The sequence below is a fragment of the Triturus cristatus genome, chromosome 8 (assembly GCF_964204655.1).
Source record: "Triturus cristatus chromosome 8, aTriCri1.1, whole genome shotgun sequence".
Lineage (NCBI taxonomy): Eukaryota > Metazoa > Chordata > Amphibia > Caudata > Salamandridae > Triturus > Triturus cristatus.
The window spans coordinates 793772151-793844239 of record NC_140591.1 but is presented as its reverse complement, the minus strand read 5'-3'; positions in this window follow the sequence as shown (position 1 = coordinate 793844239).

Below are 72089 nucleotides of genomic sequence, written 5' to 3'. Positions count from 1 at the left end.
GTAAATCTTGACAGTTGGGGACACCACCTCTACATTCCTCGGCTTGGGAAGCCCAAGTATAGTGTTAATAGAATTTGTAAACTTCCTCCTACAGTAGGCCACATGGTCAGTCCACAGCCCATTAGATGCAAATACCAAACCAAGATATGGGAAAGTGCGAGTGCTCAATAAACAGTTGAAATTTAAAACTATTGGTGAATTAAAATACTTCTTAGAACCACACGCCATTATAAAAGATTTTTTTAAATTGGTGCATAGATCCAGGGCTGCCATAAACTCTATGAAGCCATGGACCAAAATGCGGGGAGCTTTTGGGGTGCGCCCCATCAGCACCGCGTCATCGGCATATAACAATGCAGGAATTTTATTGCCGTTGATAAGTGGGACATCCTGAGTTAATGTTGCCAAAGACTTATTTAAATCATTGATGTATAAAATAAAGAGGCGGGGGGCCAGGACACAACCCTGCCTGACCCCCCTACCGACATCAATGGCTTTGGAGACCTCACCATCCTTACTGATGCACACCCGGGCGTGTAGATCTTTGTGCAAATAAGCTAAAAAAGAAACGAGGGACTCCTCCAATCCATAGTTTAAAAGGGTTGTCCACAGCCGAGATCTGTTAGCAAAGTCAAAGGCCGACGCGAGGTCCATGTATGCCAGATATACAGGTGTTTTCTTATCTATGTTATATTTGCTGATGATCAAGTTGAGGTTAAGGCATTGTTCCACAGTACCGATGTTACTCCTGAACCCCAGCTGACATGGATGTAAAATCTGACATTCTTTGGCCCATGACCTAATCTTGTTATACAGTACCCTCCCTAAGATTTTCAAAGTATTATCGTTCAGGGAGATCGGCCTGTAGCAACTCGGGTTTGAGCGGTCCCCCTTCTTAAAAATCGGCACTATAATACTGGAGGACCAGGTGTGAGGTATAGGGGAATTGATTAAATTGTTACTTGGCTTTACATCCCAGGCTCTGTTCGATGGCTTCCTCTAGCTCCGATAAATCAACCGGGATCCTAGTAATTGGAGTGTTCTCCTTAATAACAGAGGGAGGATCCGGGGCAGCATAGATCTTACTAAAGTGGGCCTCCCAAGACTCACTGGAGATATTACAACTAATTGACGACATAGATTTTCCCAGAGACCTCATACCTAGAAGGCACTCCAAATTTTGATATGTTTGTGAAGCATGGCCTTGGCCCTATTATGTTTATGTACGTTACAGCACAAATATATGAGGGACAATGCTGAGTTGCAGGGGCCATTGACAGGCACTTTTGATGAACAAAAGATTGAATGTTTACAAGAACAGTTGTTCAAGAGACGCAGTAGGCAGTCTATGTTTGATTCCCTACGAACATGGCAGAAAGCAGCTAGACAGAGGCGATTGAAGGCAGAAAAAGTGGCCCGGAAAGGGAAAATGCAGACATTGACTCTGAAAGCTGTAGCATATGACAGGAAAAAACAGGAAAAGGTTGTTGAATGTGAAGATAGAAGGTTTCGATTACACATTGAGAATTCGTAGGTTCTGGAAGAAGATGACACTTTTGTGGAAGCATTGTTAGATACTCGACCCCGCCTCCATATGCCCCACAAAGAATATATCCGACTGTTCTGGTGCCATCACAGCCGCCTGTTACAGATGCGTCCACTGTCTCTGTCCCTGTATCGACTGCTGTTATTTCAACGGCTGTGGCTTTGGCTCCTCCTCCTCTTCTTCGTTCTGTTTCTTTGCCATCTGTGGCAACTGTGACTGTTAGTACCCCTGTCACACCTATTGTCTCAGCATCCCTTTCACCAGCTCTTTCACCTGCGACACAACAATCAGCGACAATAGTGCCTGTTACTTCTGTAGCTTCTCCCAATATGGTTTTTCATCCTCCGACATTAGTAATTAGCGGGACACCAGTATGTGGATTTGAGGATAGTGATTGGACTAAATTTAAGGAGCACATGGGATTGTTGGTGCGATCCGATATGAGAGCTAATGAGAAACAGGTAATAGCTAACCAGGCTGCACAGTGGGCCCGTAATCCTATATATAGTATAGAGGATGTCTAGGCGACTATGAGAGATTTTGAGCCCTTTATACAGCAGCATGCACTCACTCACACGTGTGCAACTTTAATTGCTCTTTGGCAACAGTGCTTTGAAGCGGAAGCACCTCAAATTTCATATGACATTAGAGATCGGGTGTATATTAGTAAATTGGGGCCAGAACACATTTTTGCTATTGTTACAACAATAATAGCTTATGGGCGAAGACTAAATGAGAAACGTCCCAGGTCAGTGTCTCAGTTTCCGATGCGGGAGGTTCATCCTATATATCATCCAGAATTGTCAGAATTAACAGATGGCCATGGTAATATTACTACGCTGAGGGAGGCGGCGCATTTTCAGGAGCAATGGGGTTATACTCTGTGGGAAAGAAGTGAAGTTTTATCTCTTAAGACTCATTTGCCTGACCCTAGGAAAAATCCTACTGCATATTAGAAGGAATTGACTGAAGCTGCCTCTTCCATTGTAATGACTCTTGCTGATACTGAAATGTTTTTTGGTTTCCTAATTCCGGTTGATATTTGAAGGCAGGTAGACACACAAGACCATGGTGTGGAGTTGGGAGGTACATGGGATCAAATTAAAGCATGGGACCAGGAAAGAAAGCCAGGTGATAAGCCCCAAGCAAAGTTTTAGCATTGCCAGTTTATATTATTACCTATATGCATTCCCTTATTCCGCCACGAAAAGTAGATTTGGATAAACTGTCGGCTTGTCGACAACAGAAAGATTAGAGTGTGTCTGATTTCTTTACTCGGTTTAAAGGTACGTTTTGGATTACAGTAGGCAGGATTTGTCTATTTAGGGAGGTGTTCAGTTGTTTGTTAATAGATTTGTTTTTAATTTGCTTCCTGAAATTGCGGCTCGATTGCAGGCCACTGAAAGTACTTGGTCCACCTCTTCCCCCTCTGTTATTTTGAATATGTCACAGTATTATGAGCATAGATATAATGAGGAGAAGGAGAGGACATAGAAAAGGCATAAGGATTTATAAACAAAGGTGTTGTTGCAGCAGGCTTTTAGAGGGAATGGCAAAGGATGTGGTGGTTCTGCCTGACAACTTCCACATACTAGCAGGCAGCCGAATACTACGCCTTTGGGGCCAAGTCAGTGTGCACACAATAAAGTGGAGGGACATTGGCCTTAGCGAGTGTTCCGTGCTTTTGCAGGAGGTAGGGTTCCCTAGAGGATGAGGTTCTCGTGGACGAGGTCATGGAGCTGATGGGGCTGATAGGGCACAGAATGCTGCAGCCTCACAGGGCCGTTCTGACAATAATTATTTTGATGACCCTCGGGATGGAAAGTACTATCATGATGATTATGATATGGAGTAAGGTACGTGGATGTCTTACAGCTAGGACAGACAGGGACAGAGTGGGGGACCAGTTCCGATACCTCTATGTGGAAATTTAGTTCGTAACTGAACATTATCTGCGCCATCTTGTCTCTCCCCAGCGCAACACACAGAAATACGCACGACAGACATTTTAGGCACCCTGGTCTCTCTCCCTGCTCATTGCCGATCGCCAGCGCGTCCCCCTGGCTCTGCGAGCATTCCCCCGCGCGCCGGCCACCCCCCCGCTCTCTCATACACGGGCCATAAACCCTCTCCTTCTGCGCGACCCTGCCATGGAACCACATCCCACGCCTGACCGACATCCCATACATGGTCATGCATCTCTTTGATAACCCCCTTCCTCTGCGCCCAATTGTCCGAACCTATCCCAGGCCATCACCTAGCCCTGCGGATGCAGTTTATTGCCCCTACTGTAAGGGAAACACCCCACATCAAAGGGATTACAGTAGATCAAGGCCCCCCACCCCCTGAGACCCGACCGATCGCACACACCCCCGGGAATTGGCGGAATGTCCAGCTGTGTGATAGCCATCTCCTACTGTGGGGTGGGGACTTCCACTGTAAATATGTGTGGGAACGAGCTTGAAGTGGGGATTCTGAGGATGTTCTCTTCATGTATCAAAGCGATCTCAAGAATGTGCCATGTATGATAAACCTGCAATAAAGTCATAAACCTGTGTATAAGAGGCCAGGCCTCAGAGATGCAGTTAGAGCACCTCGTGACGATACCTCGCTGTCTGATCTGATGTGTTCTCCTCCGGAGAGAATAAAACTTTGTTTCCTGCCTTCCAGTCTCCGGCGCCTGCCTCTTTGTTGGTTTAGCATCGAATGGTATAAGAGGCGATTACCGCCGGGCAAAACTTGAAAGGTTATCGACTACGACTGCCGCTACCATTTAACAATTGGCGTCCCAAACGTGGGGCCCATCAGCGACACGTGGATCCAGTGGGAGAGGTCCCGACGACAGAGTGAACAACTGCAACGATCGGGAGAGCTCCTGCCCGATAGACCCTCGTCTGGCAGCCGATCATCTGAACTTCACTGGTTCCGAGCAGACCTCTCTCTCGAGTGATCTACGGTCCTGACTGGGAACCATCAGGAGTGCCGCGGCAAATACGGAGACTAGAGGACGATCGGGCGCTGGAGGCGGAAGACGAGAAACTGTCCATGCGGTCCGGGTAAGGTCGTGAAACACGACAAATTGCGAAACGATTGATTGATTGATTGAAAATACTAGTATTGCTTATTGATTGTTCTCTTGGAGATATTCGCTGTCTACAAACGGGGAGGAGTAGAAATACTCTCTCTCCCTTTGCAGATAGTGAAGGGTAGGTAACGCAGACTTTTGTCCCCATTGTAACCCGTCGTGCCTATTTTTATCTCCCCACTGATTGATTGTCCGAATATTGATTGTTTTGAAGGATAGTGCTCTTTGAGATATTCTCTGTTTGCAAATAACGTAGAATAGAAAAATTCTGTCTAGTCTTTGCAAATAGTGAAGGGTAGGTAACGCAGACTTTTGTCCCCATTGTAACCCGTCGTGCCTATCTCTTTCTCAGCATTGATTGATTGATTGTCCGAACACTAGTTGTTCGATATTTGTTCTTTGGAGGTATTCTCTGCTTACAAATAATGAGGAATAGAGATATTCTATCTAGTCTTTGCAAGCAGTGAAAAGATAGGTAGTGCTGACTTTTGTCCCCGTTGTAACCCTTCATGCCTATCTTCTCCCCACTGATTGGTAATTGGTTCTGCCCGGACCGCTTATTAGAGGTGAACCATCCGGCTCCACTGGAAGGCACCCCTAATAAGGACATGTTCACTAAATATAGACTAGTCGCTATAGCTTATAGCAAACTATGGCATAAATATACAAAGAAGGACTCTGAAAACCAGTAGACCACTGATGGGACCCTTTTTCTTTTAAGAAACACTAGGAAATAGCCCTTTGCGAAAAATATGAAACTAGGGGAAGGAGCCAAGCTCACGGTCAAGATGGCCAGGAGGTAGCTCAGCTCCATCACTCTCGCTGCCTAAACATATCTGCCCTACCACCCACCCCGCCCAGTAAACACGACAAAATACTGCACAACCGGAAGCCTGCTGATACCCACCATCGACGTCACCGAACTGGGCTAGATCACGCACAATTGGGCTATGTCATTTTTCCGATTACGCAGTAACATCCTTGTGCTCGTTACCAGATTGCAAATATGTACAACACTCCAACAAGGTAGTATAGTTATAACATTTTAATAACTTATAGGTATAACAAACACGCCAACAGGGTAAACACATTAAAACACGTTTTTAAACAACTATTTACATGACAGTCCTCGCCCCTCCTTCTTCGAAATAGCAACATTGACCTGCTTTGGGCGGTCCTTTTTAGTCGGCTTTGGGCTATAAAAGCCACGCAAAATCCATCGACATCAGTGGCGGACGATTGTGCGAATAGGCTGGAGGCTACACGCAGCGCCGAGGCTCTGGCAGCGCCAAGGTGGAGTCCACCACGTTGTTCTGGCCTTCCCATTCTCCGCTTCGACCGGCAGCGAAGGGTGCCCTGGCAGGGGGGAAGCGACGCGGACGGGCCTCCCCCGCCTCCCCAGGTGGAGGCTCGCCAGCAAAGAAGGCACCCCTGCCGTTTCTTTCGCCGGCCAGCTGAGTTGCACCCTGCCGTTTCTTTCGCCGGCCAGCTGAGTTGCACCCAGCCGTTTCACTCGCCGTCCAGATGAGTAGGCACCCCTGCACTCACCGGCCAGCTGCAGCAGGACAGCCATTCACGTCTCACCCGCCGAGCAACCACTCAGGCGCGGGTCCACTAAGATTGCCATTAGCGTTTGACTCGAGAAGTGGGTCCCCGCAGCCGAGTGATCGGGGGACCCACCCCGGTGGCTGTAACGAAGAGCTGCTGCTGCTGCTGCCTCTGGACTCTGGCGGTCGGTTCTTCAGATCCAGGCCTGGCCCACCGAAAGACGGCCCTGGACTCGGAAGCTTGTCCGCTCGGGCGTGGGCCCCACCCTCGAAAAACACCCTCTCAACTTTGCAGATTCTGCGGGAGTCATTGACATTCGAATCCCGTGGACGTCCGGTGGGGACAACCTCCGCTATTGCTCGATCATTCCACATTAACTTGTCTTTGCCCCGGACGGCAGCCATCTTACGTCCCTTTGGTGCCCTGAGAGAGACTGATTCAAGGCGTCGGCAGCGAGACCCGCCTGCTGTCCCGCCCTGAGAATGGATCATGGCATTGCTGCGAGACCGTGGTGACGCCATGCTGACGCAAGCTTCTGTTTGAATTATCAAGAGACACTGTAGCCCAGCCGCTCGGATCAGTTTCGGTGGAACCTCAACATGACCCGGTAGGACCAAAAAACTGTGCTTCCCCACCCCCGAATCACGATTCATGCTGTCTGTTCTTTCCATTGGCTCTAACGAAAGTTCTCGAACTACCGAAAGGGATTCTGGTCTGGCAGCTAGTTAGCGGAAGGACTTAGACTGTACGCTAGACCCGCCCGACCTCGCCCCAAAATGGCACCGATGTAGGAAGGGCCTACAACTCCTTATGGCGTTTCAGTTATTTGACATTCATGTTAACAGGATATGAACACGATGTTTTCACACATGATGGGCGAAGGGACGGGGAGGGTACTGATCGAGCATACAGACAACCTTATTAATGCTGGCATTTCCATTTTTTTTGTCATTTTTAATTTTTTTCATGTTAAGGTAGAATTGCTCATGATACCCAACGCCTCGCACACCGTGGCCAGCCTGTAACGGTTGTAGGCCCGTATTTGTATGCTGACATTGTTTCAAATAAAAAGCTCTTCGAAGGAATTACGGAATTAGCGTCATAACTGATTGTCTAGACTTGTTAGAAAATGGTTTACTATAGCTTAAGGTATCTGCCGAATGCAAGGTACGGTACCTTACCTTATAATATGCAACCAACTGAGAAACAAATGCACGACAAGGGAACACGAATTTAGGAGGCGAATAAAATGGAGCGTCTTGTATAGTCGAAGGGAAGGATATAGTAGGTCTGAGGTATTACCTGCCCCTGCAATGCCTGGTAAGTGGTAAGTAGAACTTTTTCGTGTCTACGCGCGCTAACGTACTTTGAATACTGCACACCCCCCCCCCTCTTTTCCCTCTCTATAGGTCACAACGAAGTTCCGACTGAAGAATGAAGTGGACATGGACCGCACCGTGCTCAGTATAAAAAAAAAAAAAAAATAGACAAACGTTGTGGGATAGTGCGCGAAGTGCAGACCACCATTGGGAACGTGAAAAACTGTATGGTATGACTGTGCGTGTGTGCTACGATTATACGGTATAAATGTGTATGCATTTCATATGCCTGGGTCGCATGAAGAGAACGTCATCGTATGATTAAAGTGCTTGTCTATCGATCAAAGGGAGGGGAGTAAAAGGTCCGACACCCCCCCCCAAAAATAAATTACAAAAGTACTGAAAATACGCAGCGTGCATAGGAAAGAGGACAGGAAAGGAGAGGTCCCCATACTCAACGTAGCCCTGTGTCTCCGTCTTAAGTTTCTGCGTTTGATGTATGTACTGTCACGCCCTATCCGGTATTTGTGTGTACGTGATCACCGAATTTATGTCTTTCCCCCGCTTGTGTTTTCTTACATAGAACTGACCCATGCTACTCCATGTTGTGTGTGCACCAAGTAGCCTATTATCGTACACATGCCTCTCTCGTTTTGTGTCGTACGTATGCCAAATAGCCTACCTGATGCGCACGTCTCTCTCTCTCTCTCTCTCTCTCTCTCTCTCTCTCTCTCTCTCTCTCTCTCTCTCTTACTCTCTCTCTCCCTCCCTCGCTAAAGGCTCTCTTGCCCTCTTTCTTTTTGAATAAATTAACGGCATTATACCTCCTCAGTATGTGTATAATTGGCCTCAAACACGGCGGTGTTCGAACAAATTGACAGAAACAAAAACAACCGTACTTTACCACGTTACTACCTCTCCTTTCTGCAAAATGTTGAATTTAATTGGCTGAGAAAGAAAGGACAGGTAAGACGACTGATGTCTCCCAAATCTGGCCCTCATCACGGGGACTATATGTCAGTGGTTTTCGTTTTTAGAGCTTTTACGACACCATCTCCACCGCCCAGAATTGCCCCCGCCCAATTGTTCCGAACTAGAATGTCCAAGCACCCCGTCCTCCCAGAATCACCCCAGCTCTGTACTAGCCGTCCCAGAGTATTCCGAACAAAACAGCTGATGACTTTATTTTCTAAAGGTACATCGCCTAAACTAATGAGGGTTACCTATTGTCTCCAGCAAGAAAAATGTTTAGCTTGTGTCCTTCCCCGAAATAGATACCTGTGAACCCATGACAGTAGCACCTCTCACTTTTCTCCTTTTTTTTCATAAACTTAGCAGTCCTCGGAGGAAAATATGTATTAACCGAACTTGTGTTAAGAAGAACGAGTCTCTACCGGAGAAGCCGGTTCGAATTTTTTGATAGACCAGAAAGTTGACAGATATCAGGCTTCCTACAACGATTATAGGGCACAGGAATCGACACCTAGCAGGCCAGACGATGGACAGGAACACCCACAGAAACCTGCACCACAGCAATGATTAATAAATTAGTAACACACACCGACATAAGAGTTAATAGACATCAATCATACAGCGACCGATAAAAACGTTTCCCCAACTACTCGGTGGTTGGGAGAGAGGATGAAGTGTGTAAATGTCTTCCCTGCCAACTCTCTAAGATTTTGTTTCTTGTACTCATTCAAAGATAACCTGCGGCCATCGGAAGAGAGGGGTCAAACGTGACGCACAGCCTGGCTGCGGACCATGGAACATCTATGGCATCGACCAAGGGGGGGAGCAACGAAGCAAAAAGGGCGTGAGACGAGGCACCATTCTCAGCATGGAAAGCGATAGAACGAAGGGCTATCCCGAAGCCCCCTGCTCGCTGATCAGCTCGTGCCTGAAGTCCCAGCCCGTCGAGCCCGATTGATGGGCTCTGTGCTAAAAGATTCTGCTCTCCTTGGTCCGCTTTTTGGTCCGATCCCACTCCACCCCCTCTTCCCTCGACCTCCCAAAGCACGCCCCTATTCCCCCCCCTCTCTTTTATATGGGATTTTGAATTTGACTTGACAACAGAAGAACGAAATGCGGGTACCCCGTCTCAAGGTACCTATGATAAGATGAGTTAGGGAACAGGACTGTGATCCAAGAGCAACGAATGGTCACACCCTGCTACGTGAAAACTTGGATTTGAGCTGGACCTTAGCTCCACCGCCGGTGCTCAACAGTGCCAACGAAAGAAGAAGAACAATGAGAGCTTACCAGTGATGGCTCGCTATAATAAGACACTGGAAAGAAGAACTCCCTTCCCTGACTATAACTCATGTTGAGTTGAATTCCTCTCCCAACCACTTTCGTATTGACTATCTTCCAATCGAGTTTTCATGATATTACATCGGTCACCTCCAACTGTACACTGATAGTTAAGAAACATTAACTTTGTATAATGACAATTGTATAACATCAGCCGTGCACATGACTATGCTGTCCAGTTTGATCCACACGAAGTCTAGGCCTTAAGTAATATATGAAATATCCCTTGTTTTGCCAGAAACATTTTTACTTTACGGTATCATGTTTGTGCTCGAGCAAGCTTCCCTCCTCCTATCTCTGGGTCTGACATGTGGCGCAGCTGATGTAATTTTGTATGCACTGCCTCCTCGCCTATCCCATCAACTACATGTAATTATGTACAAATGTGTCAGGTTATTCCCGTCCGCCCTAGAACTCGGTACTTTGAAGCGGAACATATGAAAGCTGTATACAAGATAGAAGCTCGCGGCATTATGGGGATAGATCCGAACTATACAAGCTGGCGAGATATGTTAAAAGGGAGGACTGTGGAAATTTAGTTCGTAACTGAACATTATCTGCGCCATCTTGTCTCTCCCCAGCGCAACACACAGGAATACGCACGACAGCCATTTTAGGCACCCTGGTCTCTCTCCCTGCTCATTGCCGATCGCCAGTGCGTCCCCCTGGCGCTGCGAACATTCCCCCGCGCGCCGGCCACCTCCCCGCTCTCTCATACACGGGCCATAAACCCTCTCCTTCTGCGCGACCCTGCCATGGAACCACATCCCACGCCTGACCGACATCCCATACATGGTCATGCATCTCTTTGATAACCCCCTTCCTCTGCGCCCAATTGTCCGAACCTATCCCAGGCCATCACCTAGCCCTGCGGATGCAGTTTATTGCCCCTACTGTAAGGGAAACACCCCACATCAAAGGGATTACAGTAGATCAAGGCCCCCCACCCCCTGAGACCCGACCGGTCGCACACACCCCCGGGAATTGGCGGAATGTCCAGCTGTGTGATAGCCATCTCCTACTGTGGGGTGGGGACTTCCACTGTAAATATGTGTGGGAACGAGCTTGAAGTGGGGATTCTGAGGATGTTCTTTTCATGCATCAAAGCGATCTCAAGAATGTGCCATGTATGATAAACCTGCAATAAAGTCATAAACCTGTGTATAAGAGGCCAGGCCTCAGAGATGCAGTTAGAGCACCTCGTGACGATACCTCGCTGTCTGATCTGATGTGTTCTCCTCCGGAGAGAATAAAACTTTGTTTCCTGCCTTCCAGTCTCCGGCGCGTGCCTCTTTGTTGGTTTAGCATCGAATGGTATAAGAGGCGATTACCGCCGGGCAAAACTTGAAAGGTTATCGACTACGACTGCCGTTACCATTTAACATCTAGACCAGCGTGGTCCTTATGTACCAGCGAAACTGAAAGGTTTGACTAAGGAATTTTTGGTGGACACAGGTGCGACAAAAAGTTCGGTTTTCCGAAATATGGTCTCTGGGGTGGCTCTTTCTGGCCATAACAACGTTTCAGTAGGTTTTTCTGGTATACCGGTTGTAAGCTCCATTTCAAGACCCCTTGCGTTGACTATTGGTCCTTTCACTGTAGATTTGCCATTCTTGCTGACATCCAATTGTGGTGAAAATTTGATGGGTTTGGATTTGTTGGATAAACTGCATGCTACTATTTATTGTTCCCTAGCAGGTGTCTACATGACAATGGGACCAGATGTAGTATGTGCTAAACAGTGTTTATTCAAAGATGCGCCTCTTCCTGTTGAATTTAATGATGTGCCACCCACTTTGTGGGCAACAGGTGATACTGAAGTGGGACTACTGCAGATGCCACCAGTTTCGATACATGATAAGGATGGTGCTATTTTGCCCCGTATCTCTCAGTATAAAATACCACAGGCAGAAGAGATAGCGTTATTGCAAATTATTCAGGACTTGATTAAGAAGGGAGTGGCTGAGGAGATATGCTAATATTTTTAATTGCCCTATTCTTCCAAATCTTAAACGGACACCCTTAGGTTCTCCTGATAATCATGACGATGCTTACCATTTTGTGATTGATTTGCGTAAAGTTAATAAAATAGTGGTTCCCCAGATTCCAGTGGTCCCTGACATTACTACTCTTTTGACAATGATTCCTTGTACTTCTCAATTCTTCTCTGTTATTGACTCAAAAAATTCACTCGAAAAATTCATTTTTTATTATTCCTATTCATCCAGATAGCAGGTACTTGTTTGGGTTTACGCTAGCAGGCAGAAGCTTTAGGTTCTGTCGTGCTCCTCAGGGCTATACTGACAGTCCAAGTATTTACAGTCAGGTTTTAAAGTCTCAATTGGATTCCCTGTCGTTTACTACATATAATGCATTGGTGCAGCATGTTGACGACCTCCATACTGCTTCTGATAGTGAGCAGGGTTGTAGAGACAGTACAGTTAAATTGTTTTTGCATTTGGCCCAACATGAACATAAGGTGTCTCTTTCTAAATTTCAGTATTGTCGACAGGAGTACCCATTGTTTTTGTAGACTACCTTGCAGGGTTAACTGAAAGTTTCCATTCTATTCACCAACAGGTCCAAGAGGCCCTGCCAGCTACACCAGAGTGGCCCGGACACGATATTCAGCCTGGCGATTTTGTGCTGCTCAGCGGAAGAAGAGTTCCAAGCAGCAGTGGAAGGGGCCAGAGCAGGTTCTCCTAACAACATGCACAGCAGTCAAGGTCGCCGGCCATAAGAACTGGGTCCACGAGACTCATTGTCGCAGGATACCTCTACTCTTGCCCTACGATCAATAGGTGAGGGATGGAGTAGGGGGCTCTGAGTGTGAGACAGTGCCTCAGTTTGTCCCCTTCACTGACGCCAGGCTGACCTGGACCAAAACGGATGAGGAAAAGGATGAAATGCTGAATGCAGCAGTTCCTCTGGAAATACGAGCTATCCAGGAGCCCCTTTGCGCTGATCCTTCTGTTCCTGGAGTCACTAGGTACAATATGCGCCCTCTGCTGAGGAATGGTGCACCAAAGGAGAAGTCACATTTGTTAGGGATGGACTGTGTAAGTTAGGGTGTAGTTTGCTATAGTACCAAGGAGTTAGTTTAGGGTGTTGCGAGATTTGTGCACTGTTTTGAACATTGGACAGGATAGATTGGCAGTATCACTTTTTACCAAGAGAATATCCTTTCCGTGATTTAGTTGTTACTCCCTCTAGAACTTGGGGATAGCAACACAGAGGCGACCAATAGTGGAGGTGGGGTTCCTAGGTGTGTGATGGTAATGCGCTCAAGAACAAAATTCTTGAGAGGATTATAAGTACAACCAACCCGTTGTTATGGGTGGGAAGGGAAAAATACCCTTTTCTTTAAATAACCTTCACTCACTCTAATAGTGACATGCTTCATCATAGGGCTCACCCCAACTCCTAAAAGTCGGGGTGGGCTCAACCATGTTTCAGGGAGTACTTAAAAATATTGTGTATGGGGCGTACTGTTAAAGATAACATTCCTCACCCACTACTAAAGAAATCTTTAATAATGGAGTGGGAGGGAGGTTAAAATATATACAAACGCGTGTTAGGATGTGATAGTCCTATGACCCTAAATTCAGCACCAGCATGTTTCAGCCCTTCCTATCTGTTCTAAATAGGTCCTGGGCTTTCGTCAGGGTGGGACATAATGAAGTTATTTCCGCCAAAAACGTGAGTGCATGTGAACTATTTGTCTCGAGCACTTCTAAGTGTTAAAAACTGAAACAAGCCTCATACCTGCCACTGGTCTGGATGAGGAATTACCTATTCAGAAAAAAAGACAACATAAAATATACATTCATTATTAAATACAATGTGATTAACATTGGATCACCATCCTTACACAGACCCCCCTGGAGTCATTGTTGTGGAGGTGTAGACGTTTTCACCCAATATCCCAACTCTTATTTAACAAGCGTATTGGTGTTTTGATTGAATCATCTGTATTTCAAGTTTACCACGCCATATGCATTCTTGTGACTTTCACTTGTGCTATGGGATCTTGCAACCATGCATTATTTCATTCATGATATATTTCCAATCTTTCCATCAATATTACACATTCACTCTCATCCCTGATATAATGTGATGGTTTTTATGGTTTTTTGACACTCACCTCAACACCTTAGGGCACGAGATTCCCAAGGGAGCACAGTAGGGAGGCCTTGTAGTCACAATCTCTGGGTGACAAAGATTGTGATGGATTTATCATTATGGCAAAAACTTGTCGTTTCCGAAAGTTAGTAAGATCAGGAGGTTGCAAACAATGGAGGTTTGCAAAAAACAAGGTTTTGAAAAAACAAGAATTTGAAAAAACCCCAGCGAGGGATTTCCACCTTTGTTTGAGCAGTCGTCTAATGTGTGATCTACCCCTAGCACTTACTTTGTCAAAGGTCCTGTCCTGCTGGAACCTACTGATACTTGGGCTCCCCGGCTTGTACAACTGCCGTGGATCGGCTCAGCAGCTAAATTATGGGATTTCTGAGCTTCCAGCTTTGAGCGCCGCCCCGATGGATACGCCCACCAGGCGTGGTTCAAAATGCTTATTGGTTGTTGCTAAGGCCTCATGTGACGTGTTCATGCCAACACAGTGATGGACAGTTTTTTTCTGTCAATGTTAATAAAGTGCTAATATCGTATCAGAGATATTTACTTAGTCAGGCTTTCATCTTCTCTATACATTTGCGATAATCTAAGTATAGAGGATAGAGTGTGACGGGGCTTCCATGGTCTCGTTACACGTGCCCATCACGTCACATTGCAGTTGTTTAATTTATTGGTTTTAAGGCTAGTTTAACATGGGGTGAGTGTGTTCCAACATGGTGAATGCGCCCTTGCATCTTTCATCACATTATCGGTGCATATTAGTGTACTGTTTACGTATGACTGTTGGATATACTCAATTTATCACTTCTCTCTCGTTTTCATGTACCTGTGAAGGTGAAGGGGAGTAAAGGTGTGCAGCTGACTCTCCAATTCATTCACATACGCCCATTGATCCCTGTTCTCATTATTTATTGGTTTTCATTGGGGGCTTGTCTAGACGCAAGGTGACCAACATTTAATTTGACGAATGTGCCCCTTCTTATGGGACTTAAGCAGTGCTTTGACGTGTATTATCGTTATCCCCCAGGTGATATTATACCCCTCTCTGACCGCTGCTTAAATGTGTTATACCTTATGAGCACAAAGAAAGGTTAAGTGTTACGTTTTAACGTTTCATTTAGTATATTTAAAAGTCAGACTAAGCTTGAATTTTATGCACATTTATATATACGCATTACGTGGGAGGAGGGAGAGAGAGTGAGAAGGAGAGAGAAAGAGTGGTTTTGTGACTAACTCATGCTTTGTCATTTATTCAGAGCAATGAGTTGGTTCCACAGTATCTCATTGTTGAGACCAAGCAGATGAGTTTTGAGGTGGTGCACCCACCTCTGTTCTTTCAGTAGTAAAGTTTTCTGGGGGCACTCATAGATTTGACCTTCTCAATGATGTTCCATTGTAAATCAGTATCTGTGTTATTCTTTTGTTACAAGTCTGCATCTTATGATGCTTCTATGCTCGTTTATGCGGATTCTGATCTTACGGGTCGTTATCCCAATATATTTCAAGCTGCAGGGACACGCGATGACATATACCACATTCAAAAGTATCCCCTTGGGGGGTACATTATCCTGGTCGACGTGGGAACCTGAGCTTAGGAAAGTGCAAGCTCCACTGCCGGTGCTCAAGAAGCGCCAATGTTTTGATGGTCAAAAGGGGCCTGTACCAGTGAGGGTCTCAAGGACACTGGGAACTTGTATATTCTTCCTGCTGGCATTTTGCCCCCCTTGCTTCATCATTTGCTATGCATCCCTTTGGCAGAATGATTACCGACGAAGAGTAACCAGTGATTCCCCTTGTTCACACACGTATAGTTTGGTCTACCAAGAAAATATATTATGTGCTATTCTTGTGATTTTGCTGCTATTGATTTTGGGTTGGGTGTCTTGGGTTTTGGAACGTGATCAGGATGCACCATCATGTACTAAGAATAAGGTTGTTTCCTAAGTCTGCACAAAAAGGACAGCCCCGAGTAATGTATTTTTAGACACACAAAAAAGATTTTTGTGAAAAGGTACAGCTTGTTATCCCACCGAATCTGTTACAAGTTTATGGATTGCTTATCCATTGTCACTTGTCAATTATAGGAATACCCGTCCAGCCCAATTCATAGAAGTAAGGGGGAAATTTGGTATGTAGTATCCTGGCCCTTGTTTGTATTACAGGAAGCCACGAGAAAGGGGCTATCTGGGGTGTGACAATAATACGTATTGTGATAATTTGTATATGAAAGAACAGAATGTTACCTTAGTGGGCTGGCACTGCCAAGATTTAACAGTCACCCAGAAAGCTGGTTATTATCCTGCCTGTTGTCCGATAATAAATAGTACTGATGCATTTCTGCATATTAATTGTTCTGGGATAGTGTTGTTCAAAAATATGATGGGGATTTTCTCAAGAACGTGTGATAATCATCGCAAAATTAGCTTAACGCAACTTTGCATATCGCAGTCTATTGTGGGAAAACTACGGCATGTTAACGTAGTGTTCTCAACCCGGCGGCACAATGCGATAGTCCCACAATAACACGTCAAATGACCACGCTAAAATGAACGCGCCACCGCAAAAATGCGAAACACCAACACGAAAAAAGTTGCGATGAGGCCAATCGCGATACAAAAATCAGTGATAACCAGCGACAGGCCTGCAATTCCCAAGCATCATGCGGGAAAATGCGCTTTAAAAGTAGCACAAGAAAAACACCAAAAACAAAATAAACTGCGTAGCAACATGGATGCACCCGGACGGAGTGCCCAGGTCAACGCGAACCCCACAAGCCTCACAGACCACCAGCAAGGAACCTCGGGGACGGGGAAGGCCAAGGAGAAGAGGAAGAGAAAAACGCAGTTCAGTCCACATGACAACCGGATTGACGTCCTGGAGGTAACAGAACACCAACAACAACTGTCCGTCACCTCCACGTGGCACTGGCAACGCAGAAGGAAAATTGGCATTCCACCGTGAATGCAGTCGGAGTGTCAAGGAGGCCAAGATGCGCTGGCATGATGTGAAAAGCCAAACCAAGCAGAAACCTGCTGCCAGAACTGGGGTGGCAGAGTGGGCTAAAGAATGGTGATGGATCAAACCCAGATCTGTTGACTGGGTGTGAGTGTTTCATTGGTTCTGATGCTCCGTCCATCACCACCCCCTTTTGTACCGCTTTGTTTGCCATAAGTTGGCAGGGTATGCTCAGACGTGAGTCCCTTGCTCACTTTGCCACTGGATTCAAGCAAGCCTGGCTGAAGACGGCTGAAATGCCAGAAACCAGTCCTAGGAAGCTTGTTTCCGGTCCAGGGAAGGTATGGCTTGGCAGTTCGGGCTGGACTGTTCCCATGAGGCACAGGGTCGAACTGATTTGCATATGGCCATGTCTGAACTGGGGTGGCAGAGTGGGCTAAAGAATGGTGATGGATCAAACCCAGATCTGTTGACTGGGTGTGAGTGTTTGATTGGTTCTGATGCTCCGTCCATCACCACCCCCTTTTGTACCGCAAAAAGGCAGGCAGCAGCAGCAAATGGAGGTGGGAGTCCTGCGCCACAGGAGGAACTGGAGCAAATGGTGGCCACAGTCATCTGTGTTGAGACGGTGCAAGGAGTCCGGAGTCTGGACACGGCTTGACATGACCTGACACAACATCAACAGGGTGAGTAATGGACAGGGACTGGGGTGACGGACACAATGGCACACATGCACAACGACGTGTAGCACACCGCACACCCTGGGTCATGTCGTCCCTGATCCCCCGTCTACCATGTCCCCAAAGGGGTCCCACCCCACACATCACCAATTCCACAAAACACACATGCACCCGTGCCAAACACAGCAAAGATGCGCATTTCTGAGCCACACCTACAATGCAAGTGACACTACATGCCGAGCAGCATGGCTGGAGTACAATCACCATGACACAGTGCACTCCACGACACTGAGGTGACTGAGTGTGGACCACGTCCGTAAAGGAGCAGATCACACTCTGACACATCCACGTGCAACCACTGACGTCAACAATACATCTGCAGACAAACAATGCACATGAGTACAAAAACCGTCCAAGAGCACAAATGACCCAAGTCGCCAACATCACAGCACCTTAAAAGCACAAAAGTCAAAGGCACACCGCCTCCAAGAGATAAGGGGCAGCAAAATCACAGCTGCAGGGGTGACTCTCCCACAATGCAGCACACACACATAGCAATTACAGCACATCCACATGGATGACAATGTGGTACACAGTGCAACACTTACACTGCAGAACAGAGGACACAACTGGTTCCGCTTGTGCATTGAATATGGCCAATCACATCTGATATAGCAGGAAACTGTGAGATGAAAATGTACATGTACAAACTCACCTAGGTCATGCAGTCCAAATGTCCACAGTCCTGCATCAAATAGTCCGCTCCCCCCAAACAGTCACAATGTACATTGTCATGCAGTCTGTATGTAAACTTGAACAATGCGTCAACACACATGCCAACACAATGTCAACAAGAATCTCCCCTTTACATTGCAGATGGACGAACAACACCTCCAGCAGAGCAGACCAGACAACTCTACAGTGATGTTGAAGAGGACCGCCGTACTTTCGACACCGATGCCCTACAACAGTTCATGGACATCTTAGGCAATCGACCTCCAGGAGCAGGGCAGACCAGCAGCATTGAGGATACCCCACCCCCTGCACAGACCACACAGCTGGACGCACCCACCACCACGGCTGGCTTCCAGCAGCCCACCAAAGCACACATCGCATTCCAAGGCCAGGTGTCAGACTGCCAGAAGGGGGTGGCCAAACAGGTGTGGGTGGGGTTCTACCTCATGTAAGCCAAACTAGATCACATATGTGTGTGTCTAAGTCCCATCAGGGATCACCAAAACTCCCCAATGGAGACCCACACTGCGACAGAGACACATGCCTTTGCACATTTCCAGTACTGAACCACACCCAGAGCCACAGGACAATCATCCACACCCCTACGCTGGACTGGCGTACGCCGGCCCTGTTCACTCCTCTTATGTATTGAGTGGGGGACGACAAAGCTACTAGTGCAATGTCTCACCCGCTGCCTGCGGTGACATGGCTGCGTCTGCTGTACACGGCACACTGTAATGTTGTAGGGCCCGGGCCCTAATGCATACATCATTAGCACACGGACACACTCAGATAGTTTGTTGAACTGGCTACAGGCACATGCACTTGACACCTTTAATGCCAGGATCACATGTACAGTGACGCCTGTGCTGGATGTGTGTGGGGTGAGTGTAAGCCAGCCCTCATGGAGTCGTTGCTGCTGGCAACAACTTGAACAGTGATCACAATTAAAGCGGGAACAGAAAACACCAGCAAAACATAAACAACTGTGAAGCATCATGGTGGTAGCCGGAGACAGTACAGTATTCACCCAATATGCAACCAGAATGGTCCATGAGTTGTGGTGCACTGAGTTAGTGTCACCTAAAGAGCTGAGCAGGGTATCAAGCTGATGATGGCACCCACGACAGGTGTGCGCAACTCTGATAGTCTGGCAGTAAGACACCTCCAACTCTGGCACCTGTTGTTTGGAGTTGGTCCTGGCGGTGGTGGCGTGTGCACCCTGCTGTGATGCAACGTCCAGGCAGGTCAGGACTCGATTTGATGTGTGAGCCCAGGTGGACCACAGTTGAGGCCGGAGGCAGCGGACAGCGCTGAGCCACAGACACATGCCCTTGATGACCCCCAGTCTATTGACCCAGAGGCCATCCAATATGCTATCAGGCAGGGTCCATAACTATAGCTGCACAGAGTTAGTGGCCCCGGATGCACTGAGGCCGGCGCAGGCACACTGCCATGGGACGGTGACTTGCGGTGCAGTGAGATAGGGCCACGCGAGCTGAGCGGGTCCTCGTCGATGTTGAAGATGAACGTAGCGGAGGGTTGCCGGGGACAGTGGAAGGTGTCCTCCAGGGCATGGCCGGAAGCAGCCAATGGAGGAGTGGAATGCTACAGCCTCGTTTTTGCCACAAAGTCAGTATCACCGACATGATGATGAAGACAACCCCCAGTCCATAGACTCAGTCGCTACCAAAGTTCAACCAGAAAGAGTCCATGGATGTTGGGGAACAGACTTAGTGGCACCGGAGCTGAAAGGGGATGCAGTCTGTGATGAGGCCAGCACAAAGATATCAAATCTGCCATAAATAAATCAAAACTGAGTTCCCAATGTGTGACCTACTCGACCGCAGTGTAGGCCCGAGGCAGCGGTCAGCAGGGGCCAACAGCCATGAGTTAGTGACACCAGAGCAGTTGTTGGCTGTGTTCAATCAGCTCTGTAACGATGATCCTTTTTTCCTCCGGACTGAACCACGTCTCACTCTTACACCTCTCCTTGCGTGCAATGATATGAACTCTGCCATACACAAATCAAGATTCAGTTCCAAGTGTTCCAAGGCAGCAGTCAGCAAGGGACCACAGACAGGTGTTGGTCGGATACCAGGCACAGAGTTGGTGGCACCACATCGAAGGGAGTAGTGACATAAAATCTACCATATAGTGTGTACTCTGCCATTGCATAATCAAGACTCAGTTCCACATCTGTGACCTACATGACCGCTGTGTAGGCCGGAGGCAATGGTCAGTGCGGGCCAACCGCTGTTCAGCAAACTCCCCCTGGAACTCTAACACACAACGTTGGAATGGCATGTGGGGATGACTTGTGGTTAAAGGAGGTAGAAGCACCAGAGCTGAGCGGGTATTTGGCCATCAACGATGCCATGTTCTGCCTGGTATGGACTGGATTGGATTAGTGTGAGGCCTGCTGGACCACAGTGTAGGCCACAGGCATAGTCATCAAGGGCCCACAGACTTGTGTGGCTGTCATGCTATCCACAGACTTGGTGTCACCACATCGAAGGGAGTATAGTGATTTAAACTCTGCATTCATAAGTGTACTTGGCCATTGTATAATCAAGACTCAGTTCCAAATATGTGACCTACTTGACCGTAGTGTAGGCCGGAAGCAGTGGTAGAGTACGTCAACAAGAAAGGAGTACAGCGGGCCTGTGTTGCGGAGGCCGTGATGGTCTGAGGAGGCTGCCAAGGTCGTGGGCCTAGGGCTTGGAGCTTGCACCGGCACGTAGTGGGCCCTCTTGGAGACATGCCGGTGTTGGCAGGTGAGCAGTGAGACCTGGATGCGCAGGGGCGGACAAGACTGTTTCGGGGACCAGCGGCTGGGCTGCGGCAGGCACACGAAATCGCAGGCACCACCGCACACGGCATCAGCCTCGTGGCAGGGTGAGAGGCGCCGCCCTGGTAGTCACATTGGCCGTTCTGGAAGAGAACCACGTCCAGGGCTACGTGCTTTTTATTCACACTCCTACGCTAGCCTGGCGTACGCCGGGCCAGCCCACTCTGCAAATGCTTAAAGGGGGACGTAACAAGCTACATTTCCGAGATCTTCCCCACTGTCTGTGGTCTGCATGCTGTAGTCTGTCTAGCACTTCCACACCACACTTGGCATTGTGTGCATTCTCATTCATGGGTCACTTGCCTCCTTCGCACATGCCTGGTTCCCACCTCTCCCCACATTCTGCTATTGTGTGGCTGAGGTGCCATACCGTTGATGGCTCATGTACATGGCTAGCCCAGGTTACCGCAGTACATTGTGCTGTCATGTATGGTGGGTGGGCATGTTGTTTGGCAGGTTGTATGTAAGTTTGTAACGTGTGCATTCCCAGAGTTGTGAGTTGATTGATTGTGGAGTTGAGGTGTGTGGTGTGTTCATTTGGTACTTACCAACAAGCAGTGCTTTTCCATAGGTGCCATCCTGAAAGCGCCGGTTGATGATGGATTGTCGGAAGATGTATGAATCATGCATACTGCCTGGTATAGGTACTGGGGTACCAAGTTGATGATGGCATCCAGGACAGGTGTGAGGGACTTGGATAGGGATGGCTGTGAGACTCCTCCGACTCTTGCGGTTGTTGATTGGAATGTCCCAGAGGCCAACAGGTGCGTCGCCTCTGTGGTGATCCAGTGGGGATGGGGGTGGGGGGGCGGGACTGGGGGTGGTTGTGGTGGGTGTTGTGGCCCTGTTGGGGCTCTGGGCTGCATGATGAGTGGCTCCATGGCATCTCTTGTTCTTCAGGTGTGTCTGTGGGCTGGGATCCCTTTTCTGGTGCAGGTTGTTGACCGACTTTGCACCAGGTCAGAGCAGGTGTTAATTTCCTGCTGCTAACGTGCCTTATCGCCTGTTTTGTGGTCTTATCGCCGATCTGGCTGGTCGTTGAGAATGTTGTGATGTGGTGTTGTTGCGGATTTGTTCTCGGGAACGCCTACTCTGCATCTCATTAGTGATAGTTGCCGGCCTCATCTGTGGTGATGTTTTTTGCGGTAGCTATCACAGGTAAACTGGTGGTATCGGCTGTTAGCATCAGCTTGTGAATGGGGCAATACATTTATTGCGACTTTGGCTGCAATAAAGTGCCCATAACTCAGTGATAGATCCTTGAGAATATGCCCCAATGTCTTTTGTGAAAGATAAGGACCCAAGCACCTTTGGAATGAATACCAGATATGCTCCAGTAGATTATGAAGGACCACTTTATTTCTTGTCTAATGGTACTTACTCAAATGTTATAATTACATACCCGGTAGAAATGTAATAGAGCCCTGGCATCACAAAATGGATGCTGCTGCCACAGACACGGGTCTGGCCCCCTGCTGCTGAGCGAAACTCCGGCAGGGGAGGCCTGGACAATAGGTTTCCTGTCACAGGGAGGTGTAACCACCTAGAATATCACAAAAAAGAGAGACTAGGGAAAAAGAGCCTTCTCTGACTCCCCTATCATATATGAAAACTCACTATACAGAGAAGTGCTAAAATCAAGAAAACCACTAGTTCTAAAGATAGAGACTTAGAAGTGTGGGACTATGGACTGCCCTCAACACTCTATAACAATTAGAAGAGGGTGATATACAACAAGAAACAACAAATGTCTTAATACTGCCCTCACACACTTTGCAGTGTCATGCTTCATCATAGGGCCGCATCTGACGTCCAGGTGCAGACCAACAGACTGGACGGAGCGCAGTTTTGTTGTATATAGTAGTCACATTGGCCGTAGAGACATGACAGCACTGATATACCCAGTAGAAATGTAATAGAGCCCTGGCATCACAAACTGGACGCTGCTGCCACAGACACGGGTCTGGCCCCCTGCTGCTGACCGAAACTCCGGCAGGGGAGGCCTGGACAATAGGTTTCCTGTCACAGGGAGGTGTAACCACCTAGAATAGCACAAAAAAGAGAGACTAGGGAAAAAGAGCCTTCTCTGACTCCCCTATCATAAATGAAAACTCACTATACAGAGAAGTGCTAAAATCAAGAAAACCACTAGTTCTAAAGATAGAGACTTAGAAGTGTGGGACTATGGACTGCCCTCAACACTCTATAACAATTAGAAGAGGGTGATATACAACAAGAAAGACAACAAATGTCTTAATACTGCCCTCACACACTTTGCAGTGTCATGCTTCATCATAGGGCCGCATCTGACGTCCAGGTGCAGACCAACAGACTGGACGGAGCACAGTTTTTTTGTATATAAGAAGATGTGAAAGATTAAACAGGCATTCACAAAACATATAAAGAAAATATAACAATAGAGGGAGAAGAATGTCCTCCTCAAACTGGGCCAAAAAAGTGCAGACATATACAGATAAAACTACCTAAGGGGAATACCATTGTTCTCCTTTATTCCTGAGGCCCCTTGGTACGATTAAAAACTCAAAAGTTGGGATATTCAGGGGAGGTAAAGACCCCTATATCCCTGCTGCAGATACCAACATGTTTCTGCCAATTTTTCACGCCCAAGAGGGTCGTTCTGGCTTTCGTCAGGGTGTTGGTCCCTCGTTGTCTGGTCTTACACCCCTATTTGAGTATGTTACCTTATTTCATCAGGCCGAACAGTGCCTGAATATCATCTACTATGTTTTAATTTCCAAGAGGGAACAATTTTAAGGGTTTACTAGTACTTCTCTAAATCCCGGACCTTTGTGGGACTGTGGTCTTGTCGTCACACTTACTCCAAAGAACCATCGAGTCGGCGTGAGGAACCAGAGACTCGGTAGTTCTTTGGAGTAAGTGTGAGGAGGACATTCTTCTCCCTCTATTGTTATATTTTCTTTATATGTTTTGTGAATGTCTGTTTAATCTTTCACATTTTCTGTACCCTCACCACTAATCTTCTTATATACAAAAAAACTGCGCTCTGTCCAGTGTGTTGGTCTGCACCTGGATGTCAGATGCGGCCCTATGATGAAGCATGACACTGCAAAGTGTGTGAGAGCAGTATTAAGACATGTGTTGTCTTTCTTGTTGTATATCACCCTCTTCTAATTGTTATAGAGTGTCTAGGTGTAACCACCTCCCAGACAGGCTTATGTGTATTGGGGCTGGGTGGGAGCACTCTCTGAGTGCTTTGAAGTCCTGCACTGGGGGCACATTTGGTGTCCCTGTGCATAGTCTAGCTAAAACCGGTTCAGGGGCTTCCAGCCCCTGCTCTGGCACAAAACTGGACAAAGGAAATGGGTGTAGCCACCCCTCTTTCCAAACCCTCCCATAGGTGAGTCCCCAGAGTATGTCCAACCCCCTACCTTAGTATAAGTATGGGACCCCAGTCCTTAGGACTTTAGATTACCCTGGCTGAAACTCTGAAGCTGAATTCTGGACCTTCGACGCTCTGCTCAAGATCAGAGGACTGAATAAATCTCCCTTGGGGTCAAGGAGTGACTCCCCTGCTTGGCAGGCACCAACGAAGCAATTTGCCGGTCTGCATCATCGAAGCTCCTGCCGGACTCCAAAGTATTTGCAGCCCACAAAAAGGTCTTCCAGACATCACAGAGGCCAACCCGAGTCCCCAGCAAAGCTGAGACCCGCACCCCTCATGAGTAGTGTGGAACTGGAACTCCTTGTCACCGTGCACTTTTGCAAGTGCATTGACTTCTCAACATCTCCTGAAGTCGTGCTGAGGCTGACTTGTACCCCCCACCTCGAGCACTGAATCCACCGAAGATTGTTGGCTTGGTCATTCCAAGTGACCCGTGGGCTGCTATTTTGTGTTTTGTCTTGAGGTCCCTTCATGGTCCCTGGTCCGTTGACTGGTGGGTCCCTGAGGGGGTAACTTTGTATTTCCTTGGGCCTTCCTGTTTGCTTCAGACGTGCCCCGATTCCATACCAATTGGTGAGTCCCACAGACGTTGCTGGTCTGCACAGAAGCATCTTTCTTGTTTCTGCATGGTTTGCTGTTGCCAAGGCTTGTTGTGTCCAATCCGGGCACCAATGCTGCAGCACTCGACATCCTTTGTGGGACAGCTCGAATCCAGCTCCTGGTTGTCCTCGACGCCTCCTGGTCCTCTTGGCTGAAGAGTCAAGCTTCACCTCTTTCACGTGAAATCACCCGACATCGGTGGGCATCTGCTCATCGCCTTCCTGGTCACTGGCTAGTGACCCAGACTCTGTCCCCTCTGCTTTCAGGTTCTTCTCATCTTTGATCCAGGCTTGGATCTCTTCAGACACTTCGCATCTTCATGGCAGCAGCTCTTTTCTCCAGCTCCCATTGAAATCGACTACACGATCCGACACCAAAAGACACCTATGCACCTGGCTTCCCTAGGTGAGGTAACACTAGTACTCCGGTGCTCCCATGGGTGCTAGCCCTTGAACTTCCTAAGTCCAAAAGGGTTTGGTCCTGACTCATTTCTAAGTGTCCCTAATCTTTAAAAATCTAACCGTGACTTTCCCCATAGAAGCTAACGGGAGCTCGCTGCTGTGTTCACACACTGCACACGGCCCCCGTGAGTCCCCTGTGTCACTACCTTGGGTGGTTTCTTGGGGTCCAAGCAATTCTACAGGCTCTAGGCCTTGTGTCTAGTTAAGTTGTGGTTCTTATACCACTATTTTAGTATATGGTTTGGCTCACCCCTAGGGCCTGACGTGTATTTGTGTTATTTTACTGTGATTATTGAAGTGTAACTTATGTGTTTTGACCTTTAGTCTCATAAAGAGACTAGGAGGGTGTGTTTAGTAATACATACATATATTTTATATATATACCTGGTGTGGATATCTTTCATTTAGTGCCTCAAGAGATTATAGACTGGTAAAACAAGCTGCTTTACATTCCTTCAAGACTTAGCCTGAAGGCTACTCTCCATAGCTACCACTAGGAAAGCTTGCAATAAAGGTTGTCTTTAACCTATAACCAATAAGGGGTTGTTTGGACTGATACAAGGTGCCCACTAGAACTAGTGGACAGCATATACCAGGCCAACTTCTCACATCAACAATTATAGTAATGGTATTACCTTTGGATATATTCTCTCCTCTATTATTACCTTTGGTGGTACTGCAATGGCCAGGGGTGAAAGAGCTAGACAATATTTTGGATGTAAGCTGCAGATACTGTCTAATTCCACAGCAGCAGCTTTGTGTGACATCACCACCCAATTGGAAAGTATGCAGATATTTTCTGAACAGACTAGATATGCTGTTGATATCATACTAGCTAAGATCGGTGGTGTGTGCACAGCAGTAGGAGACCAGTGTGTAGTCTGGATCACCAATATGGAAAAGAACATTACCCAACACATTTTAGACATCTTAGAAAATGTTAAAGAAATGGAGAGTGGGAACTGGAGTTGGTCACTTTTTAGTAGTTGGGGTTGGATCCTTGAGAAGGTGATTTGTTTCAGGGTGATTTTCATATCTTGCTGTGTCTTGGTCCAGTGTCTCCCCTTTTGTTGCTCCAATTGCACCACATTTCTTGCTCCTAAGTGGATATTGATTCATGATCCTAATGCAACAATTATGATTCAAAAGGAAGTAGAAGACCTAATGCAAATAGATGAGGGTGTTTTTGAGGCTCTTCCCTCCTCACTGTTTCCCTTCCGGAGGCTGAAGACATGGAGTGCTCCTAAAACAGTTGATTATTGAATTATATGTATTTTGCTATTATACAAAATGTTTAGCTCATGCTAAAAGGAGGCTCCGTTAGAATAGAAAACTAGGCTTTCGCATTGTTTTATGCAATGTTAGCATTTACTGCACCATTTTGTGTATGGCCGCCATTTTGAATTATAATCAAAACTAATCCTTTGCCACTTCCGAGAAACAGCCTTCTCCAGGTTATGTTTCTTCGGAGCTGAGTTTTGCTACACTCGTGAATGCACTGTTCGTATTAGCACATACCTTTCTTTTTAGAAGTAGGCCTTCTCCCACTTGTCTAGTGGTGGGTACAGGCAGAGTACCATTGAATTGTAGATAATGTGTGCCCGGCCTCAGAATCGAAACTTACTCCTTTGTAATTTACTGTCCAGCTACATCTCTTTGGAAAATTCCATGGTGGGCGTGCTCTCATTGGTTTCGAAGTGTACATAATGTATGCTTGCTGATGTCAGTCCCTCTGCAGCACTCCTAGGGACTGGGCAGATTGGGATCCACTCTGAGTGTACCTAAATAAATAGATATTTGGTTTGTATTCTCTACTGTCTGACTGACTCTTCATTTGGTATGGAAAGCTGAGAGGTGGTCGTGAGTGACCCGAATGACCCTAATCGGGCTATTTATGCCAGCACGTCCTATGGTTGTGGGTCTCAAGGCATTAGTCAGGAGCAGACTGTTTGAGCTCTACAAAATTAAAGTGGGGGATTAAATGTAAGGGGCAAGAGAGGAGGGATCAGAGTGGCCAGCGAGTGAAACATCTCATTCTTCCCAGATTGCTCCCGGAGACCTATGATCCAGATATCATCCCTGCGGCTACGGTCCTCCAAGTCGATATGTTTCTGCTGGAGGTGCCCTATATCTCGTACCCAGTTGGGAATACTGTTCCCTCATGGTTCCACTTTCGAGATCTGCTCTTCCAATATGGTAGGTTGCATCTGAAATTCATCAATCTTGTCTCAGTAATTGCACTTCTAAGTTTGTCCTGGTAACCTCTGAGTTCACTAGTGCAATTAATCCTTAAATGTCTGCCAGTTGCTTCATCAACATCATAAGGGCCATCTCTGGAATGTCCAGGGCACGGGGCTCTTCGGGGACCACTGACTTCTCATGCATTCTGTTTGCCATGGCAACAGGAAACGAAAGTTGAAGCATGTGTTTAGGTTTTGGCCTATGATGCCATGTTGAGTACGAAGGGGCTAGAAGAAAATAGCTCAGCAGCTCAGCAGTCCCATATGAAAAGAAAGGCTGAGGTGGTATGGGCTGGGGATTTTAATTTGCAGCCTTGCCATCTATCTAACGGGAATATCTGTGGCTTTGATGTAGCACTAAATAGCCATTGGAGAGATCAGGGGGGGAAGGAGGATTCCCCCCATTTCCAACACTGCAGTTACGGTTCTACCCTAAATAATATGCTAGCTATGCTAGATATGACCCTGTTAAACTGCAATGTTAACAACCGGGCAATAACATGCCCTACATTCACGGGCAGAGATGCAGGTTCATTTATTGATCATATCTTGTTGTCTAGCAGTGGAGACTACACTGATTTATATGTGAATGAAGAAAGTCTCAGTGACCATAATAGCCTACGTGTTACCCTCTTGGGGCATGGCACCTCAACAGTTTCAGGTGGTAAATGTACAACCGATATAGTGCCTACTAGACCAAAGGGCCTTAGGGTTAAATGGACCGGTGTAAATTCCAAAGTTAAGCAGAAGGAGGTTGTCACCCAATGCAAGAATCAAATTAGTTATTGTCTGGATGATGACAGTGATTCTGGCTGTTTAATAGAATGTTTTGTATCTTTGAACATCATTATTGAGGGTATCTTCACTAAGACCCCGGCAGCCAATAGTGGTCAAAAACAGGGGTGGTTTGATAAGACATGTATCGTCGCCCTCCGCAACCTAAAGAATGCGCTAGGCACCAAACCTCGTGTTAAGAATGTGATACAACACCTCAGGGCTAGTTATAAATTAGCCATTAATAAAAGGAAAAGGGTATTACAGTCTGAGGCGTGGGACAAGCTGAGGGAGGCTGCTGAAACTAAAAACAGTAAACTCTATTGGGAAACGATTAATAGTCCGTTTCTCAGTAGAGAAAATGTTCCAGAACTGACCTCATACGTGGCTTGTAGCGACTGGGTTAATCATTTTTCCAAAATATTTAACCCTGGAGGACCAACTTCTGAGTTACCTCCACCAGATATAAACCCATGGTTGCCCCTTTCGTTGGCTATAACATTGGAAGAATGTCAGGAAGCAATTTCTTTGAGTAAAGGAGGCAAGGCACCTGGCCCCGATGGGGTCCCGCTGGATTTATATAAAGATGAAACAGCGTTATGGGCTCCCATTTTGACAAGGATTTTTAATTGTGCGGCTGAAAATGAATTCCCTTCTACCTGGGGTCAATCGATCATCATTCCTTTACATAAGAAGGGCGATAAGTCAGAGGCCTCTAATTATCGCCCAATTTCATTACTGGATGCTTCTGTAAAGGTGATGAGCAGGATTTTGCTGAAGAGGCTAGAAGACTGGGCAACTGATTTTAACATCTTAACTAAAGTCCAATACGGTTTCCGCAAAGGTCTGGGTACACTGGACCAATGCGTAAATCTAGACCTTTTAATCAGTAAATATACTGTGGCCAAAAGTGGCAACCTCTTTTTATGTTTTGCTGATTTGAGCAGCGCTTTTGATTTGGTTAACCATAGTATTCTTTGGGAGGTTCTGCTTGATGCAGGGGCACCAAGGGAAATAGTGTATTTTTTAGCCAGATTATACGAAAAACTTTCATGTAAAGTCCGCTATGGCACCCTTGGCGAATGTACCCCGTTCTTTAAAGTGTCTCGGGGCATTCGTCAGGGTTGTGTTTTAGCCCCGCTTTTATTTTCCCTTTTTATTAATGGTGTAGACCGATCCTTGACCAACATTTTAGCAGATGCCCCCCTGATTGGTGGTAAACCTGTTCCGCTGTTACTTTATGCGGATGACGCTGTTCTTTTATCTCGAACACAGTTGGGCCTACAGCGCCTTATTGATAATTTCACGCAGTTTATACAAGCTAGGCAGCTTCGTGTGAATAAAACTAAGACATACGTAATGTCATGTGGTCAGGCAGCCAAGCAGGTAAAACATACTTTCTTTCTAGATAAGGAAAAACTGACCTCTGTTAAATCTTTTTGTTATTTGGGAATAACATACAGTAATAGTGGGTCCTGGAATGCGGAATTTGATGCCGTAAAAATAAAAATGTTACGGTCCACTAGTAGTATTTTTCGTTTTGCCTCTAAACTTGGCTCACGAAGCATCTATGATATGATGAACATATATAACGTATGTTGTGCTTCCTCTGCTCTGTATGGGGCAGGGGTATGGGGTCACTGTGAGGGTATTTCCCTGCAGAAGGAGGAAAACAAGTTCTTAAGGAGGTTATTATGTGTTCCCCCTTCCGCCTCCATACAGTTGATCCATGACGAAGTTGGGATCGAGTACATCTCTGACTTAGCAGCAGTTCGGCCACTTTTATTGTGGCGATCTATTTGGGCTAAACCGGAGACCCGATTCACTCAGGATATTATCCTTGACTGTATAGGTTTGGATCATTCCTCACGGGTATTATGGTTAAGATACATCCATCATTGGTATCTACTTTTGTTCAACATTAATGTGTTCCGTGAGCCGGAAAAGGTTGTATCCATTTCAAAAAAAGAAATTAAGATAACGTTCCTTAATTTTCGTAAGGCTGAGCGAGACAAAGCTGTTGGAAATCTTGCTACTTTGAAATTTTACAAAGATTTAAATTTAGCTTCTGGACTACAATCCTATCTTGTATTTGTGACCCGCCCTTCCCACCAGTATGTATTAACACGGGTCAGATTGGGTATAGTACACCACTTGGTTGCTTTTCCAATCACAAAGACTAGTTCAAACACACCTTGTCCGTGTGACGGTACTTCTCGTCAGAGTAGTTGCCATTTTTTACTTTTTTGTAAATTTTATCAGTATTTTAGGCTTAAATACCTTAAACCAATTTTTATTAAATACAACATTTGTACCACACAAACAGCATTGATATTTTTATCTTTACTAGTGAACGAGGAGATTTGTTTCTTCTTGGCTACTTTTATTTTAAAATGTACAGCTGCCAGGAAAAGTATTGTACTGTAATGTTGTTTACTGACCAGTCTGTACTTGTGTTATACAGCTGACAGGGTTTATTCATGATGAAATTAATGTTATTATCCCTGTCTGTATACATATGTTTTATTTCTCTTTGAATTTCATACCAATGTCTGTATTAAGGTATTTATGCAGTGCCCCACAGTATAGAATGATTATTTAATAATTTTAATATACAGTTCCCAGTAAAGGCCTAGTAAGTAATTTCTACTGACTTCCAGTTAGTCTATGTAAGAACGTCGTACATTTTATAAAAACATGTTGATCTATAGAGGCATGATTACTTTTCACTTGCTGCACTTTAGCTTTTTCCATTTTTTAGGAAAGATTATTTGGTGATTTTAATATTTCAATTGTGTTTTTGCTTGTATGATTTGTATGTACAAATCGAATAAAAGCTTTTGAACGAACGAACGAACGAGTGGTGCAGCACTGTTCAGGGGCAAGCCAAAGCCACTCCTAGGCCTCAAAGTGGGAATGAGATGGTAATGTTGCAGGATGATAGGGCGCACATGAAGGCAATCCCACTGGGAAATAGTTTGCCCGCTGTGTCAGGTCCATGAAGGGAGTTCTGTGTGCAACGTTGTGGGTGATGTGCCAGTTCTCAAGGTAGTCAACATGATGCTTCAATACTGCTGGGGGTGGGGCCTTGGGCTTTGTATGGGCAGTGGGCTTAGGAAATTAAGAACAGTGGTACTCCAATACGGCACTGGTGAGGTCACTGAATGATTTTTCAGAGTGCAGTTAGTGGGAGTGACCAGTGCACCCTGTGCAGGCAGGTCCAGGGCTAGTGTATTCAAACCTCTTGGCTCTCAAAGAGGCAGACATCATGCATGAATATAACTCAGGCCCCACTTGCGATAAGAGATGAAGCCTATGTCCAAATGGTGGCCAAATCCTCAGTCCCCAGTAGTTCCTTTCTGGGGACGCGTGCAGGCTCTGGTAATCAGGTCGCCGCTATTCTCCAGCACATGGTGGTGGCATTCTGCCATCAATCTGAGTCTGTTTGGTAAGAGTCCTCAGATGTTGCATCGCTGCAAAGAAAGATGCCATGGGCAAGGTGGTCAGCCTACCTGGTTATTAAATGCAGACCATATGGCTGATGGGGCTCAGTATTCTGGATGCGTGAAGATGGCTCTCCGGGGTGGTCTAGGGGAGCATGAGTTGCTCCTGAGACTTTATGGCAGGTGCAGCAACATAATAAGATACTGGACCGCTGGAGGAGGGGCATGCCCTTGGTCCCACACTGGGAGGACACCATCCTTGGCTATGGCAGCATGATTCACAGTTTCTGGTTCATGATTCTAGAGGCCCATAGGAATGAATGGGAAACCATTCGCAATTTGCGATTACTAAATAGGTATTTGTAAATTGCGCATGCAATCTCATGTGTGCTAGAGGTCCAAAAGGCCACCCTGATGCACCCCCAAAATTAGCTTGTGTGCACATGTGGGGCACACATATGCCCTAAGGGCATGTATGTGTGCCACATGGCACTTTGAAAAATGCATTTTTTTTGTTTTTGCACATTACCATCAACTTGCAGTTAATGGTAATTAGCGTTTCCTAAATGCTAAGTCGCATTTAGGAAATGCTTGCTGCATCCAAAATAGGGGATTGCAATTTGCGATTCCCTAAAAGCATTTGCAATTTAGGTAATCGCAATTAATTGTGATTGCTTATTTTGCGAATGCAATGCCTTTGATGCATCTGAAAAGGCATTTTACCGGTCGCAACAAATGGGTCGATTCGCAGAATCAGCCCATTTGCGACCGGCGAAATGTTTGATGCATGTGGTTCTTTGAGGTGCTTTCTCTCATGCACAGGCTGCTGAGCAATGTACCCCAATGAAAATTCCACTTGACCAGTTGTAGATTGTTTCTATTGGATCCAGTTGTGCCAAATGCATTTTGCGACACTGGATTAGGTGGGAACCGATTCTCAGAGCCATTTGTACACACAAGGTCAAACTTATTTATCCACGAGGGCAAATCCACTTTTGCATTTATAAAACATGAATTTATACATGTAGATTCACATCTATGTTGGAAATAGTGAGGAACATTTGAAAAAACGGTGAAGTATAGTGGGTGGGAGACTATGGATTAATAAAAGTTATTGTCACCATATGCACTTTACCTATTCACTTACCGTTGTATAACTGAATACCGTACACCATTTACATCTATGCATGTGTAATTGCTTACACATGAGAATACTCGCTCAAAAGTGTACCTGTCACAGCTTCCCAGGAGTATTCCTAGAATTCCTGATGCAGATTTACGAGTTGTGTTTGAAAATCAGGCCTTATATATCCAGAGGAAATAATAAAATTACATTTTACTGATAATATAATAATTACAAGCGTTGAGATATGGACAAAATAGGCAGAATTAGATATAAAAAAGAGTTCCAAAATGCATTTGGAATCAACAGCAGTTGACAAAAAACATATGTCAGAAAATATATCAAACTAGAGGAGAGTTTTTGTTTTCCCATCAGGGTGTGTGAGAACAAGGGAAACGGAGGCCGAATGCTTTGTCAGTGCAGGTCATCATCATCATCATCATCAAAATCTTTATTTGACTATTAAAAACAGCCATAAAAGCACAGACAATATAAAACATGAAGATTGGTGCATATTAAAAAATACAGACATTGGCGTCATCCATTACTAGTTTGTAACACAATACTTTCCCTTGCATTAATTGATTTTAGGATAAACAGGGCAGCATTATAACATGTCAGAGAATCCTCTAAACTTACAAGAAATGCCATTGCCAATTTGTGGGATCTGATTCCACAATTAACGAACAAGGGCTTCGTATACAAATTCCTAAAATTACAATAACATTTGCTGAACAATAGAAAGTGCAGCATGCTTTGTTTGTTTGTCTATCATACGGGCAGGGTATCTTATCTAAAGGACGTGTCTTCATTTTTGGGAAGGCTACACAATAGTGTACAATACCACATCTCAGCCTCAATAAAACAAACCAATGCTGTGCATGAGTCACATGCAACAGATAACCATTAATTCCCTCTTCTAACACGTATGTTTTGTATAGAGCCACATTTGGTTTACTCTGTTCCATTTTTGCTCTACGGTTTTATCTAAATGACAAATAGGAGGCCTTAATTTCTTTCTTATTAATAGTTAATATATTTTTATGGTCCGACCATACAGACATATTAAACAAATTCCCCTTTGTAGTGTTAATATAAGACAACCAGGGAATTTTCGAGGCATCGTCCATATTTAAGCAATCTAAAATGATGGATCTCGTAAAAGCAGTTTCTTCATGTTTCCAGATTTGTGCCCATATAATAAGGGTCCTGCCTTCAGGATGTCCTCTAAAAATTGCAACCCCACTTCATGATGTACGATAGTATTCAATACAGAAGATAGTAAAGACAACAAGCGTTTTATAAAACAATTTTCTTCAGTTTGTAATGCAGCGCTATTTGTGTAGCCCTAAAGTCCAGCCCCATATAAAACAGTACTTACTCCTTTAGCTTTATAAATGGTAACCATCTCCTTTATTGGTCGGTTGCCCAATTTGGCCACAAATTTAAAAATCCCTTGGTTGGCCCTACTCATTTTAACTTTGGTATTTATGATATGTTGGGACCATGTACCGTTGTGTGAAAACAGTATACCAAGGTAGGAGAAAGAGTTTACTGTACAAATTGGGGTACCGTCTATATGAAAGGTTCTACAAGGTTTCTTTTTAGGCCCACATATCATGGTGAACGTTTTTGATTTATTGATTACCATCCCCTGTTTTTCCATAAAACCTAAGAAACCATCCATCAATCTTTGGAGGCCTACTGGGGTCCGTACCAATAGTACTGCGTCGTCCACATATAATAATACAGGTATCGGACGACCAGCCACCCTGGATACGTCAGCTTGAATTTTCCGTAAATAAGTATCAACCTCATTATAAAAAGGGAGAATAAAATTGGGGCTAGCACACATCTTTGTCTTATACACCATCCCACTTTGAATTTACATGTACATTCTGCCTGTGGACCAAAACGAATCATGCTAGTTCGTTTTTCATATAGGCGTGAGAGAAAGTTAATAATTGCCCAAGGGGCTCCCAAGTCAATCAAGGTTTGCCATAATAAGTTGCAGGCAACTAAATCGAAAACACTACTCAAATCGGCAAAGCATAAATAAAGGAAGCCCGTTTTTGCCTTAGTGTATTTGCCGATTAGCAGCTCCAAATTAAGACATTGTTCAATTGTCCCCAGACATTTCATGAACCCATACTGCAAAGGTGTTAGGATACAATGCTCTTCAGCCCATTCCTCCAACCTTTTAAGTAAAACCCCACTCATGACTTTTAGAGAGGTATCCAAGAGGGAAATCGGGCAGTAATTTTTTGGGTCAGATCTATCCCCCTTTTTATATATCAGGACAATAATAGACTTGCCCTATGTTTGTGGTGTTTTTTCCTTTGCGGCTGAATTGAACACTCTACTTAAAATAGGTCCCCATAGTTCCGGTTCCGATTTATAGATGTCTACTGGGACTCCCTCGGAGCATGGTGCCTGCCCCCCAGCACTCTCCTGGATTGCCAGTAGAACCTCTGCACATGTGATATCTAAGATGCAAAACCTTTCTTCATGGACTTCCCTGTCTAATCCCCCCACTATCTCCTCGTTGTTGTTGAAGATTCCAGAGAAGTGTGTCACCCATTTTTCTGCCGGGATGAATGAATCAAACTTTGGTACATCATCATTTTTTTTAAAAGGTGCTGTGTCCCATAAGAGTTTGCTATTCCTTGTTTCAGTTGAGGTAATCAGGTTATCCCATGCATCTTTCTGTAGTACCTTTTTCCTAGTTATTAGAGCTATTTTATATTCTTGTCTTAGGGATTTGATCATCAATGCTTCTCGCGGTGTTTTGGACAATGCATGTTTAAGCACCTGGAGTGCTTTGGTGCAGGCATTGTCAAACCACCCCTTCTTACCAGTCTGCCTAGTTAAAAGTCTTTTAATATACAAGGTAATGCAGTTAAAATTACTAATTAGTGCAATTGGGGAAATGTCGTCCTGGAGGCAATAGACAATTTCACCTTGATTATGTATAATTATTTGCTTTAATCTAAACTAGGATCAACTAGGATGCTTTAATCAAAACTAGGATCAACGGCTGTCCACTTTATTCTAGTTCCATTGTTCCTAAATGGGGTAATATTGTCTGCCATAGAAAAGACTTCATCTTTCGTGCCCCAAAAAACAAAGATAATGCCAGTAAGTTGTGGTCACACAGAAAGGAAGGAACAATGATGGGGTTTTAACACCTTAATATATCCGGAGTAGACACTAATATGTGGTCAATAGCCAAGTACATATTTCTCCCTAAGAAAGTTGGTAATGCAAACCCGTCTTGGCCACAGCCTCCCCTAAGTAAGAGGAGATCATATTTGGATGTCATTTGGTTTAAGGCTTCCCCATATTCATTGTGACAAAAGTGGTCGGTTCCGTCCCTATCACCACGAATAGGGCAACATGTCTGGGGGGTTGAGACATTACATGCCTGTATATTAAAGTCTCCTGTCCATTGTAGGACATAGTCTGTACTGATTGGTGCTAAAAAGGTTTCTAGTTGCCAATCAAGGGCTGTTACCACATTAGTCCGTTTGGAATCGAAAATATTATTATAAAAGTTTATTAAGATAATGTCTTTCCCTCCCTTCTTGCTTAGCCATAGAATCTGGGCATGAGGTTCCACCGATACAGCTTTTTTAACCATTATAGGAATTTTATTGAAAATTAATATCTGCAGGTCCCCCTTTGCTCGACCTGGTTTCGAGCCAATTGCTGTAAGGAAGTGGGAAGAAAAATCATCAAGATGCACAGAATTTACACACCAGGTTTCCTGGAAACATACAATATAGTAGCAGGAAATAAAATTGACCAGTCAGTGTTCTCAACCTTATTTTTCAACCCGTTCACATTCCAGGTTGCTAGAACAAACCCTTCCCCATGGTGTTGACCAGATAACCCTGTGCATATCACTCTATTTCTAGGTTGATCCCTTTCTAGTTCCTCCGGTGCCTCCCCTTCATCAGACACCATAGTTTTAATCTGCCCACCCGTATAGGAGATATTTATTTTATGTGTGCCATCAACCAACCCTAATTTACTTGGTTGGCTCTCAATAGAGAGAGAAGCAGGTGGCCCTTGCTGTTCTCTGTATAGCGGTGACTTCAGTCAATCACACTGTTCCAAGCCGCCTAGGGGGGCAAATCTGTTATAGGCGGCTAACTTTCTAAATCCCCCCTCCATTGGAACAGCAGTTTTCATTGGTCCTCCCCCCCCAAGTGGTGTCCACCCATTAATCGGTTTAGGGGGGTGTCTAGAGAAGAAAAAACACATAAGGTAAAACTTTTATCTGGGAATCCCTATGTAAATACCCCCAGGTAGTCCATGAGGATTCTAGGGCTGTAATGATTGTTAAAATTCAGGATAACACAATCTCCGTCCATAGATTTGTTTGTTGGACCCAACCACTCCACCCTTCTTACCATATTGATCTGTTTTGCGAGTGGGACAGACCCAATTACCCCTCTAGGGACCTGACGGGAGAGCCAGTGGAGAGATTTATTTAGCAATTGAAAAGTGCTTTCCAACTGGTCTTTCACTAAGGTCGGGACATTAGCCAAAATCATGACAAGAGGATCTGAGGCCTGAGGAAGGTACAAAGACTGATAGGGTTTAATGGGGACCCCTCCTGACAGGCTTTGTTTGTTCAAAGGAGCGACCCTCCCCTTTTACCATATGAAGTTGGGCGAATATTATTGCCTGGGTCATTTATGATAGTGACCGGTTGCAGTAGGGGGGTCTCATCGCTCTGATGAGGTTGGTGTTGCTGTACCTCGTAAGCCATTTGAATTTGCGACTCAATTTGAACAGTAGGTGGCAGACAGCTCAGAGCAAAATTACTATTTGTGTTCCCCTCATTTGTATTAGAAGGATCCAGCCCTTCATCTCCCCTCTGGCTAGGTTGATTCCCCTGTGCAGTACCATTACTTAGATGTGGCGGGGGGCGGGGGCCCAGCCTGTTGGCGCTAAGGGAAAAGCCAAGTAGGGGAATTACAAAATGATGTTACCAAACCCTCAATATGCGACATTTGCTCCTCAATCCTATTCATTTGTATTTGCAAAGGGTTTAGCAATACAGTAATCATTGTGTCAAACCTCTTCCACATATCACCACCCTCAGTTAATGGGAGGGGGACAAAGTCCTTGTTTATCGTATTTGCCAAAGTGTGATTTGGGCCAGAATCAGTTCTTTCAATTATTTGTTTCCCTTTGCATCTTGTGGGTTGAGATGTTTGCTTCACCGGTTGCTTTACCTGTACACCACCCCTTCTGTGCTTCACTGGGGGCTTGTTACTTTTATTAGACACTACTATTGGCCCGTGGCTTGCTATTAATGACTTGGAGCTAATGATAGGCTCATCAGGTAGATGGGATGGGTGTGAGTCCACTGGTGCAACAGCTTGTACAGGTGACGCCAGTGTCGCCGGTGATATTGACAAAATAGAAGGTGAGGCCAATAGTGGTGTTAGTGAGGTAAATGTACCTAGTGAGAAACGTTTTTGTGCAGTTAGTGAGTCCAAGGAAAGGCGTCTTTCTGTTAAAGCAATCTCGTGTGTCAGTACGGTATCTGTCTTAGTCAAGAAAGCATCTAAAGTTCCAGCCACACTCCCTACTGTCTGATCGGCATGGGTCTTCCTTTTTGCCGTTGATTCTATCTTGATTTTGAATAGGTATAGATTTAAATTGATTTACAATATGTGAAAGAAAGAGACAGTCAGCATATTATTGCTGCAAATGGCTGTTAATCTCGTGACAGTACCCTGTTTGATAAGATATTTGGTACCAAATGTCAGAGGGTAAGCCCAGTCCAGTCTCTTCTTGGCTCCGACGGGCGTGGACGGGCCCGCCCTTGGCCCGGGCATGCCCATGCGCATCCCACACTGTGGGAGCCCGCGCCCGGTTTTCAAGTGCCCTCTAGCGCTCTGATTGGCTGATTGTTGCTGGCAGCGGATTTGGCGGCTCCGGCTGTGGGAAGCACCAAGCAGAAAGCAAATGTCAGCGGGACCCGCGCTGCGGGAGTCCGTGCCCGGTTTTCAAGCACCTCCTGGCGCTCTGATTGGGTGATTGCGACTGGCAGGAGATTCGGCGGCTCCGGCCACGGGAAGCACCAAGCAGGGAGCAAATGTCAGCAGGACCCACGGTGCGGGAGCCCGCGCCCGGTTTTCAAGCGCCTCCTGGTGCCTCGATTAAGGGTGGGCGTAGTTCGCGAAGTAGCACTTCGCGAAGCTACGCAAAGTGAAGTTCGCACTACGCGAGCTACGCGTAGCACTTCGCGAACTGCGTAGTAACATGTTCTCACTGTGCAAGATGTTGTTTTCAATGATTGCACAGTGCGGACAAGCAACCGGCACTGTGCAATCATTGAAAATGGCATCTTGCACAGTGCGAGCTGTAGTTTTCTGCTGCTCGAGTAGATTTTTACTCGAGCGGCAGCTTTCTCAACGCGAACTGGTAGTTTCTCATCGCGAGCGGTCGCGAGCATACGCGACCCCTCGCAATGAGAAACCTGACCTCCTCACGTTGGGAATCTCGCCGGGAGGTTTATTTTCCATGCTCGCGATCGCGAACAAGGAAAAAGTCTCGCCAGCATGTCATTTTGCTTTCTCGCGGTCGCCAACTTGACGTTGAGGACCGCGAGCAAGCAAAAAATGACCGCAGCACTACGCAACACTACGCTACGCATGTTCGCACTGTGCTACGTGCAGTTCGCGTAGTGCGAAGTAGCGCGAACTTCGCAAACTACGCGAGCGTAGCGTAGTGCTTCGCCCAGGCCTAGCCTCGATTGGCTGATTGTGGCTGGCAGCGGATTCGGCGGCTCTGGCAGCCGGAAGCACCAATCAGGGAGCAAATGTCAGCGGGGGATGTTGGCCTTTCCTGTGTCCGCTCATTTTCCCCTGGTAAGAGAAACCAAGAGTGTGCCAACTCTTTTCCAGTGGGGCGGCAGGAAACATTGTCAGCCAGGGGAGCTCACTTGTCAAACGCTATTACAAGGAGGGCTTGGGGGGGGGCAGCCGACCGCAGGGTGTGGCGGCGGCGGAAACATCCAAAGTCAATGCCGGTGAGTGAGCCGGGCCGCCCGTGCTTTAAAAAGGCAGCCCCTGCTCGTGTGCTGCAGCCGATTCTGAGGGGTGTGGCGGGGGAGGCAGGAGGAGTGAGCAGGGAGGGCCGGGCGGTTTGGCGCGCTGGGGAGCTGGTGGCGGGTGTGCCGGTTTCGGCTGTGCGTTCGTTTTCCTCCCCCACAGCGAGAGGCAAGCGCGGGGGAGGGCGGGGCACCAAGAGGCGTTCTGCCTCGATGCCGGAGGCTCCGTTGCGCGATAAGAGGGAGGCGGGAAGCGCCAGTAGGGAAGGTACCGGGGAGGCAGTTCCAGAGGGCATTTATCATGAGCGTGGGGAGGTTTTTCCCCGCGCAAATTTTATGAGTGAGGAAGGTGAATTTACAGGCGACGCTGGGAGCTTGAGAGGCTATAAGTTTGAAACTGGCACAACAGGGGAGCGTTTTTCAGGTCATTTGGGCTCGGAGCAGGCATGTGGAGCGATATGCATGGCAGAGATGGCAGGAGAGCAAGGGGATGTAGGGCTAGATAGCCCTTTATTGTTTTCTCCCCCTTTATCAGTAAGGGGCGAGACGGGGTCTGTTGGGGCGAGCTCTTTGGAAGAGGGAGAATGGGCCCAGGTGGGGGGGTGGGGTTCTCAGCAGGATCTGCTTTCTTACAGAGATCATGGGGGTTTTGGGGCATCAGTTTCTTTGCGTGGGGGGGTTTGCGTTCTCGGGTTTTTGGTGAAGAAGGTCAAAGAACGGCAGGGGCGGGGAGGGTGGTAGTGGAGATGAGGGTTTGGTTTTTGGGGAGTTGGAGCCGGCTGGGGGGACCTGGCTTGGGAGGGTCTGGACATATTTCCTTCATGGGCGGAAGGTGTTCGGGGCCTTGGTGGGGGATGCATCGGGGTTGTCCCAAGTTCAGGGGCGCGAAAGAAGTGTGGGTCAAAGGGCGCTGGCAGGGGTTGGTGCAAGAGGTCGGGAGCATGCAGGGTCAAGAAGTTCGCTGGTTTGCGGTGTTAGTCAGGGTGTGGGTTCTGCGTCTGCGGTGGTTCAGGCGATGTTGGATTGGAGTGGGGACGAGGAAGGGATGGTTTCGCCGCCTTCAGGTGGTGTGGTTCATGCCGGTTTTTCCAGAGGTAGGCGGCCTAGGGAGCCTTTTTTGAGTGGTCAAGGGGCAAGTGTATCGGATAGCATTCAGGGACCCAGCACACCAGTCCAACATTTGTCTTTACAAGGTAGGAAGTGTAGCAGTGCAGCGGACTCGGTGGGCGAGGTGCGGCCTAGTTACGCCGAGGAGAAGGGAGGGTGAGGCCTTGTGCGGCACATTCCGTAGCAGCAGTGGATCCCGTCGCGGCCAGCGCACGAAGTTCCGGCGCGACCTCATTGGCCCCAACGTCAAGACGGTCACCGTGGGCAGCTTTCTCAAACAAAATGGATTGTCATGCCAGTCAACGGATGGGGGAAGACCGGCGGGTACAGTCGGCTCCCCCGCAAGTGGTCAATCAGGGGCCGTTAAGGCCAGTTGGGGTCATGCAGGGTCTGGTAAGGCCCGTACTGTGGAATTTGCTGATGAGGTGTTACAGGTGGAGGAGCCAATTTTGCTTGATTATGATGAGGATAGCCCCGAGGAAGGGGAATTGCTGGAGTATGAGGAGGGGGGGCCCTCTCATGTTTCTCGTAGTTTTTTGCAGGATTCGGGAGTGGTACCCCAAAAACAGCCGGTGGTGGTACAGGCCAAAGGAGAGCGCGGCCCATCGGTGAGGGCTCATCCTACAAGGGATTCATATGAGAGGTCGGCGCGGCGATCGGAGTCCGTCCGAGAATCCTCTTTAGAGCCAGGTGAGAGCGCTACAACACAGGCCACACCTACAATGGTGTCTGTGGGGTCGGGGGGGAGGGGAGTGGGTGTGTGATGGAAGGGAGATTATATAAGGGAAGGTATGTAAAAGACACAGGGGTAGGCACAGGGGATGGGGGAGTAGTGCTGGATACTAAGGTTGAGAGTGGGACTAACACAGAGGCAGCGGGTGGCAATGAGCCGTTAATAAGTAAAGAATTGAAAATTAAGAAGCTCCCTTATATGGGGGTGACAAAGCCTTTAGGTGCCCACCTAATGCTGGCGACGAAGGAGCGCATATGGAAAGGTGAATACGTGGAGATTTTGAAACTTTTGCACAGGGAGGTGAGGTCTAAAGACGGCTCTAATGAAGAGGAGTATGAATTAGCCAAGCGCCCTAAAGTACCGTTGACAATTGAGAATTGGACAGTGGCATTTTAAATTTACGCCAGTGTTTACTGTGAGAAGTTCCCTGAGCACTGCGTGACTATATTTAAGTATATGGATGTCATACGGAAGGCCCAAATTACGGGTAGTGGTTTTGCATGGGCACAGTATGACAAAGAGTTCCGGGCGCGTATGGCATGGGACTCTGAAGCAAAATGGGGAGAGTTGGATAATGATTTGCGGCAGCCCACTATGGGGGCGGCTCCTGGGGGTAAGACCATTTTCACAGCCAGTGGGTTGCCGTTAGTTTATCGGCCCTTTCAGGAGAAGCCCACCCACGGTGGGGTGGGAAGCACAGCCGCGACACAAGTGGGAATTGGTGCATGCTGGGATTTCAACAAAGGTTTATGCACGCGGGAATATTGCAAGTACCGCCATGAGTGTTCTAAGTGTGGAAAAACACATCCCCATGTCAATTGCTGGGGTGTTAGACCGGCAGGCGGACAGCAAGGGCAGCAGTTGGGCACAGGGTCATCTGGCACCTTGCAGCAATCCCAGGGTGGAAGAGGGTTTCGGGGAGCACAGGGTGCTGGGCCAAAGGGCTCCTACGCCAATTAATTTGGCGCAGCTAGGGGAGGCATTGCAAGGGTGTGAGGATTTGCGGGCAAAAAGGACACTTTTGGAGGGGTTTCAGTGGGGATTCCATTTGGGCTACCAGGGGCCAAGGCTCAGAAGGTGGGCTGATAATTTGAAATCAGCTGCGGAACATAGCACGGCTGTGCGGGAAAAACTGCTTAAGGAAGTGCGTGAAGGGAGGATGGCAGGCCCGTTTGAAGATTGGCCAGTTCAGAATTTTATCATATCTCCTATTGGGGTGGTGCCTAAAAAGGAAGAAGGGCAGTTCCGACTGATTCAGCACTTGTCATGGCCAAAGGGGTCGTCGGTAAATGATTTTATTGACGAAGAGGTGGCATCAGTGTCATATTCCTCAGTTGACGTGGCTATGTCCCTGGTGGTGACCGCGGGCGCAACTGCAGAAATGGCTAAGTGTGACATTAAGTCAGCTTTTAGGTTGCTGCCAGTCCATCCGGACGATTGGCCTTTGTTGGGGATCCATTTTGAGGGCAAATGGTATGTGGACAAGGCATTACCGATGGGTTGCTCTGTGTCATGTGCTCTATTTGAACTTTTCAGCACTTTCCTCCAGTGGTATTTCACTCAACGCACAGGTCACAATTTGTTCACACACTATTTGGATGATTTCTTTTTTGTTGGTTCCCCGGGCTCCGCGGAATGCCAGAGTGCTCTGGACACCTTCCATGAGCTTATGGAGGAACTAGGGGTGCAATGGGCACCGGAAAAGACAATGGGGCCTGCTACATTTTTATCCTTTTTGGGTATTGAGATTGATTCTGTGGCAATGCAGGCGCGGCTGCCAGATGACAAAAAATTAAAATGCTGGATTTGCTTAACAGAATGATGTCAAAACAGAAGGTGACGGTGAAGGACATTCAAGTGTTACTGGGTCATCTTAATTTTGCATGTAGAGTTGTCAGGGCGGGAAGGACATTTTGCAGGCGACTGGGCCGTGCATTGGCAGGGCAGCATTTACCTCACCATCATGTGCGTTTATCAGCAGGGGTGAAAGAGGATTTGCGGATGTGGCCAGTTTTCTTGCACTATTTTAATGGAGTGCCACTGGCTAGAGAGGAGGATGTACAGTGGGATGTCCAAATGTTTTTGGATGCAGCAGGCAGTGATGGATTTGGCATTTACTGGCAGGGTAGGTGGTGTGCGGAGAAGTGGCCGCAGGAGTGGAGGAACGGGGGAGGAGCATTACTTTTTTGGAGCTCTTGCCGCTACTGGTGGCTCTGACTATTTGGGGCAAAGAGCTAGAGCATAAGAAGGTGCTTTTCCGTGTGGATAACATGGCAGTGATTAAATTCGTCAACAGGCAGTCAGCGAGAGATGAGCAGATTTTGAAGTTGTTGAGAGTGTTTGTGCTGGGCTGTTTGCAATATGACATTTCATTCAGGGCCTTGCACGTGCCGGGGGTGGACAATGACATAGCGGATGCTTTGTCTCGTTCGCAGTGGGGGAGATTCCGTGGGCTTGCCAAGGAGGCGGACAGGACACCGACCCCGAGGCCAGAGCACCTCTGGTATGTTGGCAACGTATGGTATTTCAATTGGTGGTAGGTTCCCTGTCTGTGTCCACGCGGGCGGCATATGCACTGGTGTGGAGGGAATTTTTGGCATCTGGAGCTTGCAGGAGGGAAGAGTCTTGGCACCGTTCTGAGGATGTGGTACAGTTTATCTTAGACCTCATTGAGAAAGGTTTGTCTAGCGTCACTATTGCCGGGAAGTTGGCAGGAATTTCTTTTATGGGTAAGCTGTTTTGGGGCTATTCCCCTTCTGCTGGGGAAGTGGGTAGGAGGATGCTTGAGGACTGGGCGAGGGAGCAGGGAGGTGTTCCTTTGTCTCGGTCTCCACCTTCCTGGCAAAATGTAGCACGTTTGTTGGAGGTTTTACCTGCAGTTTGCAGGATGATTTTGAGTCTTCTTTGTTTGCCACACTTATGGCGTTCATGTTTTTTGGGGATTTTCGGGTTTCTGTGCTTTTAGGTACTAAATCTAAATGGGGCATTTGCTGGCAAGATGTGTTGTTCTCAGACACAGGGTTGAATATTTGGCTGGCCAGTTCAAAAACTGATCAGCGGGTCATGGGTAAGAGCGTATGGTTGGAAGCTGAAGCTCCCACTTCTACTTGTCCATTGCGGTTGGCAAGGCAATGGAAAACTTTGTCAGGAGGGGCTGGGGGCGATTTGTTTTTTAAACATATCAATGGCGCTCGGGTAACAGATTATCAGCTGCGGATGGTTTTGCGCAAGGGTTTGCAGAGGATTGGGTTGGATGGGGTGCTGTTTGGGACCCATTCTTTCAGGATAGGGGCAGCAACTGAAGCTCATAACAGGAGTTTGTCTAAGGGGGCGATTATGCGCCTAGGGCATTGGTCGTCAGACTGTTTCCAAAGATATGTGAGAGTTAACGCGGGGGAGGCGCATGCGTCATCTCCTCTTTTATGAGTCTCATTCTCTTTTTCTCTTTTCAGGTTCTGTGGCGGGGCCCCATTCGAAGGAATTGTCGATTCGGATTGTAGGGCATTCGTTCATTAAATGGGCACTGGTTCAAGCGTGCAAAAGTTATTTCGGGAAAATGTTGGGTTTTAATGAGCATCTTTTTCGAATCATGTGGAAGGGAAAAGGGAGAATGCTATGGAAGGACCTCATTCCGTGTTTGAATAATGCAATGGTGAGGGGCCAGTGCCCTGATGTTTTGTTGATACATTTGGGCGAGAATGATCTTTGCAGAGTAAAGGGTGTGGTCTTACTAAGGGCAATAACAAGGGATTTGGCTCTGTTGAAGGAGCGATGGGCAGGATGCCATGTTTTGTGAACGGAATTGGTTCCGCTGAGGTTTTGGAGAGGGGCTTTGAACCCTAGAGCTATTGATAGGGCCCGGAGGAAGGTGAATGCTGAGATTTCTAGGGTTTGTGGCAGCTTGGGTTTTGGGAGAGTAACCCACAATGACATTCGTTTTGAGGCGGTGGAGTTTTTTCGGGATGATGGGGTGCATTTATCTAGGCTTGGGATGGATCTATATTTGTTAGAAATTAGGGAAGTTTTGTCAAGATGTGTGAATGTTCAGGGTCATGGTCGGGGATTTTAAAAGTTCGTTCTATGGGGGGGCAGAAAGAGGGGTGGGCAGTTTCCCCCCCCCTTTTCTTTCTGGGTGGCGGGGGTTATTTGGATTTTGACAGTTTTGCCAGAGTTTGGTGGATTAATTTGTTAAGTTGGGTTATCGACAGGGAAAGATTAGGTTGGTTATTTTTAGTTTGGTTACACAGGTTGGGTGATTGACAGCTGTAAAGGGGCAGGCAGGGGAGTTTGTTTAGCGAAGGGTTGTATTTAGAGGTTTATATGGGGTTATACAGTAATGTAATGTTTGGTATTGTTTTAAATGTTGTAATATACGGGAGGGGGCGGGTTCGAAGAAATTTAGGGGAGGGGGCGGGGTCGTGGGATTAGGTATATGGTTTATTTAGTGAGGTTTAGTTTTCGAAGGCTTTTGCCAAGGTTTTAAATTGTTATGTGCACCTGTTCCAATAAAAGCGGCCTTTTTCATACAATTTCCTGGTGCGTGGTCTGCGTCCCCCCCCACCTTCCCTCACAAACCAATTTGCGGAATATTAGTATACATCTAGGGATGACATCAATATTTGCTTGCTGCAAGCAACTTAAGTCCTCATAAGGTATATAAAAATATGTATATATTTTAGAAGTTTTAGAAATTATTTTGCGAGAAACAAAGTGCAGACCAGGAGTGTGTCATCTGGCCCAAAAAAATAATTAGAAATAACCTCACTAATGAACCCTAATTGGAGAACCCTGTTTTGGTTAAAAGCTCCTTCAATTAAATGATTGAGGTGTAAAAAACCAGCACCAAACAAGGCTTCGAATCATAGCAGCATCTCATGTTGCCTCTGTGTTATGGAGTGCTGCATAGTTTGTATTCTGAATATGAAATTCCGAGCTGTGAGCGGGCAGTAGTTGTTTATGTGCGCAGCAAATGGCACCCGTGAAATTCAGAAACCTTGTCGTGTTTGGATCTTACCCTCCAAAGCTTGTACTAAACAAAATTAAACACAGAGCGATGCCTTTGCATTGTATTGTACACTTCCTGGGAATATCACTGAGAGTGCATCCTGACAAATACATTCTAAAAAATCCTTTGGTACCAAATAATCTAAGGCCTCAGCAGATTAAAAGGTTTCTTCAATGGCACCTAGTATTATCTGTGTAGAACTGATGCCCATTGGCACATATGGGCTTATTTACAAGTCCATTGCATCGCCGGTACTTCACTTTTCCCATTTTAAAATTCAGATAAGCCCCACAGTGATTGCCTGCTCCTCACACAGGTCAATTAGCTTCGCTCATTGTCCATAGGTCTATGAAGGGCTACTCTTTTGTCTCTTATTCCTCCTTTTCCTCAGCACCATCCTTGCTCTTGCTCTTCTCTTTTTGATTGGTGGTCTTGTGTTAATGGGTGTATTAGGTTGACCTAATGTGTGAACAGCTAAAAGTGGCATCATGATCCCACTGTGAAAAGAGAGTGATTGTTTCTTCTTTAACCTAGTGCTATTCGCTTTTTGTTACTTTAAATAATTGTCATTCATGCCATTCAGTTTATTTTGCAGTGAACATCACATGGAGGCACCAAAAAGGGCTGTTCAATAACCCATATGAACATTATTAAAACAGTCTGGCAATGGTGGTATCAATCCTGTGAGCTGTTGATTAGCAATAAGACTTTTACAGATTTAAATGCTAATATAGTGTTTAAACAAACAATAATTTGCAGAATAAAGAGACTGATTTAGAGTTGGGCGGTAATGGAGAGTACATCCATTTCAGGAGGAAGTGCTAAATTTACCAGAGAACCCATTCTCCTCCAGTGTTAGGGCTAAACAGGCCTTCACAAACAGGTGAAGTGATGGGTTCTTCAGTCTTTTCTTGATTTCAAGATAGGTGGGGCTTGTTTCAAACTACACATTGAAGTTTGTTTCACACCATTGGTGCCATGCCATAAAAGGATTGCTCTTCTCTGTTTTCTTAAAATCTCCAGGAGTACTTTGTCCTTGCTTTATGAAAATCTCAGTCTTCCAGAAATCTTTTTTCTCTGCTCTATGTAAAATGGAGTTTGTCTGTGCACAACCAGTGGAGCACTTTTCGGACCCACTGTGACGTGGCAGCAGCTTGGAATGCATCTCCCAGAGGTGCACAGGAAGACTTAGGCCAGGGTGTGCAATATAAATCAATGATGGCTGTTTCTATGCTAGATTATCAGGATAACCACAGCTTACATAAATAAGTTATGTTTAGTTCATCACACATCCACTGCAAACAAGCATTGACAAGTGTCCTGATGATGACATGCTAGTGCAGGCACATACCACACACAGCTGACAGAAGGTTCACCCTCCTAGTCATTTCATCATCCAAGGTCAAGAAGGACTACAACCTCAGGTACATGCTCTCATGTTCCACTCCTCCATTCATCAAAGAGGGCCTGACTCCACTACTGCAGGCCCAACAGGCAGAGGACTCGCCAGTTTACAAGAACATTAAATGAATCCTTATTTAACTCCCTACGAGTGGACATGCAAACGGTAAAAAAAGTCTTCATGCATGAACTAAAGGAGGTACAGCAGGACCCGGGAGCCTTGGGACATAGAGTATCTACCAAAGAGGACAACCAGTGCTTAATTTGAGCCGGAGCTTTCCGGTGCTGAGAATCGGCACTTAATTGGTTTCCTGCCTCCCCAGCCATTCCTTTAGCTTTGGGGACCTGGAATAATCTGAACTGTTGCATTTACATGTGAGAGAGATGGTTAGTAGTTGTTTTGGCAGTGATGACAGGGGCGATGGGTGGTGCAAGCTGCAGTGCCTTCTCGGTCAGAGCCCTGGCACTTAATATTTTACATAGTAAGCACTGAGGACAGCGAGACAGTGCAAGGCGAGGAACTGTAACAGCTTAAACAAGAGGGCCTCTTTCTACACGAGCAACACATTAAACTGCAGGTACACATGGAGGATCTGGAAAATCGCTCTCGCTGCAAAAATATCAGAATCAGAGGAATTCCAACAGGCATGGATGGGCCCAACACATCCAAGTATGTGTCAGCTCTATTCCAACATGTATTGGCCCGAGAGGAGACAGTGAATATCCAGCTGAATAATGTCCACTGGTGTGCCAACAGGTACTGATGCTGCATGCCCGCCAGACAAATTAGCTTGTGTCCACCACTTCGAGCTGATGTAGAAGATCATTAAAAAAGCATAACTACTTACTTTCCGAGGTAATAAAACAATGTTGTTCCAGGACCTCTCCTTCATTACTTTACAGCACCACAGGGACTTTAGACCGATAACCTCTTTTTGATGAGGCAAGGTGACCACTTACAGCTTGGGCCACCCCCTCTGTATAATCTTCTGGTGGGAGGAACTGCCTGCATCAACTTGAATTCTTTTCTGAGGCTGCTCGGGTCCTGGGCCTCCTTGAGGAAGGCTTACATTGAGACCCATTGAAATCAGGCCAGGTATCGAACAGACATAAAAAAACAATGGCACCGAATGATAAAAGGCAAGAGAGGGTAGTGGCCAGACCATGAGGAGATCACCCGGGAGAGGCGGGCGGTCCTGGATGAGATGTCAGACAGGACTGGATTACATTGGTCCATTCCTTCAGTGTGACTGAAATGTATGCTGCCAAGGGAATATCCAACGCTCGTGCTGTCCCCAATAAGACAGAACGGGGAGGGGGGAGGGACTGATGAAGTATCTACACCACCTAGATTACTGTGCCTGTCCTTTGGCTCAGGCATTTTGTGCCAGACAATTACAATCCTTCCCTATCATTGGTGGACTTGTTTTAGACTTCTTGGTTGATTTTAATGTTCTAGTTATAGTTAAGCGATGCACTCATCACTCTGCACTCAGTCGTACATAACCCCACAAATATATTACCTCCAATGACATTAATATACTCACACACAGAACAACCAGGCTCCATCCAGCAAATATTTCACAGACCCCGGACAGAGTAAATAGCACTCCCTAACCCCAAATGAAAGGCATCCAAGTAATTGCCTCAACACAAGAGGCGTACATCACCCTTCCAAAAGATCAGCAGTGCCCTCTCTCTCCTTGAGCAGATGAGTGGCTATGTCTGTCTTTCTTCAGGGAACCCATTTGTTAGCCAGGCATGAACATAGACTAAGGTTACAGTGGTTCCCTGGCAATACTTTTCATCAGGGGCAGCTTAGAAAGACGGAGTGGTCATTTTATTCTCTCAAAACTTCCATGGGGCGGTACTGAGCAAAATAGCTGAAATTAAGGGTAGATGTATGGCTTACCGAGTTAGTCTGGGTTCATTCCACTTCCACATAGCTATGGTGTACGCTACTAACACCCACCAGGAATGTTTTCCTACTGGTGACTTACCAGAGACCCTTTAGCCCCCCAACTTGGTGGTTTTGATGGGGGGCAATCCCAATCTGGTCATGGCTAATGGCCAAGGTAGGTCTGGACAACGATTTGGCCAAGCCAGAGTCGTCTCCCTGGGGGGTCTTGCCTGGTTGAGGTAATGTGACCTTGAGGACCAATGGCGCCTTCACCATCCTCGTTGCAGGATCACACCTTTTATTACTCTTCCTGCAAAACCTATGCAAAAATAGACCATTTCCTGAGCACACCTGCAACACAGGAGCTATTGCAGAGTGTGGGTACAGAGCCTATGTTCATGTCCGACCATGCTCCACTCTCTGTCTCTTTGTGCTGCTTGGATTATCCATGGAGAGGAGGATGTCAGGAAGCTGGAGACTCTGGGACAGTAGTATACAACATAGGGAGTATATCAAGTTGGTTACGTCAGTTCTTGCCAACTGATTACACGCCAAAGACACAGATGACATGTGGGAAGACACACTATGGGAGACACTGAAAGCAGTAATTATGGGGGAGCTTATCACCACCTCGAATACTGACAACATCATTAGATGGGAAAAAAGACAGAGGGCCCGATTCACTGAACTAACTTAAGACAAAATCCTAAACTTACTACCATTTTGGTATTCACAGAAGGCACTTACTCATTTCGGTATTCACAGAAGGCACTTACTCATTTCGGTATTCACAGAAGTTAGGAGTCCTAACTTTAGGACTCCTAAATGCCTTCTGTGAATACCGAAAGTCTTAAAATTAGGATTTTTCTCAGTTTAGTAGTAGTATAGTTAGGACTCCTAACTTTAGGACTCCTAAATGCCTTCTGTGAATACCGAAAGTCTTACAATTAGGATTTTTCTCAATTTAGTAGTCCTAAGTTTAGGACTCCTAACTTTAGGACTCCTAAATGCCTTCTGTGAATACCGAAAGCCTTAAAATTAGGATTTTTCTCAGTTTAGTAGTAGTATAGTTAGGACTCCTAACTTTAGGACTCCTAAATGCCTTCTGTGAATACCGAAAGTCTTACAATTAGGATTTTTCTCAATTTAGTAGTCCTAAGTTTAGACTTAGGACTACTAAATTGAGAAAAATCCTAATCCTAATAAACATATTTCTCTTCGTTACACCTCACCTCGTGAGACGTACAGATTTGATGTTTCCCCTGGTTCACATCGGTCTATAAATCTAGGGCAGCATCAAATTCTATGGGTGTAGTATGGGAAAACCCAGCCCAATGACCACGGAATGCCTCCCAGGCACAGAGTAAGGAGATGCATCAGTTTGTGCTGCGTCGCAATACTCATGTTTTATGAGGCCACTCAAAGCCACGCAGGGTGGCTTTGAGTGGCTTAATTAACATTTATGACAGCCCTATGTCACACATGTAACACTTTACATGGTGCAAAAGTGACTCAGGGTTCTTATGAATAAGCCCCTAAATGTGCCAGAAGTGGGAAACCTTTGTTCTGAATTTCCCAGATGCAGTAAATAACCATGACTATTTTGACGTATCTAGTCTAAATTTCTCAAACTTGACTCATGTTAGTAGGATGATTTACCAGAAGTTTCTGATGACTTGTTCCCCCAATTCCTCCACTCCATAAGAAATTGCAGATTTAAACACAGCAACAGTTCTTTTAGAACCATTCAATTCCAAATTACCTTTCCTCACCAACCTTAGAATTTTGCTTTTAGCAAAATCACCAGTTTGAAAATATCTGCAGCTTACTCTTTTAAACACCTTATACTTGGAACAAACTTCAATTTGTTTCTTATGTACCAAATCACCCACATTTCTCATGCAAGATTTATATTTGGGATCAGAACTAGACTGTTTGACCCACTGAGGTTCTATTTGTGCAATTGGAACATGACTTCTAAGAACTTGAGAAGGGCAAATACCTGTGATAGAGTGTGGATTGTGGGGTGGTATGATATGTTGATAACGGCTTGAATAGCAGTATCAAGTTCCATTGGCTAAAGTTAATATGATTGTTTCCTCAATTCATCTGTTGGCCATTTCTGCAAGACATTTTCCTTGAGAGTGGTAAAGACTTGTTCCACGTATGTTCAATTCCTGACTCTTTAAGAACTTGTAAAATGACATCTGAAGTGAATTGCACACCATTATTGGTGACTACAATTGTGAGAAGATCTTCATGTGAGAATTTTGTTTAAAGAAAATAAATAACTGCTTCTGTCTTGGGAACTCTGACTTCTACTTCGGTCCTCTTGAATCAATTGTCAACTAGGAGCAATATATATTTGCTCGTGAAACAAGAAAAGGAAATAACTTCTCTAAAACCCTTTTAGATAGCTCTACCGCTACCTTTGCTGGAGTTCTCACAGTCAGATTTTTATCAGCTTTCTTGCAAATTTCACAGCTTTTCACCTTCTATTCAACATTATAATCCATTGTCAGCCACCAGTAAGTTTCACATAAACTTTTCTTGTTCAAGGTCATGCCTAAATGCCCAACATGAGCCAAATCCAGCAATTGTTTACTCAAAGAGCTGGAAGGTTCTCATTTCCTCCTCTGTAAAGAATCCAATGCACTAAAGATAATTCTGGTGACATTTTTAAAAATATTTATAGATCACCTGAAATATTTCTCTCTTTAGGCCAGCCATGTGGAACCTACAGAGAAACTACGCACAGTTTACTGTCACCAGATAGTGTGTGCACACACTAATTTTGGGAAATACGTTTGTTCATTGAACTCAATCAAATAAATAACCTACTCTTCAAAATCAGTGTCTGACTGCTTAAACCTTTCTACTTTGGGAAATCTTGAAAGAAAGACTGCTCTTATGTTTTTAAAGCCAGTCAAGTGTACTACACTGAAATTATATTCAAGTAATTTAACGGAAAGTCTGGTTAACCTTGCAGTGAGTCTTTCAGAGTGTGTGCTCAGCCTGATTAAACTATACAATTGTTTGCGGTTAGTTCTTAACTGAAAATAAATGCCCCAAAGAAAATTCCTGAACTTTTGTACCACTTAAGGGCAGGCTAATATTTCTTTCTCAATTACACAGCTTGAAAACTGTTCCTAATCCCTTATCACTGGCATCAACTGTGACACTAACTGGGAGACCTGTAATAAATTGTTGTAAAAGGGGTGCCCGTAACAAGTCAGATTGGATATGAGAAATGTTTCTTTTTGTTGATATCCCCAAATAAAAACTAGTTTTTATTGTTTATTTTTATGCCACGTGCCATAACAGCCTGCTGAGCACCACTTTTTCAGCATTACCACTTAATTCCCTGGACTACCATTCATGGCGCTGCTTCAAGAAGTCTTTCTAAATATCATGCCATCTGCAAGGATAGGGCCGTACCAGTGGCAAAACAAAACCTTTCAACACCCCCACCACAAGGGCAGAGGCCACCCATAATGCGGAATATTTTGGAAAATATTTACAACTGAAATAAGACTGCCTTGCATAATAATAAGGACTACTGCATTTGCTTGTACTAATTTTGGTCTGATGTTGGCATGGATGGCTTCCATTATACTCAGAGGTGTGTCAAGTGACGGTGTATATATTTCCACATACATAAAGTACATGTGAGTGTAACCGTTAAAAGTGCCAAACTGATGACTCTACAGTAGGATAAAAGCAATAGTAGGTAGCATGGAGCCAGGTAACAAACACAGGGCCGATTCTCAAAGATTTTCCTATGACCTACACCTGTAGTGCTTCTCAATTCCAGGAGTAAGACACGAGTCCCAAGAGGAAGCCACACCTACTCATACACCATGCCTTTGAATCATTCCAAATGTTTGCAAAAGAAAATCAGACTACAGTGGAAGGAAGTTTAATGATCTTACAAATTAATAGGTGAGCTGACCATGTATCCCATCTTCATTGCTTACTACTGAGATAGCAAAAGACACACAATTGATGGACAGAATGCAGAACAAATCAAAACATTCTCCAACAGTCAAGAGATCTGGGTTAAATCCATCATTCTTTTGCTCACCATGCCACCCCAATTTAGATCTGGCCATATGCAAATCAGTCTTGACACTGTGCCTCATGGGAACAGTCCAGCCCGAACTACCAAGCCAGGTCCTCCCTGGACTGGAAACAAGCATCCTAGGACCGGTTTCAGGGTTTCACCCCCCTTCAGCCAGGATAGCTTGATTCCAGCGGCACAGTGAGCCCGGGACCTACGTCTAGGCATACCCGGCGCACTTAGGGTGAGAAAGCAAAAGACACACAATTGATGGACATAATGCAGAACAAATCAAAACACTCTCCCCCAGTCAAGAGATCTGGGTTAAATCCATCATTCTTTTGCTCACCATGCCACCCCAATTTAGATCTGGCCATATGCAAATCAGTCTTGACACTGTGCCTCATGGGAACAGTCCAGCCCGAACTGCCAAGCCAGGTCCTCCCTGGACCGGAAACAAGCATCCTAGGACCGGTTTCAGGGTTTCACCCCCCTTCAGCCAGGATAGCTTGATTCCAGCGGCACAGTGAGCCCGGGACCTACGTCTAGGCATACCCGGCACACTTAGGGCGAGAAAGCAAAAGACACACAATTGATGGACAGAATGCAGAACAAATCAAAACACTCTCCCCCAGTCAAGAGATCTGGGTTAAATCCATCATTCTTTTGCTCACCATGCCACCCCAGTTTAGACCTGGCCATATGCAAATCAATCTTGACCCTGTGCCTCATGGGAACAGTCCAGCCCGATCTGCCAAGCCAGGTCCTCCCTGGACTGGAAACAAGCATCCTAGGACTGATTTCGGAGTTTCACCCCTCTTCAGCCAGGATTGCTTGATTCCAGTGGCACAGTGAGCCCGGGACCTACAGCTAGGCATACCCGGCGCACTTAGGGATAGAAAGCAAAAGACACACAATTGATGGACGGAATGCAGAACAAATCAAAACATTCTCCCCCAGTCAGGAGGTCTGGGTTCAATCCATCGTTCTTTTGCTCACCATGCCACCCCAAGTTTAGACCTGGCTATATGCAAATCAGTCTTGACTCTGTGCCTCATGGGAACAGTCCAGCCCGAACTGCCAAGCCAGGTCCTCCCTGCACCGGGAACAAGCATCCTAGGGGCGGTTTCGGGGTGTCACCACTCTGCAGCCAGGATAGCTTGATTCCAGTGGCACAGTGAGCCCGGGACCTACGTCTAGGCATACCCGGCGCACTTAGGGCGAGAAAGCAAAAGACACACAATTGATCGACAGAATGCAGAACAAATCAAAACATTCTCTCCCAGTCAAGAGGTCTGGGTTAAATCCATCATTCTTTTGCTCATCATGCCACCCCAGTTTAGACCTGGCCATATGCAAATCATTCTTGACCCTGTGCCTCATGGGAGCAGTCCAGCCCGAACTGCCAAGCCAGGTCCTTCCTGGACCGGAAACAAGCATCCTAAGACCGGTTTCAGGGTTTCACCCCTCTTCAGGCAGGATAGCTTGATTCCAGTGGCACAGTAAGCCCGGGACCTACGTCTAGGCATACCCGGCACACTTAGGGCGAGAAAGCAAAAGACACACAATTGATGGATGGAATGCAGAGCAAATCAAAACATTCTCCCCCAGTCAAGATATCTGGGTTAAATCCATCATTCTTTTGCTCACAATGCCACCCCAGTTTAGACCTGGCCATATGCAAATCAGTCTTGACCCAGTGCCTCATGGGAACAGTCCAGCCCGAACTGCCAAGCCAGGTCCTCCCTGGACTGGAAACAAGCATCCTAGGACGGGTTGCGGGGTTTCACCCCTCTTCAGCCAGGATAGCTTGATTGAAGTGGCACATTGAGCCCGGGACCTACGTCTAGGCATGCCCAGCATACTTAGGGCGAGAAAGCAAAAGGCACACAATTGATGGACGGAATGCAGAACAAATCAAAACATTCTCCCCCAATCAAGAGATCTGGGTTAAATCCATCATTCTTTTGCTCACAATGCCACCCCAGTTTAGACCTGGCCATATGCAAATCAGTCTTGCCCCTGTGCCTCATGGGAACAGTCCAGCCCGAACTCCCAAGCCGGGTCCTCCCTTGACTGCAAACAAGCATCCTAGGACCGGTTTCGGGGTTTCACCCCTCTTCAGCCAGGATAGCTTGATTCCAGTGGCACAGTAAGCCCGGTACCAACGTCTAGGCATACCCGGCGCACTTAGGCAGAGAAAGCAAAAGACACACAATTGATGGACAGAATGCAGAACAAATCAAAACACTCTCCCCCAGTCAAGAGATCTGGGTTAAATCCATCATTCTATTCCTCACCATGCCACCCCAGTTTAGACCTGGCCATATGCAAATCAGTCTTGACCCTGTGCCTCATGGGAACAGTCCAGCCCGAACTGCCAAGCCAGGTCCTCCCTGGACCAGAAACAAGCATCCTACGACCGGTTTCGGGGTTTCACCCCTCTTCAGCCAGGATAGCTTGATTCCAGTGGCACAGTGAGCACGGGACCTACGTCTAGGCATACCCGGCGCACTTAGGGTGAGAAAGCAAAAGACACACAATTGATTGACAGAATGCAGAACAAATCAAAACATTCTCCCCCAGTCAAGAGATCTGGGTTAAATCCATCATTCTTTTGCTCACCATGCCACCCCAGTTTAAACCTGGCCATATGCAAATCAGTCTTGACCCTGTGCCTCATGGGAACAGTCCAGCCCGAAATGCCAAGCCAGGTCCTCCCTGGACCGGAAACAAGCATCCTAGGACCGGTTTCAGGGTTTCACCCCCCTTCAGCCAGGATAGCTTGATTCCAATGGCACAGTGAGCCCGGGACCTACGTCTAGGCATACCCGGCGCACTTAGGGTGAGAAAGCAAAAGACACACAATTGATGGACATAATGCAGAACAAATCAAAACACTCTCCCCCAGTCAAAAGATCTGGGTTAAATCCATCATTCTTTTGCTCACCATGCCACCCCAGTTTAGACCTGGCCATATGCAAATCAGTATTGACCCTGTGCCTCATGGGAACAGTCCAGCCCGATCTGCCAAGCCAGGTCCTCCCTGGACTGGAAACAAGCATCCTAGGACTGATTTCGGAGTTTCACCCCTCTTCAGCCAGGATTGCTTGATTCCAGTGGCACAGTGAGCCCGGGACCTACAGCTAGGCATACCCGGCGCACTTAGGGATAGAAAGCAAAAGACACACAATTGATGGACAGAATGCAGAACAAATCAAAACATTCTCCAACAGTCAAGAGATCTGGGTTAAATCCATCATTCTTTTGCTCACCATGCCACCCCAATTTAGATCTGGCCAAATGCAAATCAGTCTTGACACTGTGCCTCATGGGAACAGTCCAGCCCGAACTGCCAAGCCAGGTCCTCCCTGGACCGGAAACAAGCATCCTAGGACCGGTTTCAGGGTTTCACCCCCCTTTAGCCAGGATAGCTTGATTCCAGCGGCACAGTGAGCCCGGGACCTACGTCTAGGCATACCCGGCACACTTAGGGCGAGAAAGCAAAAGACACACAATTGATGGACAGAATGCAGAACAAATCAAAACACTCTCCCCCAGTCAAGAGATCTGGGTTAAATCCATCATTCTTTTGCTCACCATGCCACCCCAGTTTAGACCTGGCCATATGCAAATCAGTCTTGACCCTGTGCCTCATGGGAACAGTCCAGCCCGATCTGCCAAGCCAGGTCCTCCCTGGACTGGAAACAAGCATCCTAGGACTGATTTCGGAGTTTCACCCCTCTTCAGCCAGGATTGCTTGATTCCAGTGGCACAGTGAGCCCGGGACCTACAGCTAGGCATACCCGGCGCACTTAGGGATAGAAAGCAAAAGACACACAATTGATGGACGGAATGCAGAACAAATCAAAACATTCTCCCCCTGTCAGGAGGTCTGGGTTCAATCCATCGTTCTTTTGCTCACCATGCCACCCCAAGTTTAGACCTGGCTATATGCAAATCAGTCTTGACTCTGTGCCTCATGGGAACAGTCCAGCCCGAACTGCCAAGCCAGGTCCTCCCTGCACCGGGAACAAGCATCCTAGGGGCGGTTTCGGGGTGTCACCACTCTGCAGCCAGGATAGCTTGATTCCAGTGGCACAGTGAGCCCGGGACCTACGTCTAGGCATACCCGGCGCACTTAGGGCGAGAAAGCAAAAGACACACAATTGATGGACAGAATGCAGAACAAATCAAAACATTCTCTCCCAGTCAAGAGGTCTGGGTTAAATCCATCATTCTTTTGCTCATCATGCCACCCCAGTTTAGACCTGGCCATATGCAAATCATTCTTGACCCTGTGCCTCATGGGAACAGTCCAGCCCGAACTGCCAAGCCAGGTCCTTCCTGGACCGGAAACAAGCATCCTAAGACCGGTTTCAGGGTTTCACCCCTCTTCAGGCAGGATAGCTTGATTCCAGTGGCACAGTGAGCCCGGGACCTACGTCTAGGCATACCCGGCACACTTAGGGCGAGAAATCAAAAGACACACAATTGATGGATGGAATGCAGAGCAAATCAAAACATTCTCCCCCAGTCAAGAGATCTGGGTTAAATCCATCATTCTTTTGCTCACAATGCCACCCCAGTTTAGACCTGGCCATATGCAAATCAGTCTTGACCCAGTTCCTCATGGGAACAGTCCAGCCCGAACTGCCAAGCCAGGTCCTCCCTGGACTGGAAACAAGCATCCTAGGACCGGTTTCAGGGTTTCACCCCCCTTCAGCCAGGATAGCTTGATTCCAGCGGCACAGTGAGCCCGGGACCTACGTCTAGGCATACCCGGCGCACTTAGGGTGAGAAAGCAAAAGACACACAATTGATGGACATAATGCAGAACAAATCAAAACACTCTCCCCCAGTCAAGAGATCTGGGTTAAATCCATCATTCTTTTGCTCACCATGCCACCCCAATTTAGATCTGGCCATATGCAAATCAGTCTTGACACTGTGCCTCATGGGAACAGTCCAGCCCGAACTGCCAAGCCAGGTCCTCCCTGGACCGGAAACAAGCATCCTAGGACCGGTTTCAGGGTTTCACCCCCCTTCAGCCAGGATAGCTTGATTCCAGCGGCACAGTGAGCCCGGGACCTACGTCTAGGCATACCCGGCACACTTAGGGCGAGAAAGCAAAAGACACACAATTGATGGACAGAATGCAGAACAAATCAAAACACTCTCCCCCAGTCAAGAGATCTGGGTTAAATCCATCATTCTTTTGCTCACCATGCCACCCCAGTTTAGACCTGGCCATATGCAAATCAATCTTGACCCTGTGCCTCATGGGAACAGTCCAGCCCGATCTGCCAAGCCAGGTCCTCCCTGGACTGGAAACAAGCATCCTAGGACTGATTTCGGAGTTTCACCCCTCTTCAGCCAGGATTGCTTGATTCCAGTGGCACAGTGAGCCCGGGACCTACAGCTAGGCATACCCGGCGCACTTAGGGATAGAAAGCAAAAGACACACAATTGATGGACGGAATGCAGAACAAATCAAAACATTCTCCCCCAGTCAGGAGGTCTGGGTTCAATCCATCGTTCTTTTGCTCACCATGCCACCCCAAGTTTAGACCTGGCTATATGCAAATCAGTCTTGACTCTGTGCCTCATGGGAACAGTCCAGCCCGAACTGCCAAGCCAGGTCCTCCCTGCACCGGGAACAAGCATCCTAGGGGCGGTTTCGGGGTGTCACCACTCTGCAGCCAGGATAGCTTGATTCCAGTGGCACAGTGAGCCCGGGACCTACGTCTAGGCATACCCGGCGCACTTAGGGCGAGAAAGCAAAAGACACACAATTGATCGACAGAATGCAGAACAAATCAAAACATTCTCTCCCAGTCAAGAGGTCTGGGTTAAATCCATCATTCTTTTGCTCATCATGCCACCCCAGTTTAGACCTGGCCATATGCAAATCATTCTTGACCCTGTGCCTCATGGGAGCAGTCCAGCCCGAACTGCCAAGCCAGGTCCTTCCTGGACCGGAAACAAGCATCCTAAGACCGGTTTCAGGGTTTCACCCCTCTTCAGGCAGGATAGCTTGATTCCAGTGGCACAGTAAGCCCGGGACCTACGTCTAGGCATACCCGGCACACTTAGGGCGAGAAAGCAAAAGACACACAATTGATGGATGGAATGCAGAGCAAATCAAAACATTCTCCCCCAGTCAAGATATCTGGGTTAAATCCATCATTCTTTTGCTCACAATGCCACCCCAGTTTAGACCTGGCCATATGCAAATCAGTCTTGACCCAGTGCCTCATGGGAACAGTCCAGCCCGAACTGCCAAGCCAGGTCCTCCCTGGACTGGAAACAAGCATCCTAGGACGGGTTGCGGGGTTTCACCCCTCTTCAGCCAGGATAGCTTGATTAAAGTGGCACATTGAGCCCGGGACCTACGTCTAGGCATGCCCAGCATACTTAGGGCGAGAAAGCAAAAGGCACACAATTGATGGACGGAATGCAGAACAAATCAAAACATTCTCCCCCAATCAAGAGATCTGGGTTAAATCCATCATTCTTTTGCTCACAATGCCACCCCAGTTTAGACCTGGCCATATGCAAATCAGTCTTGCCCCTGTGCCTCATGGGAACAGTCCAGCCCGAACTCCCAAGCCGGGTCCTCCCTTGACTGCAAACAAGCATCCTAGGACCGGTTTCGGGGTTTCACCCCTCTTCAGCCAGGATAGCTTGATTCCAGTGGCACAGTAAGCCCGGTACCAACGTCTAGGCATACCCGGCGCACTTAGGCAGAGAAAGCAAAAGACACACAATTGATGGACAGAATGCAGAACAAATCAAAACACTCTCCCCCAGTCAAGAGATCTGGGTTAAATCCATCATTCTATTGCTCACCATGCCACCCCAGTTTAGACCTGGCCATATGCAAATCAGTCTTGACCCTGTGCCTCATGGGAACAGTCCAGCCCGAACTGCCAAGCCAGGTCCTCCCTGGACCAGAAACAAGCATCCTACGACCGGTTTCGGGGTTTCACCCCTCTTCAGCCAGGATAGCTTGATTCCAGTGGCACAGTGAGCACGGGACCTACGTCTAGGCATACCCGGCGCACTTAGGGTGAGAAAGCAAAAGACACACAATTGATGGACATAATGCAGAACAAATCAAAACACTCTCCCCCAGTCAAAAGATCTGGGTTAAATCCATCATTCTTTTGCTCACCATGCCACCCCAGTTTAGACCTGGCCATATGCAAATCAGTATTGACCCTGTGCCTCATGGGAACAGTCCAGCCCGATCTGCCAAGCCAGGTCCTCCCTGGACTGGAAACAAGCATCCTAGGACTGATTTCGGAGTTTCACCCCTCTTCAGCCAGGATTGCTTGATTCCAGTGGCACAGTGAGCCCGGGACCTACAGCTAGGCATACCCGGCGCACTTAGGGATAGAAAGCAAAAGACACACAATTGATGGACAGAATGCAGAACAAATCAAAACATTCTCCAACAGTCAAGAGATCTGGGTTAAATCCATCATTCTTTTGCTCACCATGCCACCCCAATTTAGATCTGGCCAAATGCAAATCAGTCTTGAAACTGTGCCTCATGGGAACAGTCCAGCCCGAACTGCCAAGCCAGGTCCTCCCTGGACCGGAAACAAGCATCCTAGGACCGGTTTCAGGGTTTCACCCCCCTTTAGCCAGGATAGCTTGATTCCAGCGGCACAGTGAGCCCGGGACCTACGTCTAGGCATACCCGGCACACTTAGGGCGAGAAAGCAAAAGACACACAATTGATGGACAGAATGCAGAACAAATCAAAACACTCTCCCCCAGTCAAGAGATCTGGGTTAAATCCATCATTCTTTTGCTCACCATGCCACCCCAGTTTAGACCTGGCCATATGCAAATCAGTCTTGACCCTGTGCCTCATGGGAACAGTCCAGCCCGATCTGCCAAGCCAGGTCCTCCCTGGACTGGAAACAAGCATCCTAGGACTGATTTCGGAGTTTCACCCCTCTTCAGCCAGGATTGCTTGATTCCAGTGGCACAGTGAGCCCGGGACCTACAGCTAGGCATACCCGGCGCACTTAGGGATAGAAAGCAAAAGACACACAATTGATGGACGGAATGCAGAACAAATCAAAACATTCTCCCCCTGTCAGGAGGTCTGGGTTCAATCCATCGTTCTTTTGCTCACCATGCCACCCCAAGTTTAGACCTGGCTATATGCAAATCAGTCTTGACTCTGTGCCTCATGGGAACAGTCCAGCCCGAACTGCCAAGCCAGGTCCTCCCTGCACCGGGAACAAGCATCCTAGGGGCGGTTTCGGGGTGTCACCACTCTGCAGCCAGGATAGCTTGATTCCAGTGGCACAGTGAGCCCGGGACCTACGTCTAGGCATACCCGGCGCACTTAGGGCGAGAAAGCAAAAGACACACAATTGATGGACAGAATGCAGAACAAATCAAAACATTCTCTCCCAGTCAAGAGGTCTGGGTTAAATCCATCATTCTTTTGCTCATCATGCCACCCCAGTTTAGACCTGGCCATATGCAAATCATTCTTGACCCTGTGCCTCATGGGAACAGTCCAGCCCGAACTGCCAAGCCAGGTCCTTCCTGGACCGGAAACAAGCATCCTAAGACCGGTTTCAGGGTTTCACCCCTCTTCAGGCAGGATAGCTTGATTCCAGTGGCACAGTGAGCCCGGGACCTACGTCTAGGCATACCCGGCACACTTAGGGCGAGAAATCAAAAGACACACAATTGATGGATGGAATGCAGAGCAAATCAAAACATTCTCCCCCAGTCAAGAGATCTGGGTTAAATCCATCATTCTTTTGCTCACAATGCCACCCCAGTTTAGACCTGGCCATATGCAAATCAGTCTTGACCCAGTTCCTCATGGGAACAGTCCAGCCCGAACTGCCAAGCCAGGTCCTCCCTGGACCGGAAACAAGCATCCTAGGACCGGTTTCAGGGTTTCACCCCTCTTCAGCCAGGATAGCTTAATTCCAGTGGCACAGTGAGTCCGGGACCTACGTCTAGACATACCCGGCGCACTTAGGGCGAGAAAGCAAAAGATACACACTTGATGGACGGAATGCAGAACAAATCAAAACATTCTACCCCAGTCAAGAGATCTGGGTTAAATCCATCATTCTTTTGCTCATCATGCCACCCCAGTTTAGACCTGGCCATATGCAAATCAGTCTTGACCCTGTGCCTCATGGGAACAGTCCAGCCCGAACTGCCAAGCCAGGTCCTCCCTGGACTGGAAACAAGCATCCTAGGACGGGTTTCGGGGTTTCACCCCTCTTCAGCCAGGATAGCTTGATTCCAGTGGCACATTGAGCCCGGGACCTACGTCTAGGCATGCCCAGCACACTTAGGGTGAGAAAGCAAAAGACACACAATTGATGGACGGAATGCAGAACAAATCAAAACATTCTCCCCCAATCAAGAGATCTGGGTTAAATCCATCATTCTTTTGCTCACAATGCCACCCCAGTTTAGACCTGGCCATATGCAAATCAGTCTTGCCTCTGTGCCTCATGGGAACAGTCCAGCCCGAACTCCCAAGCCGGGTCCTCCCTTGACTGCAAACAAGCATCCTAGGACCGGTTTCGGGGTTTCACCCCTCTTCAGCCAGGATAGCTTGATTCCAGTGGCACAGTGAGCCCGGTACCAACGTCTAGGCATACCCGGCGCACTTAGGCAGAGAAAGCAAAAGACACACAATTGATGGACAGAATGCAGAACAAATCAAAACATTCTCCCCCAGTCAAGAGATCTGGGTTAAATCCATCATTCTATTGCTCACCATGCCACCCCAGTTTAGACCTGGCCATATGCAAATCAGTCTTGACCCTGTGCCTCATGGGAACAGTCCAGCCCGATCTGCCAAGCCAGGTCCTCCCTGGACTGGAAACAAGCATCCTAGGACTGATTTCGGAGTTTCACCCCTATTCAGCCAGGATTGCTTGATTCCAGTGGCACAGTGAGCCCGGGACCTACAGCTAGGCATACCCGGCGCACTTAGGGATAGAAAGCAAAAGACACACAATTGATGGACGGAATGCAGAACAAATCAAAACTTTCTCCCCCTGTCAGGAGGTCTGGGTTCAATCCATCGTTCTTTTGCTCACCATGCCACCCCAAGTTTAGACCTGGCTATATGCAAATCAGTCTTGACTCTGTGCCTCATGGGAACAGTCCAGCCCGAACTGCCAAGCCAGGTCCTCCCTGCACCGGGAACAAGCATCCTAGGGGCGGTTTCGGGGTGTCACCACTCTGCAGCCAGGATAGCTTGATTCCAGTGGCACAGTGAGCCCGGGACCTACGTCTAGGCATACCCGGCGCAATTAGGGCGAGAAAGCAAAAGACACACAATTGATGGACAGAATGCAGAACAAATCAAAACATTCTCTCCCAGTCAAGAGGACTGGGTTAAATCCATCATTCTTTTGCTCATCATGCCACCCCAGTTTAGACCTGGCCATATGCAAATCATTCTTGACCCTGTGCCTCATGGGAACAGTCCAGCCCGAACTGCCAAGCCAGGTCCTTCCTGGACCGGAAACAAGCATCCTAAGACCGGTTTCAGGGTTTCACCCCTCTTCAGGCAGGATAGCTTGATTCCAGTGGCACAGTGAGCCCGGGACCTACGTCTAGGCATACCCGGCACACTTAGGGCGAGAAATCAAAAGACACACAATTGATGGATGGAATGCAGAGCAAATCAAAACATTCTCCCCCAGTCAAGAGATCTGGGTTAAATCCATCATTCTTTTGCTCACAATGCCACCCCAGTTTAGACCTGGCCGTATGCAAATCAGTCTTGACCCAGTTCCTCATGGGAACAGTCCAGCCCGAACTGCCAAGCCAGGTCCTCCCTGGACCGGAAACAAGCATCCTAGGACCGGTTTCAGGGTTTCACCCCTCTTCAGCCAGGATAGCTTAATTCCAGTGGCACAGTGAGTCCGGGACCTACGTCTAGACATACCCGGCGCACTTAGGGTGAGAAAGCAAAAGATACACAATTGATTGACGGAATGCAGAACAAATCAAAACATTCTCCCCCAGTCAAGAGATCTGGGTTCACATCATTCTTTTGCTCACCATGCCACCCCAGTTTAGACCTGGCCATATGCAAATCAGTCTTGACCCTGTGCCTCATGGGAACAGTCCAGCCCGATCTGCCAAGCCAGGTCCTCCCTGGACCGGAAACAAGCATCCTAGGACCGGTTTCGGGGTTTTACCCCTCTTCAGCCAGGGTAGCTTGATTCCAGTGGCACAGTGAGCCTGGGACCTACGTCAAGGCATACCCGGCGCACTTAGGGAGAGAAAGCAAAAAACACACAATTGATGGACGGAATGCAGAACAAATCAAAACCTTCTCCCCCAGTCAAGAGATCTGGGTTAAATCCATCATTCTTTTGCTCACCATGCCACCCCAGTTTAAACCTGGCCATATGCAAATCAGTCTTGACCCTGTGCCTCATGGGAACAGTCCAGCCCGAAATGCCAAGCCAGGTCCTCCCTGGACCGGAAACAAGCATCCTAGGACCGGTTTCAGGGTTTCACCGCCCTTCAGCCAGGATAGCTTGATTCCAGTGGCACAGTGAGCCCGGGACCTACGTCTAGGCATACCCGGCGCACTTAGGGCGAGAAAGCAAAAGGCACACTATTGATGGACGGAATGCAGAACAAATCAAAACATTCTCTCCCAGTCAAGAGATCTGGGTTAAATCCATCATTCTTTTGCTCACCATGCCCCCCCAGTTTAGACCTGCCCGTATGCAAATCAGTCTTGACCCTGTGCCTCATGGGAACAGTTCAGCCCGAACTGCCATTTTGGGCTGGACTGTTCCCATGAGGCACAGGGTCAAGACTGATTTGCATATGGCTGGGTTCAAACTGGAATGGCATGGTGAGCAAACAAGCGATGGATTTAGGTTCAGATCTCTGTACTGGGGTGAATGTATGACATTGTTCTGCATTCTCTCCATCAAATGTTGTTTTTGCATTTACCTACTGAGATAGACATTATAGCACAAATGTACACTATTAGAGGACTGTTTTTAGCAGAGAATATTGAGGAGTAAAGAAATTAATTTTAGGCTATTTTCAGGGGCATAGTTTCCATTGGTGCAGCAGGTGCAATGGCACCAGGGACCAGAGGCCTGAGAGGCCAACTGGTCCCTAATTGTAGCTCTATTTCAGAGGTCAAACAGCCGCGGGGGTCAATTCAATCCTTGCACTATAGACCATGACAGACTGGCTACGTCACTGACTATACTGTTTAAAGCTGGAGGGAGAAATATTAAAATTAAAAAATCTAAAGAAGGGTTATCAACTATTTTTTAAAGGGACCTACCAACATCACCTCTGAAAAACATGCCTCAAACTATTGTGAATTGGGCAGCAGTACAATGCCAACATGCTGACACCTGACTCTCTTCCTAAGTAATCTATACCTGCTAGGGTAAATCAGAGCCAGAAGCCGAGTCATGCCTCATTACAGCCATGACCCATGTATCAATATGCCTTGTTTCTATTTCCCTAACAGCTGTCTGTGAAGATCAAAGTGATCTAATAAAGGTTTATGGTCTCAAATATTGTAATGCAAGTTGCTCCCCATCCAGTTGGGTCAGGGGAGACTCTGAACTCTACTCCCATGGTGGGGACTTGAACCCAAATATGCGATCCCCGTCTTCCTGGTGAGGATTTCAATGCCTTTTGTGCATCCCCTGCCAGTGCTTAATTTGCAAAATTATAATTTGTGGCGCCCAAAGTTTTATTCAAATGCACCTGGTTTAGCGCTATCAAATATCACTGTGCTCAATATCAAGGCTGCTTAGTCTTGCTTCCACCCAGGCCTACTAATTCAGTACCAGACAATCCCTGCTCTTTTATTCCATTTCTATACATTCTTTTTAACTATTGCCTTCTCATTCTGTCACTGATTTTCAATGTTTCTCTTCCTCCTTCTTTACCCATTTAGTGTGCTTTTCTCTCATCATCTGGATCACAGTTTGTTGAGGAAAAATAAATGCTGGTCCCCAAACATGTTTGCCAGTGTGCCTCACAGGAAACCACCAGCTCAAATTGAGCACTGTTCACTGCTAAGTAAGCATAGTGTGTTCCGTGTTGTTTTTACATGGCTCTGCATACTTTGTTTCTATTTTATAGATACAAGTCTCCCAAGATTCTGGTTTCTTTCTAAAAAAGACACAAAAATACTGTTACCTCCCAAAACAGATGGGTCATTTGTAATTTGCCCTAATCAGTATTGCCAGCCCGTTCCTTATTCACAATGTGACAGATCACATCATGACCTCACTGATGACATTATGTATGACTTTAGCTTTAACATTATCAATGGAAAGAATGATTTCTTTATTTGGGTGTGTGTAGTTGCATAATGGATTTTGCTGTCAGGTGTTCTTACTCAGTGGTATACATTTTGTGAGGTCATAAGCATTGTCTTCTGTGTGCAAGTTATGCTGTTCATGGCTGTTGTGTGAGGTAAGGATTGAGTAACTAACCATAACTTGTGAATTTGACAGGTTATTCTCTTTTAACATGCCTTTTACAACCGTACCTTCACTGTGGTTGTTTAAGTGAATTTCAGAGTTTTGTTTAACAAAAATAAAATATGTTAAAGTGTTATACCCAAAGGTGACCCTAACTCCAGTTTAACTGTGTATGTTTCTGTAAATTATGAGGCTTTTTGATGATATATTACATTCAACTTCCAACCAACAAGGGTGACCAAGTGTGCCAATGGTCCAGGTGGACAACACTTCCCCTGCACTTGGCCTTGATAATGTGCAGTTTGGGTCAGCTGAGAAACCTGGTCTTCAGCCAGGAAAACAGCATTTACATTGAGATTACAACGTGGTCGCTACAACGGCCGCGTTATTACATCACAAGCCATTACATTGCAAGTTGTTTCTACGAATTGCTGTAGGGGGCGCGCTAAACTAAGGAATAGTATAATTTACTATTCCAACACCTTCCCTACTGTTACACACGCTGGAGTGAAATAGTAAATCATACTATTCCTAAGTCCTGCTTGCCCCTTACAGCAAGTCGTAGAAAGGACTTGCGATGCAATGGCTTGCGTTGTAACAAGGCAGTCGCTGTAATGACTGCCTCGTAATCGCATACGTTGTAGCGCATGCGACATAACTTCACATATTCCTTCAGCTATATTATGCACCCAGCCCACTTTGGGCAGACCAAACCCTGCTGCACATCTCTTTCACTCATGCTCAGAATGGTTTAGCCCAATGTAACTCAATCGGGCCTCTAAAAAGAAATTCCTTATGGGAATAAGGTATTCTATAAGAAGACAATTGGGTAAATATATGTATATACACCAATCAGCAGTCATTAACAACCAATTTCTCATGCTAATGCTTCACCTTTTCGCTCAACAGTCTCATGCTAATATGCCAAAAGGAAATGGAGGCAATTATCCAGTCCGAAATACATCAGAAGATCTAACTTACAGAAAGACATGCGCTCCTTCTTCTGTATGCAGGTATTCTGGAAAATTTATTATAACTTAGATTCCAAATTCTCAAAGATTCAATTCTTTATTACCTAGGCTTTCAATATTGCGTAGTTGAATAAGGCAACTTTAAAGCACCCAGGTTTAGAATTGTGATGTTGCTTGAAATGAAGAGTTACTACGTAATTATGCTTTATATTGTTTATCGCTCTGTTATGTATGGCTCTCATAGAGAGTCGCTATCATTTATTTCAGTTTCAAAATGTAATAACTCACATCTATGGCATAGCAACAGTTATTAACAAAACTCGTTACCCACTGTTGCTATGTCATTAAGGCCTTCCATGCCAGGCTCACGCGCTCTCTGAGAGCTTGTCAGCACAGCTGGGCTTGTCTGCTTTGAATGAGAGCAGAATATGCAGCTGCAGCAGAGGGAAGGAAGGCGGGGAAGGGAGTTGGTCAAGATTTGCAGGATTTTTTTTTTTTAAGCTTTTGCCCAGGAATACATATCAGAGACCATGGTATATATGGCTCATCCATTACTCCTCTGCTCCTCCATAGCATTTAGAAACAGGCACAGATGATTTTGAGGGCTATACATATAAAATTATAGATGGGTAAAAAGTGAATTGTTTTTCACCTCGGGTTTTGAGCAACATCATAGACAACTTGAGGTGTGCTCTTGTTGATTATTTGATGTCACTCAGAAGCCTTCTGTGAATAAAATCCCCAAAACTCACTGTTACCCATCTATAATTCTATATATAATGCATGGGATTCAATAATCCATGTATAAATGCCAGTCTCTAATTTCTATATATTCAGTGACTTGTGAAGCACCCAGGTGCCGATTATAAAGAAACAATGTCAGAACCTGACTATTATAAGTTATTACAGTCGAGTTCTGACGTAGCAATGCCTGCTGCCATGGCCAGCAGCCGAGGTGAAAGGCCAGGGGTCTCATTGGCATTGGTTTGATCTGTCCCTGTGACAGGCACTAGGCTCAGCCACACAAGTGGCTCAGCTTGTTTATTGGCACAAGTGGGGTAACACTGGGTGGCAGGACTTTTGTGGATTCTGGAAGTTTCCATCAGAGAAAGGTAAGGATAATGTATTATCTCAGGCAAAGTTTGAAGTTCACAGGGCATTGTGGGTAACATAACCTTGTCGGATCCACACAAGACACATCACCCTGGACTCCCCTAGTTGCCTAGTTTCCAAAATTGTGCAGGTTGCTAGGTTTCTCTAGGTGCTGGCTGGGCTAGGGCCCAAAATCCACAGCTACCCACATAGCAAAAAATGGGTCCATTTTAAGTGGAAAATGTGATGTGTTCATGTTACGTTTTGGGCTATTTCCCGTTGTTGGTACTAGGCCTACTGACAAAAGTGAGGTACAGATTCTATCAGGAGACTAAGGGTAATGCTAGGTAGAAGGACATTTTTGGCTCCCTATAGATTCCAGAACTTTTCATCACAGAATTCTGAGAAAAATATGTTTTTAGTCACAGTTTGATGTTTGCAAGGGATTCTGAGTAAAATCACCTTCTGAGAGCCATGCAAGTCACCCCATCCTGGATTTCCCTAGGTGTCTAGTTTTAGAAAATATACATGTTTGCTAGGTTTCCATAGGTGCCAGCTGAGCAAGGACCAAAATCCACAGCTATCCACATTGCAAAAAAGAGGCCAGTTTTGAGTGGAACTATGTGATGTATCCATGTTTTGTTTTGGGCCGTTCCCTGTAGCTGATACTAAGCCTACCTACACAAGGGCTGTAGCATTTTTATCAGGAGACTTGGGGCAATGGTGGGTAGAAGGAAATATGTGGCTCCCCACAGATTCCAGAACTTTTCATCATAGAAATGTGAAGAAAATGTGTTTTTTTGTCGTCAAAGTTTGAGGTTTGCAAGGGATTCTGGATAAAAAACCTGGTGAGAGCTACACAAGTCGTCCCACACTGGATTCCCTTGGGTGTTTAGTTTTCCAAACTATGCAGGCACCACCTGAGCTAGGGCCCAAAATCCACAGCTACCCACACTTGAAAAAAGTCAGTTTTGAGTAACAAATGTGATGCATCCATGATGTGTTTTGACCTATTTCAATTTGCGGGCACTAAGCCAACCTATACAAGTGAGGTACCTTTTTATCGGAAGACATGTGGGAGCATAGAATACTGGAACATTATTATTTCTAATTGCATTTCACTGCATGTGTGCCTTCTTAATGTAAGTCAATGCGTAAAAAAGAGCACATTTTGAAAACTACCCTTTAAAATGTATGCTAGTACTGGACCCTCCAACCTACAGCAAAATAATTACATGTGAAGAGGGGGCATGGCCTTAGAGGGCAAGGCCTCATGCAAAGAGCTTCCTAAGAGGCATTCTGCCCTCCAGAATACCCCTGAGGCCCCCTGCAAAAAACACAAAAACACCCTGTGGACATAGCTGTAGTTTGAACCTAAAAGCTGCCAGTAACATAAGCTGCACACATCTTAAGAAACAACAGTATCTCAATTTGAAGCTTAATAGAATTCCTTGTTGGCTGGATCATCTTTTAGCTAATTTCTATGAAATGCACCTCTCCTCTCTGGTATAAGGGGAAGGCCCCTTGAAAATCCACGGGGGCGTATAAGGCATGTTTAATATGCACATAATATGTGAAATTTGTTCTAAGTACCTTTTCGGAACTGCTTCTAAAAGCCATTGTTTTTTATTTAGCCAATGTAATTAGAAACAGTATTGAACTTACTCGTTTAATCAAAAGACATTTTATTGATTTCACGTTCCAGAAGAAACAGAAAACATTATTTTGTAAATGTATTGTTGTGGAAAACTCGCCCATGCCCTAAGGAGGGCCTTGTCGCTGGCTATCCTGCACAGTCTGCGAAATTGGGATTGTAATTACAAATATTTGTAGATCTAAGTTAGGTAGAAATAAAGGCACTTAGAACTCCAATGCAATTAACTGGACTCCTCCTTCAACTATCCACACAACAGTATTTCAACTTTCTGAGAAGGTAGACATGGGATTGGCCAAAAATTGTTTTCCCCTTGTCTAAACCACCAAGAGCTAAGAGCACACCAGATGCTCAAATATGTTTTGATAAA